At 39.7% G+C, this 72,089-nt stretch overlaps 2 protein-coding genes across 2 annotated transcripts; one reads left to right on the top strand and one right to left on the bottom strand.

Moving 5' to 3' along the window:
• Positions 1 to 2,390: 2,390 nt before the first annotated feature.
• aldh1a1 (aldehyde dehydrogenase 1 family member A1) lies at positions 2,391 to 35,073 on the top strand. The gene is given in 13 exon segments (NM_001292215.1): positions 2,391 to 2,606; positions 3,447 to 3,551; positions 12,325 to 12,465; positions 14,372 to 14,501; positions 18,810 to 18,871; positions 19,293 to 19,421; positions 23,668 to 23,781; positions 24,460 to 24,562; positions 25,222 to 25,406; positions 30,699 to 30,863; positions 32,247 to 32,404; positions 32,967 to 33,041; positions 34,685 to 35,073. Coding segments are annotated over 13 exon segments (1,533 nt in total). The 5' UTR covers positions 2,391 to 2,513; the 3' UTR covers positions 34,758 to 35,073.
• Positions 35,074 to 38,728: 3,655 nt separating this feature from the next.
• tmc2b (transmembrane channel-like 2b) lies at positions 38,729 to 64,115 on the bottom strand. Its single transcript, XM_007899384.2, has 20 exons — positions 64,043 to 64,115; positions 63,112 to 63,159; positions 60,297 to 60,777; positions 59,433 to 59,585; positions 58,388 to 58,478; positions 57,310 to 57,391; positions 56,277 to 56,383; positions 54,867 to 54,965; positions 54,327 to 54,469; positions 53,392 to 53,539; positions 49,674 to 49,862; positions 48,684 to 48,863; positions 48,314 to 48,460; positions 47,649 to 47,777; positions 46,722 to 46,789; positions 45,306 to 45,545; positions 44,138 to 44,263; positions 40,783 to 40,861; positions 39,747 to 39,858; positions 38,729 to 38,955 (listed from the first exon to the last, which is right to left on the bottom strand). The coding sequence occupies exons 1-20, from the start codon at positions 64,086 to 64,088 to the stop codon at positions 38,729 to 38,731; spliced, it is 2,895 nt and encodes a 964-aa protein (XP_007897575.1). The 5' UTR covers positions 64,089 to 64,115.
• Positions 64,116 to 72,089: the final 7,974 nt, after the last annotated feature.

The following is a 72,089-nucleotide window of genomic DNA, read 5'->3' on the forward strand; positions in this document are numbered from 1 at the left end:
ACAGAAAGCATCAATGTATTTACAGGAAACATGATGCATACATGAATAAAGGGAATAGAGGGGCATGGGGTTGGGAACTAGGGAAGGGTATTAGAATGTGTCATATAGAGCATAAACACAAGCATACAATAGTTGGGCTGAATATCCTGTTTCGGTGCTACAGATTCTATGTATATTAATAGTGGAAAAGTGTAGCTTACTGTACAAGTAGGAAAGACTTCAAAACCCCAAGATCAAATTTGGCAAATGAGCTGTGAAAGTTTCACTCTGAAAGTGGATGAACCCAGTGCAGTTCTGGTCAATATGACATTAAAGGACTGCTCAGGTCCTAGAGGAGATGTAGAGAGAAACAAAGCTGGTCTGCAGTAGTAGAGGGATTGGCCATGAGGAAGACAAGATAAGCTAGTTCTTTTCAACTCTAAGGGAGAAGTCTCACAGGGAGTCTTACAGTATGACGATGCTAATTGGTACACAGAAAATACACTCAGAACAACACTTTTAGATAAGCCAAGACAGCGAGACAAGAAGGCATAGGTTTAAGATTGTGAGGGGCAAGTTTAGGATGCAGAGGATTATTTCAGAGGACTATTTTAGCCATAGCATAAGCAGCATGAAAAAATTGGTAACTGTGAGATTTTTGGTTCATCCACTTTTAGAGTGAAACTTTCACAGCTCATTTGACAAATTTGACCTTGGGGTTTTGAAAGAGTTTACGAGGAAGAGCAGTTGAGGCCAGGATGATAAAGTCAATTAAGAAATAGTTTGATGCTGTAATGGGAAGATGCATCATTGGTATCCCGCAAAAATGAGGTTGTCAGAAGGGTCTTCTTCTGAATCTCTTTCATGATTTTGTTTATTTTACCTCACTCTATTTAGCTGATGGTATTAAATGGGTTGCCATTTATCAGTTTAGGCATCTCTTCCATGAAGCATAGCACATGAAGAAACGACCTTCTATGTTTATAGTACTGTAGCATATCTCAAAGCACTTAACAGGTAAAGATTTTAAGTGGTGCAAGCAAACACAGGTCACCAACAAGGTCCTATAAACAATTACAAGGTGAATGAATAATTAATCTGAAGTATACTAGGAGAAAGTTCCTTCTATATTTTCTTAGTGACTAGGCAGACAAGCCCTCAGTTCGACATCCTATCCAAAGGACAGCACCTCCACCAATGCATAATTCCCCAGTACTTCACTGGATTATCAATCTAGACTAGTGGTGTTTTGTCATTCAAAACTACAGAGGCTAAACCTCCCCTTTTCTAGTTCCATATTTATTTTGGTTATCATGATGGATCCCATCCCCCCACCACAAGAAGAACCAATATAATTGGACAGTTATGCACATTTGTGAAGTTGCTAAGTTACCAGGAACACAAGTAAACCTAGCAACTTTGCACGTACAAATTGTAAATAAGTCATGTCCTTAGTAACCTCATGTGCATGCACACAACTTTCCATATGTACACAACTCCGTTCTTTGGGGAGGTAATCAATATTTAATAATATTGTATAAATATTTCTGTTTAGTCTAGGGTTAGTTAAAGGAAAATAATAAGCATACAGATTAAGTTATAGAGAGACAGAGCAAAAATGTTGGATAGACTGAAGTAGAAAGAAAGCAGTTGAGGAGAATCTCAAACAAGATTGGGATTCTTGCGTAATAATCAATAGAAACAAAGTGTTTCAGTTTGCTATTGTGTGGGAACACCAACCCCTTTTGAGGCCAGACAGGATTACTTTTAGCTTCTCCCTTTTACTAATGGCAGTCGCCACTACTGGCATATACTACTCAAAACGAACATGGAGCTTGAACCTACAACCTTCTGACCCAAAGGCGAGTGTGCTACCAACTGAGCCAGGCTGACACACATGGGGAACTTTGCTCTTGTTAAAAATCTCTTCAGTCTTCATTTATCTATAAAGCACTGTGACTACATCTTCGCACATGAATTTTCCAAGAATGCCTTTTGATAGTCTTGATGGTGTAACCTGCCATGGAAAGCAGAATAACTCTCAATATGTGGCGTCTTGTATGATCACTCACCGGCATATATCCGATAAAAAATTTTGAGAACTGCAAGTCCTCTATGTTGTATTAATGTGTTTGTGTGTGTTTGTGTGGGTATACCAGTTATATATTGTGTACATAATAATTATCAACAATAATATAAAATGATTAGGTTATGTTAATAGTTAATTTCTGATCGATTTTGACTTTCTGTATTCTGATGTAAGACATTATCATCCACTTAATACTAATCATAGATGGTTTTGTATCATCTGTGACCTTGCTATTTTATATGCTGCTGCTAAGGGGTGGGGACTTGCCCTTTGGACGTGCATGTAGTGCACTTCCAGCCAATCGGTTCTGCGAATGTTAATAGTGTTTTAACAAACTCGACTCTCTTCCAAACACCTTGTGGCTTTCCAGAGGAAGATCGGCTTTGTTGTGTGATAAGTGATCTGAACTGTACCTGTTCCAGGAAAACAAGCAAACAAGCACAACATGAGCACCCCTGCTGCCGACCATGAAACTCCAGCCCCTGCTCCCCCCAATGTCCCTGTGCCAGTGAGTGAGTTGGAAATCAAACACACTAAGGTGAGTGAGTGCATTCATTTGATTCCAGAGTGGTTTGCACAGGCAGCTTCAGTGCCCTGCAGTCTTGTCCGTTTATTACGACGCCCTCGGTTCCCCATTTGTGCTCATTACTTTTCTTAACTGAAGGGGGAATCGTTTTTTTTTTGTTTGCAAACCGAAATGAAACCCTTGGGACGTTCTTGAGCTGAAACGTTGGCTTCCAAGAATGACAAGATGTTGTTGTCATCTCCTCTCTGTGAGTGCAGCTTGATCAGAATTCAGCAATAGGTTGCACTGATTTGCAGCAAAATGTTGAGACACACGTTGTTGTTTTCTAATTGAAAACAAAACAAAAGGTTCACTGGGCAGCAGTAACCTGGCACAGCACAGCACAGCACAGCACTGGGTGGAATGAGCAACTCCCCAGAGAGGTGCAGAGCAAGTCCAATGTTATATGATCAGAAGTTTGAGCACTTCCTTATGATGAGGACAAATTCTTTCTCAAATCCTTACAAAATAGGGTTTTTTTGGGGGGGAAAAAGCAATCCTTCCGAAAAGCACAATCATCTTTTCTTTTTTGACAATCGTGGTTACACTTTGTGGTTTGGAATGGAGCATCCAGTCAGTGTGTAAATAGGATGTGTGCATGGTGGGGAGGTGGGGTGGGGTGGGGGGGGGGGAATTGGTGGGTTTGCTGTATTTTTATGTTGCAGGGTATTTTTTAAAAAAAACAGGAGGAGAGAAAATACAATCAGTGTCCGATGAGTCTTACGATGGGCTTTGTGGGCTGGGTTTGTCTGTGCTATTTTGTTTGGCTTCTTTCTCACTTTTAAATGTTAAATGTTGCTTTATTTATTGCAGATCTTCATAAACAATGAGTGGCACAACTCCAGCAGCGGCAAACGGTTCCCAACCTATAACCCTGCCACTTGCGAGAAGATCTGTGAGGTGGAAGAAGGCGACAAGGTGGGTTCTATTAATAACTTAAACATCTCGCTTTGTGGTAACTGCAAAATGAGCGGCGATTTGACGGATTTTGCATCATTGAATCAATCCTCTTTGGCGCCTTGTTAATTATGTCCTGTCTGTCTCCATATGTGCTAAAAACACAAACAGAAATTACACATTATTTTTAAACGCATGTCATGTTGGGATTGAATTGTATGAAGTTTTTTTTAGCTCTGGATGGCTGTTAAGAGTGTTGGGGTATTTGATATCATGTAACCTCTGCAACAAGTATCAGTGCACATGTTTATGTTGAACATTACAAGGTTATTTTACGTTAGCTAGACATGTGTAAGTAGTTTCCTAGAGAGGGTGGGTGGGTTGGGGTGGGTGGGTGGGGGAGAGAGAGAGACAGAGGGAATTGTGAATGAGCAAAGATACTATAATTTAGTTGAGATGAAGCAATGAACCAGCTCTGTTCCAACTATATCATCATAATAATAATCATTGCATTTGATATGGCGCCTTTTACGTTGTCGAGACATCTCAAAGCGCTTCACAGGATATACTGAAAAGTAGTGTGACTGTGCATTTTGTGGATGAATCATCTACATATGATTTGAATGAAATTAAAACTGCTAATGGCAATAAGCAGTATAAAAATGACAATGGTGAAGAAAGGTGAGAGCTAAGATAATAAGATAGTAATTTGACAAATAAATGCAGAGTTATAAGGGAATTATGATTATTGTATACATGCAGGCTAATAATAGGGTAGTTGTGCAGCATTGTTTGAGCTGGCTTTGATGTATTATACTGACACAGATCCTGCAATGTAACTGCAGGTTTGCAAAATCAACATAGTCAAGTAGTGTGAGACCACCTTGTGGAAGTAGCCCTTAACTGTCTAGGCTTCGCACAGACTGCATTTTGAACTGGAGTCAGTGCAAAGTGAAACTTTTTAAACTTAACATTTGAAATCTAAAAGTTTTTGGGTGTCACCTTGATTTTTAGTGTGAGCAAAGAGCTGATATTCCTGTCACCTCTTCACTAATCTTAAAAATTAACTGGTGTTCAGGTGCTGGTTGAGCAGAGCTCTGTGCATGACTGCATGTACGTAAGTGCAGAAGCGCAGAGCTTTGTTTCACTTCTACACAGTCTAGGGATGATAGCAAAACAGGCCAGCAGTATAGCTGCAGTCTGCTGGCTTATACAGCTCTATTGTAAGCACAGTGTACTCAAACAGTGACTTAGTATAAATGAGGCACAAGAAGTATCTGAGGTTGTTGTCATATCAGAAAAAGGTTGAATACATGACCTTTTGGTGCAGACATGTTCTTTCTACCTTCAATAGTCAATAGTCCATAGTCATCACTCACAGAATCTGAAATGTGAGAATAATTTATTGGGAAAGTGATGGACAAATGTGGGTATGTAAGGGACAGCATGCTCAGTACAATTTTGCTTGCTTAAAATTAATCACTGAAGGCTTAAAAATATCAAAATGCATTTTTAATATTCTGTTTGATAAAATAACTCTGAATCACAACATTCAAATGCACTGAGTTTCCCAGCACTTTCCAACCAAATTTCATGAATAAATAACCTATTTATAATGCATGTGTGATATCCTTTTATATAACTGTTTATTTTTATGTAACTGTTTATTATTTATTGTTACATACAGTAATAATATTACAAACATTATAATCTGCAAATATCATTCCATGGTACTGATGGGAAAGATACTTTCTACCCGCATGAGAAACACGACACATTGTTCGAAAAGATACAAGTTGCTAACTGCTGATATAAATGTTCACGGCTACCTTATACACACTGTTTTCACACTTGGCACCACAACTGGAAAAAGTTAACTAATAAACTGAGTCATGAACTTATAAATGAAACCATCACACTAATTTTATTTACATCCACACACATTTTATAAATACTATCAGGTGGGAGGTTACTGCTTTGGGGTCTGTGATCTTAATTCTCCTCAGCTGTTCAGAGAACATTACAGTTTACAATATCATGAGAATCCTTCATTTAGATTACACACTTTTAATCACCTACATATATCATTTGTTCTGTATACAGGTCTAATTTTGGCACAACAATTGTTACAATGCCTACTCCTCATAAAAGTTGACATACTTGAATCTGTGTTAGATTGGAAATTCACCCATATGTGCCCTTGACTGAAACAGGCTGTCCTCCCAGTGTGATTAATCACTAAAGCTCACTTGCTTTGTATAAAAAATGAGTGTGGATGTGGTAGCATTACCAGGGGCATCAAACATTTCCTATTCATTCAAATCTGTTGCGAATAGGCATGTTTCACTTTCTAAAATGAAGTCTCACTCCATATTTTGGCTCTTTCAGCGCCATCAGATTTAAATATTGTAAAGGGTCACCATGACACAGTGAGCAGCTCTGTGGATCTAAGTGAGCAGCATGGTAATGTATATCATTAAAAGTCATGGAAACTGATGAAAGTAATGACCTAATATTGCCCTGCAGCACAGATAAGCTAGAATAGGATTCTGAAATATCCTGTGGACTAGTCAACATTGCTCCCATATTCCTGCAAATTCCTAAATTCCATAGCGTCTACAGAGAAACGGAGGCTAAAAAAGCTGATAATACACGGGAGTTGTGTGTCAGATGGAGAGCAAAACCTGAAAAGTTGTATCAGGGTATTGAATTTCCAGCCCACATTAGATTTTAGTGTAAGTTTTCAGGTGAGAAATTACACACCATGTTAAATTTAAAAAAAGTCAAGATCATGCCATTCTCCACATGTTCATGAGTGCAAGTTTCAGTCAGATGGAAACATCATGTTAGTCTGCAGTAAACTATCACTATTTATTTCCTTATTCTATGATATACTTTACCATTTGTTGGAATAAAGATATAGTTCACCGGAGCTAAAGGTCTCACCATGGTCATGCAATTAACAAGCAAAGTAATGGATTGCCGCATCACTTGCAGTCCTTTTCATTGGTTGGTGATGACATAATTAAGGGTGCATGTAGTTCCCTCTGTACACAGATGGCACCAAATTGGGGAACTGTGGACTTTACACATGGTTAACCCAACTCACAAGTTTGGTTGTTAACCCAAACTGCAAATCAGACCCCAGTGGATCACATGAGAGATTCAGATGAAGAAGGATCTTCAGCTCAATTGATCGCATCATTCCAGAATACCCCTCAAACATCCTTCCAACAAACCATCAAGCTGTTTCTTAAATGAGTCCAGCAACCTGACTTCAACCACCCTCCCTGGTAAACAGCTCCAGTTGGTAATTACCCTCTGGTTAAACAAACACTTACTGGTGTTTGCCATGAAATTGCCCTTTGCAATCCTGAGCCTGTGACTTCATGTTTTGCTTCCTTGCCACATCTTTTGTCAGAAAGGATTATTCTGGATTTACTTTCTCGATTTCATTTAAAATCATGTATACCTTAATAAGGTTCCCTCTGAGAAGTGTATTTTTTTCGAGGACGAAATGCCCTAGCTTGTTGCTCGGAGCTCATTCCTCTAACAAAGGGGATCATCCGTGTTGCTCTTCTTTGCACTGCCTCTAAGGGGTGGGCAGCTCTATATGTCATGGTGACCAGATCTCTATACAGTATATGGCCTGACCAAGGTTCAGCATGGCCAGAGCACTAGACAACGTGAGGATGACTTCTGGGAATCTGAACTCAACTGATTTTGCAATATAGCCCAGCATCCTGTTACCCTACTTATTGCAGCTTTGCATTGTTTTGCCATGGTGAGCAATGAGTATCACCCCTAGATCTCTTTCAGCTTCCCATTTAACAAGTTCTATCCCATGCATGGAGTACATGTGCCACCTATTGTTGCTTCCTATATACTTTGCGTTTATATGTATTGAACTTCATTTGTCAGTCATCAGCCCATGTGTAAATACTATCAAGCTTTTTTGTAAGACTTTAGTTGCCTATTCTGATTCTGCAGTTCCTCCAAGGTACTGTCATCTGTGAATTTAGCTCTGTGGCAGAAGAGGCAGGTAAAGGTGTCAGCCTGGCTCAGTTGGTAGCCTCAGATTTTTGCCTCGGTGGTAGAAGGTTGTATGTTCAAGCCCCACGTCAGGACATTGAACTCATAGTTCAGCCTGACATTCCAGTGCAATGCTGGAGGAATTCTGCATTGTCGGACATTAAACTGAGGTCCTGCCTGCCTGTTCAGGTGGATATTAAAGATTCCATGGCACTATTCAAAAAGAGAAGGGAGTTTCTCTTGGTGTCCTGGCCAACAATTCCCAAGATAAAATTAATTATTCACATCATGGCTGTTTGTGGACTGATGTTGGGCTTAAATTGGCTGTCAAGTTTGCCGACAAATACATAGTTACTATGCAAAATCCTGTGAAGTGCTTTGACAACATAATGTGTTTTATCAAATACAAGGATTATTATCATGTATAGGTGAACACGGCAGTCAGTCAGTCACAATGTTCCACAATCAACAATGAAATAAATGAGCAATTTATTTGTTGGTCAGACCATTGGCCTTCTCCCTTCTCCCTTTTTTTTCAAATAATGAGATCTTTAACATCCAGCTGAACAGGCAAGTACAACCTTAACTTAGTCTCTGATTTAAAAAAAAACAACAGCCCTCCTACAGCACTGGGGTGTAGTGACAGTATAAACCATGAGCTAAAAATACCAATATGTGACTTAAGCCCACAAACATCTATCCCAGAATCAAGAGTGCTGCCGATTGAGCATCCTGAGTGGTAATAGTAGGATACAGGCTCAGCTACTTACCGCTCTACATCATCTTCTTGATTTTAGCCTAAATGTCTAAGAATAGGTTTAGCACAGACCAAACATGTCCCCAAAAGAAGGTATAATAATAATAATAATCCTTGCATTTGATATAGCGCTTTTCAAGTCTTCTAGATGTCTCAAAGCGCTTCAGAGAATACACTGTAAAGTGATATTTGTGGGCGAAACGCAGCAGCCAATTGCACACAGCATTGTCCCCCAAACAGTTGTGGATTGAGTGACCAAATTATTATTATATATTTTTTTCTTGATGGATTATTATCAGGAGTGTGGAGCAAGGAAATTTGCCCTCGCCCTGCCAGGAATCGAACCCAGGTCTCTCACTTGCGAGGCAATGCTCTAACCACTGAGCTACAGGACTGCACAGTGAAAGAAATTATTTTTAGATGACTCCCATTGCATGCACATAGGAGTGCACAATTGGCTGCCATGTTTTTCCCATCAAACACACAGTCACTACACTTTACAGTATATTCTGTGAAGCACTTTGAGACGTCTCAACGACATGATGATGCGCTATATTAAATGCAAGGATTTTTATTATTATTAAGAGCAGCATCGAAGAGGGCTGGAGTAGGTAAAAGTAGACAAAAAAATCTATGTCAAACAGGGCAAAAAGGTTTACAAAAATGAAAGTTCGTCATTGCTCTTTAAAGAGTTAAGCATACTTCTATATTAAAGTACAATATATTTTCCTGAAACATGCATTTTGATAAACCATTAGACTTTTGTTCTGAATTATAAAGAGAAAGTTGTGAGAAGTGTTTTCTAAACATGTAATGATCTGTGCAAATTTTGGCTATAAATTAAATTATCCAACTTAAAAGGCAGACTTCTGTTTACACTGAATGCTCTAGAATAAAAAGTATTGATTTACTTAAGATTAAGTTACCACAACACTTAGTTTCAATGATATTTGACCAGCCAGAAACTCTAAAATGAACTGTAATTGAATTACCTCAATCCATTTTTGACAGCTCACTTAAAGCTCTGTTTCACTGGAATTCATTCTCCACATACAAGTGAGAGAATAGCTAATGCCATTATGCCCACAGGTGCCTTTTCTCTAAGTAAATCACTAGGGCAACTACCAATAATCCAACTGCTAACTATTGTATATTGCTAGTTTTGCATAAACAGAAAGCAGGAGCTTTTTATTTCCTTTCATGTCCCCTTTATGCATTTCTGGTCCATTGTGTTCAGAATGCAAGATCAAAGTGTGGGACTAGTGTTGCAATCTATATCATTGAGGAAAACTATATAATAATGCCATCATGCATCTTCCTAGTCTCGATTTGCTCAGGTGATGTTGTGATATGTCCTAGTTTAAATCAGCTGTTCATTCCCACATATAAGCAAAAGGCACAAATATGATTCTTTTCACTCCGCCCCACCTCATTCCTCCCAACCCTCAGGTGGTACTGTGTGATGTACCTGCGTTCAAACATATCAAGTTACCCTGTAAGATATTTCATTAGGCTTTGAGTATCTTATTCAGAAGAGAATGAGTAGAAATACATATTTAGAAATCATCATTATCCAAAGTATCTGATGTTAAAGCAGGATACATGTAGATGATCATATGACAATAATCTCATGACTTCATTATAATGTAACGATGTGTCAATGATATTTATTTTGGTATATTTATACCAATTTAGATCAGGTTTAAAAAATATTTACGTTAGATGCCTTGGCTTGGGTATATGGGGTATGAATTTGGCTTGGGTCCCTTGATCCAATACACTTCTGTGGATCCATGCTTCCACTGTGTAAGCTTCTCTGTATTAGTTTCTCAACAACACAGTAATAATAATAATAATCCTTACATTTGACAAAGTGACTTATTATGTCTTCAAGACATCTCAAAGAGTTTCACAGAACATACTACAAAATAAATTGGCTGTTTATTTTGTGGACGAAATGTGCCACCATAGGTAAAGATCAAACAAATGCAGTGCTGCTAATACCAACTGATATACTAATTTATCTTGAATTAAGTAATTAATAACCAATGTAAAGGATCAGAAATTCACCCTTACATGATTTCACTAAAGCTATAAACAATGTGTGTTATACATCACAGAGGGTTATCAGGGAAGGAGTGTTGTGCTTTGAATAATGTGCTCAGCAGAGGGTGATGGGTGGCAGGCAGTCAGCCATTCTTGATGCTATTTCCCTTGCATGGCCAATGTAATTAGAAATATTTAACATAGTGACTGACTCAAGGTATCATTTAAATGATAATCATTTAAACAGGAGATTTTAAATTGAGGATAAGTTCAATTATTAGACTTTTTATTAAAAGCAATTAAATAAGACTTTATAAGGAAAAAAAGAACAGGAATGTGGCAAATATTTCTGATTAAACAAATCCAGTAGCAGATAAATTTAAATTAACAAAACAGTATTGTCATCCATCAAATCCAAGGTTTATTAATTATCCTTCACAGGATTTTGCTGCAAAGCATAGAGAGTGCATTTTGTAGATGAATGCTGCAGCCAATTTGTACCCAGCAATGTCCCGCAAACAGCCATGAAGTGAATGACCAATTTCCTTTTGGGGATTGTGGACCAGGACACCAGGGGAAACTTCCTTTACTTTTTGAACAGTGCCTCTGACAATGCAGCATACCTCCAGCAATGCATTGGAGTGTCAGCCTGGAATATATGAACTCAAAATTCTGACATACATCTTGAAATCACAGCCTTCTAACGCAGAGGCGAGCAGTGGCGCTAGAACGATTATTATAGTGAGGATGAAACCCCAATTCCCAACACTTTGAAAGCCACTATACAAATGTGATGTGTTGTCTAAGGGGTGCTGGGATGTCTAGCGGTCAGGAGGTATGACAGGGGTGTGCCTAGGAGGTGATTTGGAGCTGATGTCCTGGGGAGTGTCAGGGTGGGGGGAAATGTAAACGACAATTTACATTTATATAGCACATTTCATGTCAGAAGGATATCTCAAAGCACTTTACACAGCTGACTGTGCATTGAGTTGGTGCAGGATTGATGGCCGAGGCAGGGGCATGGTAACTGAAGGTGCAGTAGAAAAGATAGATCTAAAGGCTTACACTGAGAAAAGTTTATCTGTTTTTGTATTAGGATTCCTATTAAGACAAAGAAACAAAAGAGTTGAGTATACAGTGTATAGTATTTAGCAATTTCTTATTCTTTAGTTACGATCTAAATAATCATAGTTCTATTATTAATGATTTGGGATTGTTCCCTATTCTAAGGTTGTTATCCTGGGACCAGCCTCCTGCTTGTCCCTCGAACCTTCAGCTCCACCATTGGAGGTCGCCTATTCAGCCACTTCACCCCAAAACTGTGGGACACTCTCCCTTAATCCCTCTGCCTTGCTCCCTCTCTCCCCTCTTTCAAGTCCCGCCTGAAAACATTCCTTTTTGACCTTGCTTACGGTCACCTCCCCGCTTCCTCCGCTTCCCAGCTCAGAGTCAGACTCCGCTCTGAGATGCTACTCTGCGTGGAGGGCGCTGTATAATTGCAAGCTGTTGTTGTTATCATTCACATACCTAATCCAATAAAGGTCTCAGAAGATTCTACTATTCACATTCGGCACTCAAAGCTCTTTCTATTTACTTATCACAAATACAGCAATGATTTTTAGACGGGCTGATATACTTCAGGAATCTTGAGCTGATTGCTTAATTATAAATAGTTTAGTAAAAAAATAACATTATATTGTAACTTTCTGGATCATGGCCTCTTGTTCTACTGTCTTAGTGTATCCCAAAGTATTGTTTTGGGCATAGTTTTCTTTAATCCCATTTAGAATTTTATACCCCTCTAGTCGACTTCTCTCAAGACTGAAGGGCTAGCTTGTCTAATCGTTGTTCATGATGTTTCCAGTCAGGATGCTGTGCAACTGAAACAGAGCTACTGTACTTGGAATGCCCTAATGTCAGAAAATCTTTGCACAGTTCTTCTCTGCTTGTTGTATTTAGGTGGAAGTGGACCGGGCAGTAAAAGCAGCTCAGGAGGCTTTTCAGCTTGGTTCCCCATGGCGCAGAATGGATGCTTCTGAAAGAGGAAAGCTTTTGAACAAACTTGCTGATTTGATGGAACGGGATCGTGTTCTATTAAGTGTGAGTTTTAATTTGGCCTTCATTGGTTGTACTTATGATTCTGTCAACAATTTTTGATTTTTAACAGCGTTTAATTCTGTAAAAGTGTTGCTGTTTGGAAGCATTCATTTCCTAACAAGTAACCTAAATCCTCCCTGCAGCACACTCCCACTGAAGTTATTTTGAGATCTTGTGTACAGATGTTAATGCTCAGAAACAATAACCATTTTCTTATAGCTACAGTGTTCTGCTTTACATTTCTACTAATGTTTCAATTGCATGTCACAATTGCGGTATCCTTATTTGTTAAAATTAGTGCAGGAAAAATATGGTTATTTCCAATGGTGATAGCCATTTTGTGCCTACCACAAAAATCACAGATATTATCCTGAATGTATACCCTGATTTCATACAGGAAAAAAAAATTCTGCTCCTTGATCTGCTGTTCAGATTGGGAGGTAGTTAACATCTGAATCACAAGTAGTGCAGAAATAAAAAGATCACTAAACTTTGGATTTCTCTCATACTAAATCAATTTCTGATCAATGTCAGAACACCTTACTTTAATGAGATCATTTAGATTTATTTTAAAGAAAAGCATTCATATGGAAAAATCCATTAATGTGCTTCTAATATTTTAATGTTTTAAGGATGGTGAATGCATATGTGTAAACTAGAAGGGTTAAACAATACATTGGTAGTATTTAATTTGAAAGAGTTGGAGACAGTATATTTGAGTGTGTTAAATAAGCAGGCATCGATAAGTGAGTTCATTTCATTATTTGTGAAAACAATTTATCATTGCAGACTGAAATATCAGTCTCTTTGTGTAAATATATTCCTTTGAACTATGACATATTTGTTCTTGAGACCAATGATCTTTCATTTAACTTCGGCTGAACCCAGTGACCTGTTTTTCCGAAGTAATACTTTAAATGAATGCACAAACAACATAATTCACATTTGCAAATCAAAGAATAACAGGCACTCACATTGGAAGCGTAAGAGAGCTTTAGAAAGTAAGTTTAATTGTTTACGTGTTTCTACAGTTAGGTCCATCCCTTCTCTCACCTGTGTGTGAAATGCAGAGTTGGAATCTGCAGATTTAACTGCTTTGCAGTGTTTTGTGGGGTTTGGAGTTAAGAGTTTATAATTGATATTAATCAAAATTTGAATGCCAACAAAACTATTAAGTTGGTATTAAAGCCCTTATGTAACTCCACAGGTGTGTTAATCGATTGTACAAACACTGGAATTAGTTTTAAGAGGACAGTTTTTAATTATGATCTTATTCTCGGTGTGGAAAACAACCATGCTCAAATTTTGTTATGACACCCAAAATCATTAGTTTCCCTGATGTATTCACTGCTAACAGAGCAGGCATGTAATTCAGGAAACAATAGTGATCAACTGAGGTTTAAAATGCAGTATTTGTAAATCCCAAGTTGTTGACCTAGAAGTGATTTCCACTTGGCGATCTCATATATACTTTATACTTATACTTATGGGCTAATTCCCAGTGAGAAGAAGATGCACAAACTCTGACAAATGGTCTGAAATTAAAATAACCACCCCATAATGGCTTTTGTGGGCCTTTGGAATCAGAATTCTTTCTGATTTTCATTACTTTTTTATAACAAAACAAGAATTCAAACACAAACCAGAAACCTCTATTAACGCAGCAACTTCCAGTTGGCAAACAATTTCATTTTCAACCCTTTGTATGTTTCCTGGGATTCTCTGTGGAGCTATGTTATTTTTGTTGTGTTAGTCTTACATTGGAATAAATTGAATACTACTCCCAAATATTAATAGAAGTCATTGTATCCAGCCTGAGGAAGTGGTTAAAGTTGTCCTAACCATACTTCATTATTACCTTTGTGACTGATTGGTAGGTTTGATTTACACCCTCCCCCCTTGTTTCTAGACAATAGAATCTATTGACTCTGGAAAACTCTTTCTCCATGCATACTTCGTTGACTTAGATGGTTCCATTAAAACACTACGCTACTATGCTGGCTGGGCTGACAAAATCCAAGGGCGCAGCATCCCAGTGGGTAGGTCTTTACTCACGTCTATCACTTGTGTTGAATGAATGTTCTCATCTGCCCTTGAAATAAACACTGTGAGGATTTTCTAATCATGTCAAAATGGTTTTAAGAGCAGTGTTAAGACCTTTATTTTAGGCCTAAATAACTGTTATCTTAGGTTTTCTAGAATCAGAAAGAAGATAAAATTGCAGGGCACAAATCAGTACAAATCTTAAAGTTCACTCACCTTGGGCAGAATGATTGAAAAGAGGATTAGGCAATTTAATTAGGCAATTACAACAAGATTCATATGTATGTTTTTTTTCCCCCCATGAAAGTAACTTCACCTGAGTTGATCCACCATTTGCAACCTTTCTATTCATGGGGCTTCTCAGCTGTAAGTAAAGAAAATGTTGCAGAATATAATTTTTAGCAACTTAAAAAAAAATGTTGACTAAAACCACATGGACATCCATGTGCCAATTTCTCTGGGGAGTTGAGCGCCTGAATTAAAAGTTACACATGCATTTAGATGTGGCTCCTCCCATCATATGTTTAGCAGTCCAGTTAATTCTTACCTAACTACAGAGCATTTAATAGTTTACTTCTCTGAGACTGAAGGTTGAGGGCTCAAGCCTCACGTCAGGACTTTGAACTCAACAATTTAGGCCGACGCTCCAATGCAGTACTGCACTTTTGGAGGTAACTTACTTCAGCTGAGACATTAAACTAAGGTCCTGTCTGCCTGTTCAACAACAACAACAACAAAATTCCATTTATAGAGCGCCTTTCACGTCGGGAGGACGACCCAAGGCGCTGTACAGTTGGGTCAGGACCCAAGCAAGGAGGAAATGGTCAGGGTGAAGGGAGGGAGCGAGGAGTGGGTAGAGTCGAGAGGGGAGCTGAAGGCACGGTCAAAGAGAAAGGTCTTGAGACCGGCCTTGAAGGAGGAAAGGGAGGAAGCAAGGCGAAGGCACTGGGGGACAGAGTTCCAGAGCCTCGGGGCTGAGAGGCTGAAGGCCCGGCCACCGATGGTAGGACGGGGGGGGGATGTGGAGCAGACCGGAGCCAGAGGAACGGAGGGTACGGGCAGGTAGGTAGGGGGGTAGTAGGTCAGAGAGGTAGGAGGGAGCAAGGCCGTGAATGGCCTTGTAGGCGAGGATGAGGATCTTGAAATCAAAAGGTTCAGGTCGACATTAAGATCCCATGATACCAGTTGAAAAGTGAAAGGAGGTTTTCCTGCTGATCTGGCCAGCCATCCCCCAGATAAAAATGGTCATTCACTTCAGGGCTGTTTGTGGAACATCTGTGTGCACAAATTGGCTACCATGTTCACCAACAAAATGCACAAACACTACTTTCCAGTAAATCCTGTGAATTGGTTTGAGATATCCTCCTGACGTGATATGGTCAAATGGAAGGATTTTTATTATCATTTTTACTACATTCATTGTTTATATAAGAACAATAAAAAAAACTAGCAAACAGTGAACAAGAGCAACAAGCTGCCAGTTTAGAATTGTTTCTCTCACCAGAGATAGTTAATTTATATAAATAAGCTGTGAAAGTGTCAGACAATCTATGGAGGCCAAAGGACAGACAAAGAAAGCAGCTATAAATTAAGGATCAAATGTAAATGACCCAATAAATACATACTCATTAACCTTTCAAATAACTTACAGTCACTGAAATTAAACCACCAACTCATTTCTAAACAATACATTTCCAGTGCATATTTCAGTTCAAAGTAAATCAACTGGAGCCAAATATGTGCAGCCATAGATTATTAAATGCATTTTGGTGGATTAGTTTTGCTGTTTTATTTGATAGTGAAAATCACAACAAATGTTTCAGTGTTTGGTATCCTGTGGGTTGCAAATCACGCATGTAAATGGGAATTGATACAGTTTTCATAACAAAAGATATGGTTATAAATAATAATCCTTGCATTTGATAAAGATAAGTTACCACATCAAAACACCTGAGAGTACTTCACCTAATTAATTATTTTGAAATTCAGGGACTGCTCTGTAGAAAAATGCAGCAGTTAATCTGCACTAGCAATGTCTCACAAATAACACTGAGAGGAATGATCAATTAATTTGTGTGTTTTGTTTTGAAGCTGTCATTGTTCTAAACCAGTGTTGCTCACTACGATATTTTCGAGGGCCATAATCCCAATTAACATTATGCTCGAGGGCCACTCTCAGGAATGCTTTTCACACTGTACTACAGAGCACTGATGAGGTATGGATCAGCTCCTGCAATTCCACACTAAGTGAGCTCCTGATTTCAATGATACCCCCATGGGCAATCGTCAAATGGGGGAGGGGTGCAGGTAGTTCCTTCCCCACAGAAAGAGGGGGGAAAAAGGAGCACCAAAACTGATGTTACACAGTTCAAGTTCAATACTCTTGACACTCAATAGCATTCAATTGTCTTCTTTTGTTAAAGAACAAAATACAAGAGAATAACTTTGTTTTCTATATAAGTCAACATCCTACAGCCAAACTAGAAGCTCAAGTCACGAAACAGCAGATCTGCTGAGGGATATATTTGATCTCCCCCAAATTCTGTGTACAACGTTCCTGAAGGTTATTTTGGAATTTGAAAGTGCAGTGAAGGACGAGGAATGTTGCTTCACATTGGATCATACTTTAATGATTGACAGGGTACATGAGTTTGCAGTTCAAGATGCAGTTCACTACTCAGACTGTATCCATACCCAGCATCTTTAAGCCCCTGACCCTCCAAGGAATGCCTCTATACCTCTGGACTCTTATATTTGAATCTGTACCAAAATGTGCAAGACATCATAAACATCCTCAATGTTTCTGTATGTAAAAGTCATACCTGTCATTTCTTATTAGTTTACTAACCCGTCCGCTCCCTCCGCTCAGGAGGCACTGGCCTGCTCCATATCCCCCGCCCTGCACCCACGCATTCGTCACATCACCCACGTATTCGTCACATCAAGGCTCGATTACGGAAACTCCTCCTCATCGGCCTTCCCAACTCTTCCCTTCACAAGCTGCAGATCATCCAAAACTCTGCGGCTCATGCACTCTCACGCACCAGGCTCCGTGACCCCATCACTCCCACCCTCGCCTGACTCCACTGGCTCTCCATCCCCCAGAGGATTGAATTCAAGATCCTTATCCTCACTTTCAAGGCCATCCATGGCCTTGCCCCCTCCTACTTCTCTGACCTGCTGACTCCCTACCAACCTGCCTGCTCCCTCCGTTCAAGTTTCCTTACGCCACACACCTGATAATACTCCCTCAAGAAAAAATAATAAATTGGCCACTTTAATCCACAACTGGGACACTGCTGTGCGCAATTGGTTGTCGTGTTTTGCCCACAAAAACAGTCAATTCACTTTACAGTATATTCTGTGAAGCACTTTGAGATGTCTAGAAGACGTGAAAAGCGCTATATCAAATGCAAGGATTATTATTATTATTCCATCCCAGAGTTCCTTCACCACCTCCTCGCTTGCCTCCCTCAACATCTGTCTCAAGGTCTTCCTGTTTGACTTTGCCTTCGGTCATCCTCCCACCTCCACTCGCCTGCCCTCCACCCCTCTTGACTCCAAGCCCCAGATCATGTATAAACCCTTGACTGTCCAGCACCTTGGGACACCCTCCTGTGGTGAAAGGCGCTATCTAAATGCAATTTGTTTTTGTAGTTATTGTTACCTATGTATTGACTATTTGAAAAGAGAAGGGAGTTTCTCCGGGTACCCTGGCCAACAGGGCCCCCAACCTGCCCCCCAAAAAAAGGAAATTGGTCATTTATTTCATGGATGTTTGTAGGATGCTGCTGCGCACAATTGTGCTGCTCTGTCTGCCTACAAATACACAGTCACTCCATTTCACAGTAATACGTGTGAAGTGCTTTGAGACATCCTTCCAAAGTGGAAAGGCACTATAGCAAATGCAAGGATTATTATTACTGTATCTGTGTGAACATTCTTAAATGTGACACTAAAGCAGAATTTCCTTTTAAATAATTTCACATGATATTAATTATTATTTTACTCATATTGGGTCTAAAATATGAGTTGGGCTCATAGCCCATAGCTAGCCACATCCTTATTGTAATCAACTTATACAGGATTCAGCTGAAATGCTTTCATGGGTAACTAATAACATAATTAAGGACATATAGGCATGGTTTGCCAATGAACAATTCGCTCAACCCACCTTTTGGTCACATTATGTCACATTGACGTCTGTTGTCTGCAAAATAAGACACAACTTATGCCTGTACTTTAATTGCAGGAGTTTACGTTATGTGACAAATTCATTGCAATAAATGTATATTTTCTTGTAGACGGCGAGTTCCTCACATTTACAAGACATGAACCTGTTGGCGTGTGTGGACAAATTATTCCCGTGAGTAGCACAACATTTTATGATATTATTTTGTAAGGGATTTTGGAAATATACAATACTACCAATTGTCAATTGACATGAAAAGGAAGTCGCAAAATTGTATTTACGTATCTATATCAAATGCTAGGATTATTAGTGGGGTTTACAGCACGGAAGAATTTGCCCCATTGTGTCAGTACTGATGCTTTCTCTCCCACTGGAGCTATCTTCCATTCCCCTACTCTTTCCCACAAACTTTATGTTACTTTTCCTCTTAATGTTAACTAATTCCATTGTGAATAGTATAATGAAATTGGCTTCAACCACAATTTGTTAGAGAAGATATTCCACATATCAAGGTAAGACAGGAAAGCAAAATATTGATAGGAACATTTTTTTTAATGGCTCAAAATACTGATGTTACAAATTTCTGTCATTGCAGTGGAACTTCCCGCTCCTGATGTTTACTTGGAAACTTGCTCCTGCACTTTGTTGTGGCAATACTGTAGTTATCAAGCCAGCAGAGCAAACTCCACTCACTGCACTCTATATGGGATCTTTAATCAAAGAGGTAAGAACCAGAATTTTTTTTAAGAATATTGGATACTCATTGATTAATTCATTTTAAATTGTGGATATGGTGATCCAAAACATGGCGATTTTAAATGGGATTTTCTCTAAGAATTCTGAGCCGCAAATGAGTATTCCCTCCGACAACAACAGCATGCATTTATATGGCGCCCCTCATGCAAGGCATCATCCCAGAGTGCTCGATATACATCTTGATATACTTGCAGGTCTTTGGGACATACATCCGACAACTCACAGATCTGTAGGAACTCCATTCTAACACAATCTACCTTTAGAGGGCTGTTCTGTGAGTCAGTGACTATATCTGCTGACTGGAGGGAATTTCCATGTGTCATTTTGGCTCCTTATTAAGAAATCCTGTTTGAAATTGCTGCATTTTAGACCCCAATAGGACCTGATAAAAGTTTAGCCGTGCATTTGAATAAAATATATTGAGACATCGACCCAAGTAAGCACTTTATACAATGTGAAATGACAGCCCATGGTGACTGAAGAAGGGAACAGGTGTGAGTTGATAACAGTTTACGACAACTAACTTTGGTGTGAATAAGGACCACTACCTGAATGATAATATTACACCTGTTGGTTTTGGGGTGTGCTGAATTTTCCTTAGATATTCCTAACAACATCTCAGCTCATCCTTAACAATCCCTCTACAGCCCTTTCCGGCCCGGCTGTTTGATTGCCAATGGTTAAATCTTGCGAGTAAAGTGTGTTTTATAAGTCACAGCTAGTAAATCATTGACTAAAGTTGTAGACATCGAACTGAAATTGGTTGATCATTTTCCTTTCACTTCATACTAAAGGTCGAGGTCAAGCTAAGCTTGAGTTAATATCCTCAGGCACCCTTGCTGAACCACTGCGATAAAGAATGCATAGTTTCCTGCATTACCGATTTTTAAAATTAACTCTTAAACTTAATCTACAGTGCCAGGACTTCTTCAGCAGCTAAGTATTATAATTTCAGTTCCATAACATTGCATAATCAAAACATTTGGCATTATCAAATTGCTCCAAGAGTTATTTCACTCAGGGTACAATAAGTATTCAAATGTTTCATTATTAATCAATTCTTGCAACCAGCCTTGACATTATTCACATTCAGTGAAATTCTACCAGTCAGACAGGGAAACGGTATTTCTTGCATCTCAAAAATTAAAAATTAACTTTCTTCCCTAACCCAACCCCCACCCTAACCTGCTTTGTTCGCAGACTGAATCTGTCAAATGAGGGCTATTCTTTGCTTTCTCTAAATCTNAAAAAAAGTTAGAAGTTCTCTAGAAGAATAATTGACTTTCAAATGCCCTCAAGCCTGTAATCCACCTTAAAACCATTTCAAAGGATATCTATACACACATAATATGTTAGAGGAGCATTCAGTTTAGAAAGTCTATAGGATATAAGATTGTGTTTTTTTTAAAAAAAGGAAAACTGGTTTTGGAGAAACATTCTGACTTTTATTGGATTAGAATTATCAGCACTATTTCCCTTTCCTTATTTTTTCCCAGCTGCCAGGAAGGGTGCTTCTGGAAAGCTTCATATGTTTGTAATGTGGTTAGATGCACACTGCTTGCTTATTTCTGGTTTAAGGCATAAATGTATGACCAAGCAAGAGGCAACAGGCACTTCAAAAGTCCAGTTGTTTCATTCAAAAACAAACAGAATAACCAGTTCAGAGTAAAGCATCATGAGCTGAAGCATACATTTGATGGGGTGAAATGTCATCACAATCTAGGCTACTCGAGTGCAATGCTAGGGGAGCTCTGCATTGTCAAAGGTGCGTCCTTTGGATAAGACGTTAAAAATCGAGGTCCCTCTGTCTGTTCAGGTGAACATTAAAGATCCCTTTGCACTGTTCAGAAAGAGAAGGGAATTTCTCTCGGTATCCTGCCAACAATCCCCCAAATAAAATGTGGTCATGCACTTCTTGGCTATTTATGCAACATTTTGTGCAAATTGGCTGCTATCTTCACCTACAAATGCTACACTTCACAATAAAATCACTTTCAAGCCTCTTGAGACATTGTGATGACGTGATAAGGCAATATGCCGAATTATCAAGACTTATTATATGATTGTATGTCTTTGTACTGTAGTAAAAAACTCAGCTCCCTTCCAATTCTTTATTCTCTCCCATAGTCAGTCAGTCGAATATTCATTCATTCATTCATTCATTCATTCATTCATCAACATCGTCTGCTGCACAATTATGTAACAATTCTTGCAGTGCACTTTATGTGTTGCATTGGTTTATGTTTCTCACCTGCACCATTTATGCAATGGGCAAAACGTCCATCTGGTTTGTTATTTGTTTTCCTGCAATTTTCCTTCCTGGTTTTCCCTTCCTCGGTTGGTTAGTGTTGAAGTACACAACTCAGAGCCCACTCCTTCTGTGAACAGCTGTGTAAACATCAAGGAGAATGTGTTAATACAAAGAAAACACCATGGTTTGAACAAGACCAGAATAGAGCTGCTCTTATCCTGTCAACTGATTTCACTGTCATCTAACAGGAAGCATGCCTGGCACTAAAACTGGAGAAAGGAAATTTCAGAAACTTTCCAGAAATTCATTATTGTATTAATTTTGACAGGGTGGTAAAAAGCAAAACTTGTTGGCAATAATGTTGGTAGCACGTATTGCTTTTTACCACCCTCCCAAAATGATTAGCACTGCCCTAGAAAGAAAGTCATGAGTTTTATAAAAATACTCCTTTTTATAGAGCCTTTCACATTGGGAGGGAGTCTCAATGCATTTCAGAGGATTTACTGTAAAATATAGTGACTGTGTAGTTTATTTAGTTCTCAACCTTTGGATGAGACATTAAACCAAGGTCATGTCTGCATGTTCAGGTGGATATTAAAGATATAAAGTACTATTCAAAAAGAGAAAGGTGTTTCTGCCAGTGTCCTGTCCCAACAATTAAAATAAAAATTGGTCATTTGTTTCATGGCTGTTTGTGGGATGCTGCAGTGCGCAATTGTCTGTCGTGTTTGCCTACATCTTGTGAAGCCTTTTGAGATATCCTTCCGATGTGATGAGGTCCTGTACAAAATGCAAGACTTATTATTATTATAGGTGAATTCTTCAATCACTTTTCATCGCAGCAATGTCCTACAAGCAGAAATTATGTAACTGATCTATTTTATCTGGGGCATATTTGGCCAGGACACCAGGATAGACGCAATGGTCATTCACCTGTAATTTATGGCTATTTATGGGACACTGCTGTGTACAGATTGGCTGCTGTGTTTACCTACAAATACACAGTATTTCTATCTTTATTAACAGAATCAGACCAGTTAATGTTCACTCAGAAAAGTGGTACTTATTGATTTTGGTTAAAAAGTATAACCTATGTTGACTCTGAAAAATTACCACAGCTCCATATAGTTAAAATGGAGCTGCAATTTGATCCGCTCTTCTGATCATAAATCACACACTTACTATTTCCTGAGTAAGAACCCTTTGCCTGAAGAGGTGAAGTGTCTTTCTTTAATGTTGTACTCCAGGTGGTATTTTAAAGACTACAGAACATATATATCAAATTCATCATGAAGAGCCTTACATGCATGTAGGGAATTAGCCCGTGGGCTAACCACATTCAAGTGCATTACATTATTAATCAACACAAGGATTACAACATCGCCTGTAATCCTTTTCTTTGGGGGTTAATTACATAAATAAAGGCCTGTGTAAGTGTTGGAACATGGTTTGCCCATGGGCTATTAGCCCAACCCTCATTTTAGACCCCAAAGTCTAATAAATATTGTGTATAGACCCGGCACACTAGTCTCGCTCTTGCCTCTGAGTCAGAAGGTTGTGAGTTCAAGGCCCACATCGGGACTTGGAATCACATAGTCTAAGTGTGCTGCATTGTCGGAGGTGCCATTCTTCAGATGAGACAGTAAACCGAGGTCCATCTACCTGTTCAAGTGGATGTTAAAGATCCCATTGGCACTATTCAAAAAGAGAAAGGAGTTTCTCCCAGAGTTCTGGCTAAGAATCCCTCGAATAAAATTGGTCACTCACTCCATGGTTGTTTGTGGGACATTGCAGTGCACAACTGTCTGCTGCATTTCAACCAAAAATACAGTCAATCAGCTTTACAGTATATCCTGAAGCACTTTGAAATGTTTCAACGACGTGAAAAGGAGCTATATCAAAATGCAAGAATTATTAACTCACTAGTTAATTACCTTAAAAATGTGACTGATTTTTTACGCAGGCAGGATTTCCTCCTGGAGTGGTGAATATTGTACCAGGATATGGAACTACAGCAGGAGCTGCCATAGCCAATCATATGGACATAGAGAAAGTGGCCTTCACTGGTTCAACTGAGGTACCTTGAAAGAAATATGTATGTACTCAACTGAGTTTAGATCTTTTCAGAGTTTGCTGTCGGTGCTGGTAGTAATTGTTAGTGCCTTGAGACGTCCTCCCGACGTGAAAGGTGCTATATAAATGTAATTTGTATTGGAATTTTGTACTGTTACTTATGAAAGGTTACAAGTGTAACTTCCTTGATTTCACATGGGGCTCTCAGAGGTAGAAACAAAGCGTTGGATGGTATTCAGATCCTTAATGTAGGGAAGAATATTCACTTAAATTCAATAGAGGACTGAGATTTGGAGATCAAAAGATTCAGCATCTATGAATCAGAATTTCCTTCCTAAATGCAGATGTCAATTCCCAGCACACAAACAGGATAAAGCTGCACTAGACTGCCAGGGACTGTGAAGGTACAGAATCCAGCCTTGAATATACTATTTACTATTATTATAAATACATCTGTATAGGTACAATTGTTGTGAATCAGCAGCAGAGACAATTCTGAAAAATAGTAGACGTAATTGTAATTTTAAAATATTATTATATTAAAATATTAAAATATTGAGTACTTTGCACAGGTGAAAGAACATTGTGAGTAATAAGGGGAATGAGGCTTGTGTCTTCTTGTGAACAAAGTGATGGAGATGAACTCTTATATTGAAAAATTTCATTTCCACCCTCCTTTCAGGTTGGTAAACTTATACAGGAGGCAGCAGGAAGGAGTAATCTAAAGAGAGTAACCCTGGAGCTTGGAGGGAAGAACCCCAACATCATATTCGCTGATGCAGACTGTTAGTATTACAAAGTTATTTCTATTTTATCATTGCATGTTGAACAGATTCTTTCCCATTACATCTTATTATCACTTCTAACCCTCTCCATTTGCCATCACTTAATGGGTTGAATGGCTTCTGCTGTGCTGTAAATGTTTTATGACTCTATGATATGTTAACTGCTTAGACAGACAGACAGACAGACAGACAGACATAGCATAGCAATATTTCACTTGGGTGCAGGATGCCAATGGCAAAATTTCAAACATGCAAAACTAATTTAATGCAATACCAGAATTGCAGAATTGTGAAGTCTTGTAGCTCAGTGGTTAGAGCACTTGCCCCGCCTCACAAGGGAATACCTGAATGGACAGACCTCAGCTTAATGACTGACCCAAAGGACAGTACTTCTGACAGTGGAGCACACCCCCAGCACTCCCATGGAATGTCAGCCTAGACTATTAGCTCAATATATATTTATTTTAACCTACCTTAATGAAGCCTCCGCTCGGTCCAAACACACTTCTTGGAAAAGTCATATAGGAGCTACTGGAATATATTTTATAGAAACACAACAATGGATTTGAACCCTTACAAATACCATGTGAAAGATCTTCAATGATGTCCCACATTACCAGCAAATTATTTTTCTAATTTGACTTCTTTTTTTCCCACAGTGGATTATGCTGTTCAACAGGCACATCATGGCTTGTTCTTCAATCAGGGACAGTGCTGTTTGGCAGGATCCAGAATATTTGTGGAAGAATCCATCTACAAAGAATTTGTCCGCAAAAGCACTGAGTTAGCCCAAAAGCATGTAATAGGAAATCCTCTACATGTATCCGTCACTCATGGGCCACAGGTACTAATGAATTGATGTTACTGTGTTAGTTCTCTGATAAAACTGAGCTAAAATATGTTATAAATATATATATTTGTGCCACTTTTATCTCCTCTTCCCCCGACGGTATTAACTTGAAGGCACGGACTATAGGCAAGATCCTGTTTTCATCAACAATGGCAAGCTATTCCATTTTAACTGGTTAATGTTAAACAATAGGGATACAAAGTCTGGGATCCCCAAGCCTTGACTCTTGGCAATCTGTGTTTAATACTGTCTCAAAGTGCTCCGGGTTGCTATCCCGGGTGAAGGGAGCTATATAAATGCAAGTTGTTGTTGATGGAATTAGGTAAGCAGAGTGCATCATTCTGGTAAGAGAGCATATTCCATTCCAGATACGGAAATTTCCATGAGTAGGTGGCTTGTATGGAACTCTCAATCTGGTTTGGATACTCTTAAGCACGGTGATGGGTTTTCATTTGTGTCAGACACCCAGCTGATCCCCCCAAAGTGATCAACTTCCATACATTTCATTTTCAGCAAGTGTCACTAGATAGGTAGTGAATAGGAGCAGGCAACCCAGGTTGATTTTCCATTTTGTTCTGAATTACAATTTAAAGTGTAAATCAGATAAAAGACAACTCTTCAGTCATGAATTTTCAAATTTGATGTGCATGAGCAACAATGGCAAGCTATGCTGGTTTACCTGGTTAAACAATACGGATGCAAACTCTGGGATCAGATATCCTTTATCTGATTCCCGACTGTTCAGCACCTTGGGACGTCCTCCTGATGTGAAAGGCGCTTTACAAATGTAATTTTGTTGTTTGGTGTTGTTGTATTCCCCATATTGCCATTTTGTACCTATAGAACGATTAGGAACCTTTAAAGTCAGAATTTACCAATTTTTACAGTACAAATGGATCAGTAAAAAAATATTTTTTTCCGATTCCCCCTCCTCCCAAAATTCTTCAGCTATTTTCAAGGACTTTTTTCAACATCTGAGGTGTGTCACATTGACCTTTGAACATGCAATGTGCTTCAGGATGAATTTTTGCCACTCAAGTGCACTATTCGGAGTCAGGAAAAATTATCTGAAAGTTAAGAAGCTGTTTGGAATTTTCCTATAAAACATTTTTGCATTCTCTGGTTACCTTTAACATGGGTATAACATGTAAGCGAGTGGTAGAATTGGTTCTCATCATTTTTTGCTGAATTTATCTACATTCTTAGCACCAAAGTGTTTCCTGCTCAATTTTTTCCATCTATAATATGAGAAATAAAAGGCCAAAAAAATCCATATTTTACCTTGTGAATAATTTTCGGGGGGTAATAATCCCTTCAAGAAAAAATAATAATAACTTGGTCACTCGACAGTTTGTGGGACACTGCTGTGCGCAGTTGGCCACCGCGTTTCGCCCACAAAATATAAAAATAAAATAAAAAGTCAATTCACTTTACGGTATATTCTGTGAAGCACTTTGAGACATCTCAAAGACATGATAAGGTGCTATGTAAAATGCAAGGATTATTATTATGATACAATTGGTAACCCTCACTTCAGGAAGCCAGGACATGAAATTCTAACCTGAAAAAGGTGAAGTCATTTCAGTGATGCCAATAAGGATCAAAAGTGAGCTGATTGTGACAGTTTCAGCATAATCCACAATGGAAGAGTTGACATCTGAAAATTATCTGCAACCTGACACCTAAAAGCAGACAATGGAAACCCCGTTTATCGATGATTGTTGAGAATGGAGTTGAGGTGTATTGTGTGCACCATGTAAACGTATAGGGGCCTGACTTTACCATAGACCTGTGATATCTATAATCTGCTTAAAACTATTAATGGATTCAGTGGAGAAATATTCAGTAGATTTTAGTACTTAATCATCTTATTAAACTTAATCACAATTCTGTGCTTGGTCATTCTTGATTATTATAAATATATGCAATTTTAATACAATTTGTTAATTAACTGAATTGTTGAAGATAGATAAAGGTTTGCTTCTGATTTGTTAAAAGGAAATGCATGACTGTGACCTAATTCTTTCATATCCCACATATTTGTCATATATCCCAGCATTGGCAAAATGTGACAATGGAGTGGCTATCAGTCTTTAAATATGATACTGTAACAGTAAAGTCATTCACATCAGCATTTCAGTGCTATCTGGTAACAACAAATTTTACAAATTGCAATAAATTGTCTTTCCAAGACAGAGTTAAAGGAAAACTATGGTACAGTATTGTAGAATTCACTGAGCCAGTTAATGACTCATAGCTGCAAGAAGGAATAATGTCCCATTTAAAAGGATAGTGTCCTAAAGAGTATGAGGTTATGTACTTGAGATCTAACATCTTACATCTCTTATATGTATATTATATACCTTTGCTGGCTGCTACAGCAGACAAAGCTCAGTGCTTACACGTTCAGTTTGTGTCTGGAAAATGACTTCTTTATGATGTGTAACTGTTTATGTGGTGCAGTCAGCAGAATAGCACATGACTGTTTTATAGGCGGCTGTATTATGTTTTACTAGTAGAGAATATTGCATACAGGGAACAATAATAAAGCAAGTTGCCCATTTTCCAGAATATGATTTATTTTTGTTAAAAATCTATTGTGACCATCATGAATTGTTTGAAGGTTAAATCAAACTCTCTGCACAGCAATCCAATCTTCGTGGGAACCGATTACATTTAAATTGACATTTCTGAGCAATTCCTCCCAAGATTTTATTTCACTGGAATTAGCCAATCATTCTCTCTGACAAAACATGAGGAAACATGACTAACTAGTGACAAGCATTGCCCACATGCTCAAATTGGATCTCATACACAAGTTGGGTTAATGCATGTGTACAGATAATTACGGATGTCCTTGGTTATGTAATTAATAAAACGGCTCAAAAAATACCCAGTGAATAGATAAAAGATTTCAAATTAATAGGGGCATATCTTAGTTGTAATGCTGTGAACAATCTGAAGCACAATTTAAGTCACAAAGTCAGAAGTGGGAATTATAATTAAAGAAACCCTATGGGTTTGGTACACAATAGCTAACACTCTGTGAAAAGTGCTCTGTGACCTACATTTCACCTGGTCTATGCCTTAAAATTAAAATCATGCTTTTTATTCAAAATTACTTAATCTAGTCTGTATTTGGAAAATAGTTTTTAAAAGCATAATATTCTGGAAATTGGTCAGTTGCCTTATTATAGTTCAGTATTCTCTACTAGTGAAGACATCAAAACTTGGAATCCATATAGTCTAAATGCTAACACTCCAGTGCAGTCTTGGGGTTGTACTGCATTGTAGGAGTTGCCTTCCTTCAGATGAGATTTAAACCAAGGTCCTGTTTGCCTGTTCATGATCTAAGGTACCATTCAAAAACTGGATGGAGCTTCTCCCAGTGCCCTGGCCAAAAATCCTGTAAATAAAATTGATTTTCACTTCACGACTGTTTGTGGAACATTGCTATGCACAAATTGGTTGCTGCATTTTCCCACAAAACACTCGCTACTAATCCCAATAAGGCCAGAATCTACTTGAGGGCAAGATTGCACTACATTTTGACATTTCCTCCAGTGTTTGAATGCCACTAAGTTCCTAAGAGGAATAGGATATTCCTAAGAGGAATAGGATATTCCTCTCAGAAAACAAAGTGCACTGTTTGCAATGGAAATCCACCAGGCTATTGGCTGCAGACTTCCCTTCTTTTGATTGAATGTTGTGCTTGTTAAAATGAAATCTCTAATTTCCCTTTTTTGCACCATGCTACACTTAGATCAAAATTGCCGAGACTAAACATTTCAGATACATTTATTCCAGTCTTAACAACAAACAACAACAACAAAATTACATTTGTAGAGCGCTTTTCACGTCGTGAGGACGTCCCAAAGCGCTGAAACAGTATTTGTAGAGATGAAATCCATAGCCTCTTCTGTCTGAGGTTCTTTTCCACTAAGTAAGTTTCAAAATGCCATCATGATCACATTTGGAGTGGAGTCCTGTAGCTCAGTGGTTAAAGCACTTGCTTTGCAAGTGAGAGACCCAGATTCGATTCCCGGCAGGATGAAACCTTGGGCAAGTTTCCTTACTCCACATACCTGATGATAATCCCTCAAAAAATCATAATAAATTGGTCATTTCAATCCATGACCGTTTGTGGGACACTACAGTGCGCAATTGGCTGCCGCATTCGCCCAGAAATATACAGTCAATCCACTTTACAGTCTATTCTGTGAAGCGTTTTGAGACATCTTGAAGACATGAAAAGTGCTATATCAAATGCAAGGATTATTATTATTTATATACTGGTAAATCCTTCTCTATCCTCCGCATCCAAGCTTCTAGAGTAACTGGTAAGAACACCCATTATAGGTTTCTTATACTTACAATCATAGATTCACAGAATTATACAGCACAGAAGCAGGCCATTCAGCCCATCGTGTCTGTCCTGGCTCTTTGAAAGAGCTATCCAAATGAGTCCCACTTCCCCGCTCTCTCCCCATAGCCCTGCAAATTTGTCCTCCCCAATTTTTATATGAGATTTCCCACTATCACCAGCATCAATCCAACCTTTTTCCAGCAATGTGTTCCATTTGTTAATTACCCTCTGGGTAAAGAAATACTTCCTTGTATCAAATGCTTTGATAATAATAGTAAAATATTAAAATATTGAAATAAGGTCTCCCAACTGAGAGTAGAAAACAGTATTGACAGAATCTTTGACAATTTTGACCATCCGTAGCCCCCACTGTGTGCCAACCTGAAACTCTCCAAAGTTGAAAATAAGAAGGTCTTCCCCGACTTACATTGTTAATTTTTGCAGTGGGAGTAAGCCAGGTGGGAGGGGGGGGTGAGGAGGGGTAGCTGAGGAAGGGAGAGAAAATAGACGAAAGGGTGGTTGAAGCCATGGGTCTTGAAGCAGGTTTTGAAGATGGTGGGGGGAGGTGGATGGAATTCCAGAGAATAGGAGCTGAATGTTTGAATACAACAACAAATTACATTTGTATAGCGCCTTTCATATCAGGAGGACGTCCCAAAGTAGTGACATGCATCCATCGATGGTGGGGTGGATCAGGCAAGGGACATGAAGCAGGCCAATGTTTGCCGAGCGACGGGAGCAGCCAGGGACACACAAAACCAAATAAAATAAAGAACAGTTCAGTTGTAAATGAAACTTCAACATATACAAGGTATTTTTTGCATGAAACTTTCTTAAATAGAAGTGCTCAGACATTTGCAAACATAAGTGGTTTTAGTTGGAAAAATATACTAACTTATTTTCTGTGGTACAATTTTCAGATTGACAAAGCACAATATGATAAAATCCTCAATTTAATTGAGAGTGGGAAGAAGGAAGGAGCCAAGCTGGAGTGCGGAGGTTTGCCTTGGGGAGATAAAGGCTTCTACATTCAGCCTACAGTATTCTCAGATGTCACAGATGAGATGCGCATTGCCAAGGAAGAGGTAATATAGAGATAGATACATGCCAGCTGGTATTGCACTTATATCTTTTAGAGTTCTATTCCTCATTTGGAACTGCTCGCTAGAAAGGGGAATATGTTTTGTTTGAGTGTTTAAATAACAATCCTTTCTTGGGCTGCTTGTTAACTCTGACAGTATTATGCCTGAGTAAGGATCCTGACACATGATGTCAGTCTAGCTAACTTGATAAAGACCCAGTTTGTGATGCTGGATTATTCCACCTCGGGGGAGGAAATATTGGCAAAGGTTCTATCACACACCAGAAAAGCATACCTCCTAACAACCCATCAAGGAACAGTATTGTTAACAGCCATAAAGTCTGCAGTTCAGATCATCCGAGCTGACTGGGTTCAAAGGAATGTAACAATGTGGAATACAGCTGGAAATGTTGGATTTATTTTATTAACAAAAATAATATTATCTCACAGGAATCTAGGCATGTGCAGAACAGGGAAAGAACATGGCAGTCCATCTGGCTTGACCCATTTTCACATACCATCTCTCAAGCTCTCACATATTCCCAAATATACTGCCATAAATAATAAAGCCAATTCCTTCTTGAAACCACACTATCCTCCTCAACAACCCCCTTTCAATCTTCTAATTGGATTGAGCTTTTAAAGCACTTCATTAATGTACTTTAAATAAACACTTAAACTCGCACAAGTTTTATCATTCAGGACCATAACATTTAATATGACTTACACAAAGTATGAATAACAGGCAAACTTGTATAAATCAAATAAAATTCAATTTAATCAACAATCTACACTGCGCATGCATAGTTCAGTGCAGCCAATATGTGGTAATGAGTCAAGACTATGTTTCCCTCGATTCAAAGCATGTTCACCCATCTCCGCATTCCCACTTACCAGCAACTATTGCAATTACATTGAATCACGGAAAATGAAGTTCTTCTGCACACGCGGAGACAGGTCAAAATTACGTTTCCAGTGATTCAATGCAGCCCTTGCAAGTAAGTGTGCATGCATCGATGGGTCAAGACGTAATTTCCCGCGATTCAATACAGCCGAGAGTTATGGAGGATAGGGCAGCAGTGTTACGAGTTAGGAGATGATTTGTTTATAAAATAAGACTAGTGCAAAAAAAGTAAGTGTTTTGATAAGAAGCTTGGGTGCACTATGACTTAGACAATTATACGATTTATAAAGATAAGACTTATGCAAGTTTTACTGTGTATGTGTATACATATTTACAGTGTAGGTATATATATATAAACAATTAACACATTCTGAAAGCATTAGTCCAATCAGTCCTGATTTAGAATACTGTCATCCTTCAGGCTGGCAATTCCCAGCTTGATAAATTTCCTTAACACTTGATTTTTCTCTTTTATTTGGAAAGATCTTTGGGCCAGTGCAACAGATCTTCAAGTTTAAAGCAATAGATGAAGTTATTAAGAGAGCCAACAATACCCAATATGGTTTGGTTGCTGCAGTTTTCACCAAAGACATTAATAAAGCCATGACATTGGCTTCAGCTCTTCAAGCTGGTACTGTTTGGTAAGTATCTTGAGATATAATCTATTTCAATTTTATACTGGGAAATCTTGTTATAATATGGTCATCTATGGTCATCTATCAATAGTGCAGATACCATGTTACAGAAAAATAGACGACTTCCATGTGGTTAGGTTGACACTGAAGTCACTTCTGCGCACATGGAAACACATGTGAATAGTACAACAACAACTTACATTTATATAGCCCCCTTCCCTGGGCAGCATCTTGGAGTACTTGAATTTTGTTAATATCACTTCCTGTGCACTGCACATATGTATTATGCACAAGCACTGCTGACATGACCAGTATGGCTCAACAAGTGCTGGAAGTGACATCAGGAATGCTTTCTGCACAGAGGAAGTGATGAAGGCACCATTTTTTTTATGTAGAAGCCAACTAATCAGCACATGAAGCTGGGGAACCAGTGCTATAACCCAAACCTTGCTAAAACAAAGAGTGACATAATAAGGTTGCCTTATAAAATTCAGTGATGTTTTCACACAGCTCTGCTGGTAAAATAGGAGTTCTACTGTGTTGCATTACAATATTAATATTCCTGCAGGGTTAACTGCTACAATGCCCTGCACGTTCAGAGTCCTTTTGGTGGATTTAAAATGTCTGGAAATGGTAGAGAAATGTAAGTATTGAAAATGAATATGAGTTCTTATTTATTTAACTCTTTACTGTTTCTAAAGGATATTGATGACCTTATTGTGAATGAATGTGATGTTTTGGGTTGGACATCACTTTATGCTGCAAAGCACATGATAATCTGTAGAAACAAGTGTCTGGTTGTGAGAAAGTTGGGATTTTTAGCTGCTTCATGACCAACATGGAGACATTAAGGAGAAAATATGTTTAAGACCCAACATTTGCAAGATTGCGGTTGGGATAGAGTTAAAACATTTTTAATGAGATTGACCTTCCAGTATAGGATTATAGCTCATTGTGCAAAACTCAGGTTGATCTGACGTAAATTATACACAAAGGACCAAAATGGTCCCATGGATGTACACATTTATTTCTCAAAAGTAACATTGGTAATGTCAAGGAGGATAATTTTCAATATTTGTAAATTCAAGTATGTTGTTGTAAATTGATTTGTAAATAGCAAATCCTTTAGTTATCCGATAGGTCCAAATTCCACCTACTCTTAAACTGTGTTTACATTGTAAGATTTAGCTAATTGTGCAGAATCGGGAACAAAAATTCAATTTAGTCTTAATTACCATAGCACATAAGAAGAACCAGCTTCAAAATTAAAATTGATTTAAGAATGTTCTACAATTCTGCGCGATAGTTAAATTTAAAGCAAAATTCGCTTTTTTGTAGACTAAGACTAGATAGAATTTTGGACCTTGAATATCTAGGGTCAACTTTTCAGAACTCAGCACTGTTGCTAATCTCCTGGCCACTGGAAGCCCCTTTTAAATGCAATCTTGTTTCATGGATCAGAATCTGAACTAATAGTTGGAGCAGAGAACTAGAGGGCTAGCCTGAGATCCATTCTAGGAACTTGGAAGTATTTGATTTGAGAATCTCACATTTTAGAGCCCAATACCACCCCCACCCCTCATGCCCATTTAAAAAATAAAAAGCTTGTGACATGAAAATAAAATCATCCCTCCAAGCCCATTCCCTTCACAGCCAAAAAGGTACCGAATTATGTACTTAACCACATCTTTTCCAGAGAAAACTTAACAAACTGATTGCTGTGTTTGCTTTCAAAATACAAAATTTCAAAACATGTACAGTAAAGCACTTTGAGACATCCTCTCGATAACACATACCAGTAAAATTAATTTATTGTTTAAAAATTCCCAAATCGCAAAATTAAATTGGGGAAAGGTTTCAAACATTTAGTATTTGTTCATCTCATGTGTAAACATTTACATCTCAATGGAAACTCAATCTCAGGTTGCATTATTCCCTAAATCCTTCAATACTGCTCTCAAGTAATGTTTCACAATGACATGGTTTTAATTGGTTTAATTTCAGCAGTACAGCCCTCCAACTTGTACTCTAGGGTCCCCAAGCCTTGGCTCCTACCAACCTGTGCCTGATACCTTCTGGGAAGGGCGTGTGCAGAAAATTTCCAAGCATAGATGACATGAGGATGTGGATACTCTTAAGCATAGCAATGGGTTTCTATGTGCGTCAGACACCCAGCTGACCAAACTAAGAAACACAGATTTCATCGAGTTCTTATTTGATGCAGGCTGCATATAATTTAATTCAGTGACTAGTGAATGTAATTGTTTTAATGTTGATTTTCCCTAGGGGAGAATATGGTCTCCAGGAATACACAGAGGTAAAGACGATCACCATCAAAATTCCTCAGAAAAATTCGTAAGATGTCCTAAAGCAAAATACTTAATGCCTCAAGATTTAGGAACAGACTGGATACCACAACAGGAAGATTTTTAAACGACGACCGTTCAGTGAATACTGTTTCATCTGTGTGGTTTCATAATCATGCAGACCAATGTTTTGAAGCTGCTGTGGCTCACAAAGCTTTAACAATAATATGTGTTAGTAGTATTCATCCCATAGTATTTATGTAGCAAAACTCAACAGAAATGTTTAAAGTTTTACTTGTTTTCAGTTTGAAATCTTTATTTCTAGCACTTCTGACTTGTCATAAATAAAAGTCTTATCTCAGCAACTTCAGTCAAAGTGGTTACTGTCACCTATCTTTTGTCATTTAAAAAAAATGATTTCAGTGATGTTTACTAAGCCTGGAAATTGCTTTGCTTTTATAGGTGCATTATTTGAAATGTCAATGAACTGCCTGGCTTATTTAAGATCAATTATTTTTAAACAATTTTGTCAGACAGAAAGTGAATTATTAAAATGAAACCATAATGAATCATTTTCATAACAAAATGGGGAATACAAGCTTCGACAAGTACACAAATCAATTCCCTGTTACAACCAAGCGGAGAACTATATGGCTCAGTTGATTAGGTTCTGATCTCTATTTTAGAAGAATGGGGGATTAAGACACATATCTGGACTTGAATTCGAAGTCAAGACTTACACTTCAGTGCAGTACTGAGGAATGATGCATTGTCAAAAGGTGCTGTCTTTTAAATGAGCTATTAAACCAAGGTCCTGCCTGCCTGATTGTCAGGTGGACAGTACGCTTCCCATGATATTGTATGAAAAGAGAAAGGAGCTTTTCCTGGTATTCCTTGGCCAACCGTTCCCCCAGATTAATTTAGTCACAAAATATTGTGTGGGGCAAATGACTTACACTTTTACTTACAGTACACTTGACTATAATTTGCAAAGCACTTTGAGATGTTTAAACATGATATGGCATATTTAAACATGATAAGACAGGTTCTTTTGTGTTTTCTCGTATGCTTTTCATTGTGGTTTATTTATTCTAATTCAAACCTTGGTGATCAATGGATGGTGCAGTCCACATCAACGTATGAAGTAGATCCTGCTAAATTTTCTTTTCGATCCCCTAGTCGTTTATATTTATCCTAATTGTGTTCCCTGGTTACAGACTCCCTAGCCCGTGGGAACAGCCTATCAACCTTGTCTGCCTGCATCAATCCCTCCATTTATTCAATAACGTTGTAGGAAGAAAGAGAAAGCTGTAATTTGTCTTAAATTGCATTTTATTAAAAGAAAAGCAAATCTTAGTTGAAATAAAAAAGCACTTGGAGACAGGTTTTTATGCGGCTACCAACATTTATGCAGTATCAACATTTTCTTATGGTTTCATATCAAAACACAGAGTCAAAGGTCATATGTCACACTAGATTATTATCAGTCGCTCTGATTCCAACTAAAAGTTTTTCCTATAGTAACTGATGATAAACTGGTGATTTTGTTTACATCCAAAAGATCCAATTATTACATGCCTATGTAGTTGAGGAAGCTATTTTCTATGTATAACTGGCTCCAAGGCCTCAAAGTAAAACGTGATGTCCAGAATCATAGAATTTTACACCCATTTTGCCACCTCTGAAAGAGCTATGTATTTAAACCCACCAATGGTATTTTACATTTGAGTTTTGCAAATATTTGCCAATTTCCCTTTTAAAAGTATAATCAACATACTGAGGAAGAAGCAGCACTGGTTTGAAATTTAACCCTGGAACAATGGACATGACAGCCTGATCTTGTCTGCCTAACTCAATCCTTCCACCTCACTCTCAATTTATGTCTTTGAAACCAAACTTAAGGCCTTCTTTGACTGTGCCAAAGGTCACTGCCCCCTGCTCCGTTGCTCTGCATTCAACCCCACTACTGTGTAGCACTCTAAGACTTAATACTGCATGAAGGGCACTATAAAATGCAAGTTGTGTTGTTCAATGATTTTCTTGTCCCTACGATTGTGCATCAGGAAGCGCCAACCTTACCTCGGTGGCAATTTTCTAACCACCTGCAGGAGAGGATGTCTTTCTCAATTGCTAGATCTATGAAGGACTTATGCAAAATCTGAGTTCCAGGCAAACATGTACAAATTGTATAAAATCTGATTTAATGTATAATTCACACATGGGTAATTCAATACAGCCTGTAAGCGCGCATCTGCTATTTCTGCACTACAGCTAGTAAGTGCTAATGATGTGATATAATAATAATCCTTGTGATGGATCAAGACTACAATTCCTGTGATTCAATGCTTCTTGACCAGTTGCCGCATGTGCACTTACCGGCAAGCATTGGAAACATATTGAATCATGTACAAGTAAGTTCTTCTGCACATGTGGCAATGGATCAAGATAGCATTTCCCGCACTTCAATGTAGGCGGCCAGTAGTGTGCGTGCTGTGACGGATCAAGACATCATTTCCTGTGATTCAATGGAGCCGGTAAGTGTGGGAGTAATGGAGGATAGGGGAGCCGTGTGACGAGTTAGGAGATGAATAATACAACTACAGCAAATAAACCTCAGTGGTTTTAATAGGAAGCCGAATGGGATTCGGTGCGACTTAGATGCTTATATGATTGATAAGGATACAAGTTTTATACAAGGATGTAATGATAGACTGTCATAAATGGTGCACCTGTTTTAGCTTTAGCCACTACGTCTGCTGTGATAAGATCTGAAATTCAGTGTAAATTTGGAAGTTGTTTATCCACAGCTCTTAAAAAAACATCTTCCAAATTAACATTGAATTAAAAAAATTCCACATTTCTGCGCCACGACTGCGTGAGGGGTGTTATAGAAATGCAAGTTGTTGTTGTTATCTTAATTCTGAAGCAAAATGGTCTTACAGGCTAAGTAGGACTGGGTGAAAATTTCAGGCTTGATGTGCTCATCATCATCATTGTAGATTGCAGGTGTGGGTCCACTTCCTGTCATAAAACATCTGCAAAATCAAAATCTATGAACAAGTTATTTAATCTTCTGTTAAAGAAATTAGTTAAAAGATGACGGAGTTTTTGTGATATACATGGGCTCGATATTCTATTTCAGTCCTCAAAGGGCTTTGCTACTTTTTCTTCATTGGAACATAGAATTGTCCATTCCAATCTATGGATATATTCCAATTCAATCCATTGCTTTTCTTTACTAAGTGAGGTCTCTATCGCATCCTCCCTAGGATATGAAGTGAGACAAATTGATTTGTCAATCGGGCCCAATTAATTAATTGTAAATCATCCTCTATGTTGTGCCATTCCATTCTCTGGCAAACAATTTTTCCAGTCATGCAGTAAATAAAGAATAATGTAAAAATTAGCTATAATATAATTACTGCTCCCATGATTTATGGTGCCAATGAATTTAACAGTCAGATTACTGCCAAAGCAGCTTGGGAATCAAAATTCAACATCTATTACTTATTAGTGAATGCTGTTCATAATGGTCATTAATACAAAGTCAAACTCCAGCCTGGGAATGATTAACACAATTTTAATCTATTTATATCAAAAAAGCAATTACTGCATTTGGTTGCCTTCAAACCCTAAATGGTTTCAAAAGAAACTTCAGAAGGTACCTCTCTGCTTGGGAAGAAAGAAAGGGAGCAACAAGGAAACTCATTAACTTCAAACACTATAGTGGTGTGTGCATCATTTTGAGGATTGGGTGACTTAATGATACCCATAATTTAATAGCAACAATCCTCTTGTACAATGGTGGCCAACCTGTGGCCCGTGAGCTGGAAGCAACCCATGGGACCATCAAGAAGCAGCCCCCACGAACATTTGCACAAATCTAGATAAGTACACATTCAATCAATAGCGTGTTTCAGTTTTTTTCTTAATTAAATATTTCTTTATTTATGCTATGAATCAAGAAATATGCATTCAAATATTTTTGTTGTTGGCCGACAATAAAGGTTGGCCTTACCGTAGTTTAGTGCCTTGGCTGTCGAGGGACAGGGGCACGAGGACGAGGCCCTGGGACTCCTGGTCTTGGTTGTCCTGGTAAATGGGCCATTGATCTCGGCCCTGGTGGCTTTGTTACCACCATTCGCGGTGGTGGAGCCAATCTCACTTCTCTTCCATTTGGGGTTCTTGTTCCTCCACCGGTGACTGGCTGTTTATTGGCTTTTTTGTTTTTGTCCACACTTGCGTTTGCTCCTTGAATAAAAAAAAGTCACTGCTTGTCTGTAGCCAAATTTCATTTTAACAGACTGATCATAATAATAATCCTTGCATTTGATATAGTGCCTTTCAAGGCACTTCACACCAGTACCTATGTATTTTGTGGGTGAAACTCAGCAGCCAGTTTGTGTACAGCAATGTCCCACAAACAGCCATGGAGCGAACAAAACAGAAAATACAATGTTTTCAAATACAGAACATGTAAGACTCAAGATTGTGTAACAACAATTTATATAGTCGAGTAGAATCTCAAAGTGCTTCACCGAGCTGACTTGGAGCCGGGTGGGGGGTGCGCAGAAAGAAGATAGCTGAAAGTATAGTCAAAGAGATAGGGTTTGAGATGGGTTTTGAAGGCAAACAGATAGGGGGCAAGGCGGAGGGACTCCAGAATGCAGCAAAGGGGAACAGAGTGGTGGAAAACTCATCGGTTGAGGGTGGGGCAGAGTGGACAAGGAGCATTAAGCAAGTTGGTGTTATCTCAGAAGAGGGAGCAAAATGGAGCAGCAGGGCCACAAGAGATCATAGTGGGGTGAGGTACTTCACTTTACATTATGTTCTGTGAAGCATTTTCAGACACCGCAAAGACGTGATAAGGCGCTATATCAAATACAAGGATTATTATTATATCTGTATACTATAAAGATTTATTTAGGGAATTTTCTGAACTTTGACAATGAAAACGGCAGGTGGTGCAGGAAAAAATTGGCAAAGGTAAATTTCAACAAACTGCTCCTCTTGCAAACTACAAAAGTAAAGTTCAATCTCACCTGGCTCAGGAGTGGGGACATTTCCTCTCTTTGGTAGCAAATCTTCCAAGTCTTTCAACACAGGATTGACAACGTTTTTATTGTGCCTTCTGCTCTTTTGTTCATCGCGTTGCTTTCACAAGAAAGACCCAGCATGAATAATTTTGGTACAAGATAGTAATATATAGTAAAATGGCCCAGAGGAAGGTTAGACACAGAAACAACGGGGTGAAAAAATATGAAGTTGCAAGATTTTAAGACCTGATGTTTTGGAGTTCTATGGTGCAGCCCTAAATTTTTGTTCCCAAAACAATAAAATACATTTCATATTTCCATCCAATTCTAAAGACTTTGTGGTTTCTATTATTATATAAACAAGGAAATTATGAGTAGACAATTTAGGCAGACAATTAGAGAGTTTTGAAAGGAAATGTCTCCAAAGCGACCTTAGAGATATACAACATTTTGAAAGCGATGGAAAAATTAAACTCAGAACAATGCTTTCAGAAGCAAAGAGCACATAGATGTAGGGTTACCAAGGAAACCTTCAGGAGAGACACCAGGATTTATTTCCTTGCCCAGAAGAATATTAATGACTAGAACAAGTTACCAGGAAGGATGGTTGATGCCATGTCACTGGACTGATTTAAAAAGCAGCTTGATGCTGTGATGGGGGTGGGTGTTCTGGAAGGGTGAGAACTGGAAGGCTGAGTGGCCTTCTTTATCCGAACCAATCTTGTGAACTTCAGGATTAGTTGCAGTATAACTGAGTTTCACTGGGGCCAGTCCTGAGCTATTACAATCAATTGTTCATAGCCACATTAGATAGTGCTGTCATATTTGGGGTAACATTAATGCTGAGCATTAATTTATGCAACATTGCATGGAATGCTTTCCATTTCATACAGAGACATTTCCATGTGTAGGTGATTTAGATACATGCAATTTTCTGTTTGGTTTGGATACTCTTAAAAATGGTGATGGGTTTCCGAATGTGTCCAACACCTGGCTGACCAAAGACTGAATGCAGCGTTAGCAATTTTCAACAATAACTTACCATTTGCATCTTCTTTTTCAGCTCCAGATTTGCTACCTCATATGTTTTTGAACTTGCATTGAGATAATATATGGCCAAGCTATATATAAAAAAACACTCGCTGAAACATAAGCCAACTTTTTTTGGGAGGTGGGATTAAGACACAGCATATTAAGGAATCATTTTACAGATTTACACATCCACAATGACAATTGGTCTCTCTTTCTGACTTATAATGAAGATCATGTTTGCTCACCAGAGGGCTGCCTCAGACTTCAGAGCAAGTCACAGGTTCTGTCTCAACCCCTCTCCTCTCAGGAACTTTACTTATTTCCGTACACTCCACAGTACAAATTGAAGCACCTGCGTTGATTGAACCTTTTGGTCACAGTACATGTAGTTACTGTATGATTGTTTCCCACATCCAGTCAAGTTTTTATGCTAAAATGGATGACTTTCAGGACATTAGGTCACTTCTGATATGACTTCCTACTTTTCCATGCACGCATAACACAGGAGGTGATATTGCAAGAGACTGAGTGATCCAGAAATTAGACATGTTTAACTCCTTGGGCTTTACAGATGTGAAGAAAACAGGGAGTAACCTTTTTTTTAGTGTGGAAATCAGTTGGCTGCGAGGACTATCAATGGAAGTCCACTATCATTTCTCACTATAGTACAGGTAGAGATTTTATGAATCCTAAACAACAACAACAAGATTCCATTTATAAAGCGCCTTTCACGTCAGGAGGACGTCCCAAGGCGCTGCACAGTTGGGTCATGACCTGAGCAGGGGGGAAATGGTCAGGGTGAGGGGAGGGAAGGGAGGGAGCGAGGAGGGGAGAAATGGTCAGGGTGAGGGGAGGGAAGGGAGGGAGCAAGGAGGGGGAAGAGAGTCGAGAGGGGAGCTGAAGGCACGGTCAAAGAGAAAGGTTTTGAGACCGGCCTTGAAGGAGGAAAGGGAGGAAGCAAGGTGAAGGCACTGGGGGATAGAGTTCCAGAGCCTGGGGCTGAGAGGCTGAAGGCCCGACCACCGATGGTAGGGCGATTGGGGCGGGGGACGTGGAGCAGACCGGAGCCAGAGGAACGGAGGGTACGGGCAGGTAGGTAGGGGGATAGTAGGTTGGAGAGGTAGGAGGGAGCAAGGCCGTGAATGGCCTTGTAGGTGAGGATGAGGATCTTGAAATCAATCCTCTGGGGGATGGGGAGCCAGTGGAGGCGAGCGAGGGTGGGAGTGATGTGGTCCCGAAGCCTGGTGCGGGACAGTACACGAGCTGCAGAGTTCTGGATGACCTGCAGCTTGTGGAGGGAGGTGGCGGGAAGGCCGGCGAGGAGAGAGTTCCCATAGTCCAGCCTTGAGGTGACAAAGGCGTGGACCAGGGTTTCAGCAGCGTGAGGGGTGAGGTAATGGCGTAGTCTGGCGATGTTCCGGAGGTGATGGAAGGCGGTGCCAGTTGTGGTGCGGATGTGAGGGAGAAAGGACAGCTCAGGGTCGAACAAAACGCCGAGGTTCCTGACTGGCTTTGAGAGGTGGAGAGTGCAGCCTTGGATGCTGATGGTGTCAGCGCCTGAGGTGCGGAGGCGCTGACGTGAGCCAATCAGGAGGGCCTCGGTTTTTCGCACGTTGAGCTGAAGAAAGTTGTCTCTCGTCCAGGACTCGATGTCGGACAGGCAGCTGTCAGGACATCGGTGGTCGTGGAGTTGAGAGTAGAGGAGGAAAGGTAGAGTTGGGTGTCATCCGCATACATGTGGAAGTTAACTCCATGTCTGCGGATGATGTCACCAAGGGGGAGCATATAGAGGGTGAAGAGGAGGGGACCGAGGACAGAGCCCTGAGGGACTCCACATGAGACAGTACGGGGGGTGGAGGAGAAGCCATTCGTCGAGACAAAGTGAAGACGGTGAGAAAGGTACGACCTAAACCACTCAAGGACAGTGCCTTGAAGGTTGAGGTGGGAGGACAAGCGGTGGAGTAGGATAGCGTGGTCGACCGTATCGAATGCTGCCGATAGGTCGAGGAGGACGAGGAGGCAGAGGGAGCCCTGGTCACAGATGGTCAGGATATCATTGGTGACCTTGACCAGGGCAGTTTCTGTGCTATGGGCAGCACGGAAACCTGACTGAAGGGGTTCGAAAAGAGAATGGGTGGAAAGGAAAGAGCGCAGTTGGGAGGCGACAACTCTTTCCAGGACCTTGGAGAGAAAGGGGAGGTTGCAGATGGGCCGGTAGCTTGATAGCTGCGACGCATCAAGGGAGGGTTTTTTCAGGGTGGGCGTGATGGTGGCAGTTTTTAAGGGAATGGGGACAGAGCCAGAGGAGAGGGAGAGGTTGATGATGTCGGTGATAAACAATACATTATAATGCAGTGTCACTGTAGGATTGCCGCCTTGCGGTCACTGGAGCAAATTACCTCTTAATGTCGCAATCGTACATTCATTCAAATGAGTGGATTTGAATCAAATCACAGCTCTTTCATTCCAATCATAGTTCTGACATCTCACTGTTCAAACTGCACATTAAAGGTCCATTGGTTTAATATACAACTGGAATAGATAATAAATTGAATAGATACAACTCAGATTTTGTTTGCATCTTGGATGTGGCAACCCTAACCATTGTATATTATAAAGTTACTAATTCGTAATATTAAAATTGCCAGATGCTAATGAACAACTGATAACTGAAAATAATTGTACATTTCAGAAACACAGTATTGACCTGTTATAACACAGTAGTTTGGGATTCCATGAAATCTCAACCCAGTGCTATATTGAGGGGTGATTGCCAGTCAGCGCCTCCACGTTCACTGTACATGCAACGTCATTGCAATGGCGCCAGGAAGCTAAACATGTCTGATTTTCATTGGAGCGCTAAACTGAGCAGTGCTTTGACTACAGAAAGGTATTATCAGTACTTCATTCATTGCTTATGAGTCTGTTTAATTTCAACTATAATTAATGCCTTCAGATATCGTTTGTTTTTCCTTTTATACCATCAACTAATCCATCTATTCACCACATGGAAATTTACAGACACTCTAGGAATACTGTATTAGTGTGTTTTGTTTTGTCATGGCCACTCCACTGATAATAATCCCATGTTATGTGCTTCTATATAATCAAACTCTATTCTTTAATAATAATACATTATTATTATTACTACTACTACTACATTAATTATATTCTTTGGTGACTATTTTCTTGACATTTGGATAAGAGGTGTGGCTTTATCCACATCAACTTATTTAAGAAATCGCTTGAGGCTGAAATAGGAAGACAGTAGAGAAGGTATTCAGGAAGGATGAGAATAAACAGGCCAAACTTTCTCTCTTTTGAACAGTAAAATAACCATAGATGGAGGATAAATAATAACTTACACCATGAGTAAGATTCCAGGGATAATCAGTCCTGGATTTGAAGCATAACTGAACAGCTTGCCAATAAATGCTGGGAAATCATACTCAATAGTTTCCTGAAGGACATCATACATCTTATTTTTCCCACTGTTCAGAGAGGAAAACAAATGACATTAAAACATGGTTTGAAGAATTCTCAAAGTTCAAAGATTCTGTTTCGTCTTCTAGGGTTGACAGGAATTAACAGCTAGAGTGGTCCTAGCTGGAATCTCTCACTTGTAAATTATGCAGTTTTAGCTGGTTAGACCCCAACATGCACCCTGGAGTCCCCAAGCTTTGGCTCTTGCCAATCAGTGGCAAATATCCTTTGAAATTACGTAAGCAGGATGTGTTTCTCTGAGGAAAGAGTGTGCAAACCATTTCATAAGCAGGAATTTCCATGTGTAGGTGGGATGCATGCAACTTTCAGTCTGATTTTGATATTCTTAAGCATGGTGATGGATTTCCACAAGTTTCAGACACTCGGCTGACAAAAAGAAAAGCTCAATGTTGCATTTCACCAGCTATTAATAATTTCTGTTTAAAATCAAATGTGTCCACAGTATTTTTCAGCCTGTAGATGCTTAGTCCTACACTTTGATGTTCCACTTTAAAATCACTAAAGTTACTTGGTTAGCTGGTCAGGGAATGGCCCATTCCTGCATCACTCAAGCACCACTTCCTGGTAAACTGATCAAAGAGCAGAATTAATAGGATTTTAGGAACTCCAAGTCATGAATAGCAAATCCTGCCTGTAACCAAAAATACATCATTCTGATTTGTAGGAACTGAACTCTTGAAGTAGAATTCATCAAAGTAGATTCCCGCAGATCAGTGACACATTTCCAATGACCAGCAGGGTCTAAATGTGTGGTTCAGAATTGCTATCCCAGGTAGAAAGTATTGCATTTTCAAATGGTATTATCCATTCCACTCTGGTCAGTCAGCTGATCCAATCAACATGTGGGAAGAGAGAAGTTGTTTAAAAAAAAGGATAAATCAGGTTGAAAGACAGGAGTGAAAGAAATTTCAACTTCAAAATCCCAGTATAAAAACCAAGAAGCCTAGTACATTGGTTGCATCATTAATTTTAGAGGCTTGACAGGCTTAAAGAAAAATATTCACGCACATCAGAATTGTAGTTAATTACCTGAATGGCCCACAATCAAACGAAGGGGTGAACGTCATTATGGTGTACACGACTGGTAATAAACTTAGGAAGAGGATCAACAATAGTAAAGCCATGTAAAAATTATTGGATCCGGATGCTTTGAAAACTCTTTCCTGAGGGACATTACAGCACATAACAGCCCAGCACTGAAAGTACATAGACGTCAAAAGCCGAAGAATATTGATACCAATGAGGCCAGGAGAATAGAAAGTTCCCATCCTGAAAAAAATAAGCATATTCTCCTTTTCAGTGTAAATAATGAAACACAATACTAATATAATTGAACAGCTGATAATACAGATTTATTCTGTTCTTGTCTCTCACTGCAAGTGGTGGGTTTCTACATGTGTAAGACACCCGGCTGACCATTAAAAAAACTAATTTTCTATATGAAACAAGTTAAATAAGTGATAATTGTTGACAGAGAAAGAAAAAAAACAGTAGCTCTGTCTTAACAAAATGGACAACCTATTTCAGTGGTGAGGCATTCTAGGAAATGTAACTCCTTCCTGTGATGAATATAACATTTTACATTTCTAGTGTAAATTGCTCTCTTTTTAGAGCATTCACTGCATCTGTTGTCTTGTTGTTGATGCCTATGAGCAGGTTTGGAGCTGAACTGGCTCCAAGGTGACATGCCTCGTAAAAGAATGTCAGAATCAACCCAGCCTTCTGGGCGGTCTCGGCAGTCCAGTTCCTGAGCCAGGCGGATCCGCACTATTCCAGGGCACTGCTGATGACAATACAGCCAGCCTGGCTCATCGGGAGGACCCGGAAGGGCAGACCAGTCACTGGGGGCAGGGAGTCATCCCACTCAGCTCCTGTTAACCCTGCAAGCCAAAGCACTAACAGGTAGGGTGGTCCTAGCTGGACAAACAGTGGGAAAGCTTGCCGGACAGCAATATCAATTTGAACTATGCAGTTTTAGCTGGTTAGACTCCAGCAGTACCCCAATGCACACTCTGGGGTCCCCAAGCCTTGGCTCTTGTTAACCTGCACCTAATATTTTCTGGAATTAGGCAAGCAGGATGCATCCCTCCAGGGAGAGAGTGCACATTCCATTCCAACAATCTCTCTCTGGGATTTCCATGTTTAGGTGGGAGGCATGGAAATCTCAGTTTAGTTTTGATACTCTTACGCATGGTGATGGGTTTCCACACGCGTCAGACACCCAGCTGACGAAATTTTTTTTTTCCTTTTTTCTTAAATTGTTGATGCCAATTGAATGGATTCATTACAAAATGTCACAAGATGTCTATAACTATACATTCAGCCCCGTCACATAGTTCTTTGTAAGATAACTTAGAAGTGTGCTTGTAGTTAGCAAATCAGATCCGTTAAGAACACTTTAATGTATGAAAAATGCAACCAAAGCAAAACTGTCAGAATCCCTACCAGATCATTCCTTGATTGAAGATTAGACCCAGAACATTTCCACTGATATCAAACTCAGTGTATGAAGGCTAAAATTTCAAGATAAAAATCATTGTGCGATTAATAAATAAATAACACAGCGCAAGAAGGGACTTTAATTCTGAACTTTGCCCACTATAAAAATAGTCACTACATGTGATCATAATTACTTCAACACTTTGAAACTTTTAACATTGGAGACTTGGAAGTTCTTTCTTTACATAGGGAGCTATTTAATAACTGATAGGGTTCAGTCCTCTAAGCATAGTGAGTTTGGCAATCTACTTTTGAATGGATATCCCAATTCTAACAGCACATCTTTAGCCTCGACAAAATTACTCAAACTTGACCCCTGCTCTTTATTGGCAACTTACAGATAAAACGTACATGAACTGTGATCATTTATAATCTGGTAAGATTTGAATTCATTACATTTTTTTTGTTAGCCTGGCTCAGTTGGTAGCACTCTCACTTTTGAATCAGAAGATTGTGGATCAGAAGCCCCACATTGAGACTCTGAGCTCAGATAATTCAGTGCAGTGTTTGGGGTGTGCTGCATTTTCAGAGGTGCGTGCGGTCCTTCAGATGAGAGGTAAAACCAAGGTCCTGTCACTTTTTCAAGGGTGCATTAAAGATCCCATGGTATTATTCAAAAAGAGAAGTGAGTTTCTCCCAGTTTCCTGTCTAACGACCCTCCGGAAAATCTGATTATTCACTTCACGGTTGTTTGTAGAACATTACAATATGCAAATTGGCTGCTTTGTGCAGCTACAAATACACAGTCACTATGCTTTACATCCGGTGTAAATATTATGAAGCGCTTTGAGATGTCCTCTCAATATGAAAAGTGCTATGTCAAATGCAAGGATTTTTATTGTTATGATTATTTTTATAAACTAAAATACTCACAAATCCATACTCCAGATCCCAGCACCAACAATAGTTGATAAATCTGACAAACAGAGCACGTAAGAAATCACCAATCAATATACTGCAGTATGTTACCATTATGTCAGACATCGTAAGTTTCGTGAACTCCTGTAAACAACAGTCAACAAAAGGATTCTGTCTTTAGGAAACAAATACAGAATATACTGATGTTGTCTCAATAACTTTGATGTCCATAAACAAAAGCTAAAGCATAAGTAAGATGGATAGGCTTGCATTTCTTTCAAATAACATAGCTTAGAACTGACAAAGCAAGATGCATGCGTGAGTTAAACACGTTGTACTATTTTCAATTAGCCTCTGCTCTTCACAGTAAAATGCTATGATGTGCATTTTGACGAAGTGATAAGTTTGCATATCAAATGCCCTGATTTACTACCAAAATACACAGTCAACAACAAAATTACATGTACACTTTACAATATATCAACTTTGAGATGTCCACCCGACATGAAAGGTACTATGTCAAATGCAAGGATTATTATTTAATATAATTAAGGGAAAATGTGGAGGATTATGGTAGTGCGTTGATATAACTGATCACTAGATAAATGGGAATATGATTTAAAGCTCTTAATCCACTTCTAAAGTACCAATACAGATGATTTAGGGAGAATATTATTTACCATTCCAACACCTGTCTCCCAGCAAGGCCCTCTGGGGAAATCTGCTGGATCTATAAAGGGAACTGTTGGGGAGGTTGAGTTAAGTGTCAAATTGAAGGAGCTCAACATATGAAGGGTCTTGTTCCTTACACTTTTTTCCTCTTCCAACTGAGCAAAGCAAAACAGAAAAAGAAAACATTTTCAGAAATCCTGCATTTATCTCCTTTTATCAAGGCTAATATCTCTTACCACAAAGTAACACCTCAATAAAGTACTAAACAAATCACACACACATACATACACGAACACAAATATGTCAAGCACTTTCAAATCACGTGAAGCCAAAGTAAGGTCAAAAGAAACAGAGTCACAACACTAGGGGTCATCTCACCTGAGAATTAACTTGATCAATAAGAGCCAAGAGGAAAGTATAGAGATTGCCGAGGAAAAGGGCAAACATTCGCCACAGCTGCCATTTCAGTGCAACACGGGGATGATAATTTTCCAGGTTAGCAATGGTTTCAAACATTGGAGGAACAAACATGCCCAACAAGGACATGACAATGTCAACCTATGAACAGAAAACATGAAAAAGCTATTTACTGCCCACTGCTATATTACTGAATTTTTTGTTGTTGCTTTCCCAAATGTGTTACACAGATGAGGATATCAAGGATTTTCTGTCTTCAAACAGTAATACTGAGGTGAAATTTATGACTTTACAAGCATTCAATGCAATAATTATTCCCATGCTAAAAATATTTGTCATAGGGCAGAATTTGTGATTATTTTAGTGCTTGACCAGACCCAGAGAATGGTTTGTTTCTAACTCCGGTTTCTGCCTGAATCCAAACGCCGCTAATTCATCACTTTTTGGCAGTGTCATTGTACATAAATTGGCTGCCAGGTTCACCTACAAAATACAGTCACTCCACTTTACAGTAAATCCTGTGAAGTGCTTTGAATAATTTCTATGACGTGATCAGGCATGTTGGGATTTTGAATTCACATAGATTACACTGACACGCCAACGTAGTACATTGGATTGCTAAAGGTGCCGTCCTTTGGGTGACACATTAAACCGAGGTACCATCTGCCTATTGAAGTGGATGTTAAAGATTTCACAGCAATATTTAAAAAGAGTAAAGAGTTTCCCCCCCCCCATCCTGGCAAACAATCCCAAAATAAAATTGGTCATTCACTTCATGGCTGTTTGTGAGACATTGCTATGTGTAAATGCCACATTTGCCTACAAGTATAGTCACTACTCATTACAGTACATTCTGTGAAGAGTTTTAAGAGGTCCCCCTGATATGAAAGGCACTAAAAAGAATGTAAGAATTATTATTATATCAAATGCAAGGAATATTAACATTATTACCTCATTTTTCTGGTACCACGTCAAAGTTTCCGGGGCTCCATATGTCTGGGACTTTTTCACAACAAAAAAAATTAGGTATCCACTTCCAGCCAGGCAACAAAATATAAGAAAATTAGCTAAAACAATCAGAAACCTTCTTAAGTGAATATTTTCATCTTTTTGGTTTTCCTCTTCATCCACAATAGATTCCTGACAAAATAAAATGTGAAAAAGTGCAACTTTATATAAAAAAGTCATTCACTTCATGCTATTAACAAGTATGGTACCAAGAATGAGGGACCTTGATCATGAGGAAAGGCTAGTGAGGCTAGGATTATCCTCATTGGAGCAGAGAAGGTTACGAGGAGACCTAATAGAGGTTTTCAAAATCATGAGGGGATTTGATAGATTAGAAAGGGAAAAACTGTTTCCACTGGTGGGTGTGTCGGTGATTCAAGGTCACAGTTTTAAAATAGTTTTTAAAAGAAGCAGAGGGGAGGTGAGAAGAATTTTTTTCGCACAGCGTGTTGTTCGAATCTGGAATGCATTGCCTGAAAGGGTGGTAAAAGCCAATTCAATAACAACTTTTAAAAACGCAGTGGATGGGTATTTGAGGAGGACGGGTTTGCAGGGTTATGGGGAAAGGGCTGGGGAGTGGGATTGACATTACATTGCTCTTTTCAAAGAGCCGGCACAGACTCGATGGGCCGAATAGCCTCTTTTTGTGCTGTACGATTCTATGATTCTATTTGTGAGACATTTCTCTGTGCAAATTGGGTGCCAAGTTCACCTACAAAATAATCACTACACTTCACAGTAAAATACTATGAAGCACTTTGAGATATCTCAGTGACATTATAAGGAGTTATATAAAATGTAAGGATTATTATTTATTAAAAGCATAAGACTTGTTTTTAACCGAAACTGATTTTTTCACCTCAGGAACTTACTTTAATGAGTACACAGTGCTTTTGTTTCAACAGCTAAAACAATGCTATGCCATTTGAATAAGAGACAATAAATCTGGAAATGGAGTCACAATCAATGTAAATGTCACAAAGATATATGCCCTTTAACACTGAAACATAGATTTTAGTTGACTCAATAAATACATTTAACAAGAATCTGGGAATTAACCATTCCCACATTGGGAAATCTATCAAATACAGTGGAATCAGCTTTAGTCGGACGCACACAATGTAAGTATATAGTTTTTTTTACCAGCAGTTAACATTATTTTAGAGTTAAGATTCAGCTACCTCATTTATACAAAGCAAATCAGGACCACATCCAGATTAAGGCAATTAGCATAGAGGTCATGGACTTCTTTGTATCCAGAACTACAAGGACTAACATGATCCATTTGGGCACTTCCAACTCTTCCACTCCAACCTCTCTCTCTCTCTCGCTCTCTCACTCCCCTTCCCCTGCACACTCACTCATCTCATTTCAACATCATCGCCCATATGAAAACTACCGCCTGCTGCCTCAAAGCATTACCTATCCAGCTGATTACCACCCAACTATCCTTCCTCATACCCCTTGTTAGCTGACATCATCAACTTCTCTCTTTCCTTCAGCAATGTACTCCCTCCATTGAAAACTACTGTCATCACCCCCACCTCCTCAAGAAATCTACTCTCAACTCCTGCAAACTTTCCAACCACAATCCTTTCCAACCTGCCCTCCAAAGTATTGGTATGAATAGTTGCCTCCCAGTCAGCTCCTGGGTTTCTCATCATTCTCTATTTGAGTTTCTCCAAGCCAGTTTCTCAAAGCTAGCACCAAAATAATCCTTTTCAATGTCACTGATAAGATCCTCTTAGTGTGTGATTAGGGCTCTCTGTGTCTCTTCATCCTGGTCCCCCTTTCCTTTTCTGCCTGTCCCATCGCTATGACACAACTGACTACTCTATCCTCCTTCAACAACAACAAGATTTCATTTATAGAGCGCCTTTCACGTCGGGAGGATGTCCCAAGGTGCTGGACAGTTGGGTTGGGACCCGAGCAGGAGGGAAATGGTCAGGTTGAGGGGAGGGAAGGGAGAGAGCGATGAGGGGTTAGAGAGTCAAGAGGGGAGCTGAAGGCACGGTCAAAGAGAAAGGTCTTGAGACCAGCATTGAAGGAGGAAAGGGAGGAAGCAAGGCGAAGGCACTGGGGGATGGAGTTCGAGAGCCTAGGGGCTGAGAGGATGAAAGCCCGGCCGCCGATGGTAGGGCAGGTTATGTGGAGCAGACCGGAGCCAGAGGAACGGAGGGTATGGGCAGGTAAGTAGGGGGATAGTAGGTCGGAGAGGTAGGAGGGAGCAAGGCCGTGAATGGCCTTATAGGTGAGGGTGAGGATCTTGAATTCGATCCTCTGGGGGATGGGGAGCCAGTGGAGGTGAGCGAGGGTGGGAGTGATGTGGTCCCGAAGCCTGGTGCGGGACAGTACACGAGCTGCAGAGTTCTGAATGACCTGCAGCTTGTGGAGGGAGGTGCCGGGAAGGCCGGCGAGGAGAGAGTTCCCATAGTCCAGCTTTGAGGTGATAAAGGCGTGGACCAGTGTTTCAGCAGCGTGAGGGGTGAAGTAGTGCCGTAGTCTGGCGATATTCCGGAGGTGGTGAAAGGCGGTGCCAGTTGTGGCGCGGATATGAGGNAAAAAAGACAGCTCCAGGTCGAACAGAACGCCGAGGTTCCTGACTGGCTTTGAGAGGTGGAGAGCGCAGCCTTGGATGCTGATGCTGTCAGCGCCTGAGGTGCGGAGGCGCTGACGTGAGCCAATCAGGAGGGCCTCAGTTTTGCGCACGTTGAGCTGAAGAAAGTTGTCTCTCGTCCAGGACTCGATGTCGGACAGGCAGCTGTCAGGACATCGGTGGTCGTGGAGTTGAGGGTAGAGGAGGAAAGGTAGAGTTGGGTGTCATCCGCATACATGTGGAAGTTAACCCCATTTCTGCGGATGATGTCACCAAGGGGGAGCATATAGAGGGTGAAGAGGAGGGGACCGAGGACAGAGCCCTGAGGGACACCGCACGAGACAGTGCGGGGGCTGGAGGCAAAGCCGTTTGTGGAAACAAAATGAAGACGGTGGGAGAGGTACGACCTAAACCACTCAATTAAGGGCCTTGAAGGTTGAGGTGGGAGGACAAGTGGTGGAGGAGGATAGCGTGGTCGACCTTATCGAATGCGGCCGATAAGTCGAGGAGGACGAGGAGGCAGAGGGAGCCCTGATCGCAGATGGTCAAGATGTCATTAGTGACCTTGCACAGGGCGGTTTCTGTGCTATGGGCAGCACAGAAACTCGACTGAAGGGGTTCGAATAATGAATGGGTGGAGAGGAAAGAGCGCAGTTGGGAGGTGACGACTCTTTCAAGGACCTTGGACAGGAAGGGGAGGTTGGAGATGGGCCGGTAGCTTGATAGCTGCGACACATCAAGGGATGTTTTTTTCAAAATGGGAGTGATGGTGGCAGTTTTTAGGGGAATGGGAACAGAGCCAGAGGAGAGGGACAGGTTGATGATGTCTGTGAGAAGTGGGGCAAGGAGGTGGAGCTGGGAGATAAGGAGTGGAGTGGGGATGGGGTCAAGGGAGCAGGTGGTGGGTTTCAATATCACTCCTCCCTGCTTCACTTCCATTCCACTGTGCTCTCCTGGTTCCACATCTACTCTCCTACTGCCTTCCCTATGATTCCTCAAACAGCTTTCCCTCCCATCCCACACAGTCACTGGTAGCATTTCTCATCAATATGCTCCTCCATTTACCTTGAAGCTGGTTGTAATGGAGGCAAATTTGTTGTCAGCTGTTTCAGGATTTCCGATTAAGTAATCCCAGCTGGTAAACATTTTCCAGCTGAAGTTGAAGTCTCCATCATCTCCATCTACTCCACTTTCACTGGCATTCCTGGCCATTCTGCACAGAATCAATATTGACATTAAACCAACACAATATTAAAACTGCCATATATCGTCTGACACCAAAAAGCATAAAGAATTTTTTTTGGTGTCAAGTCCACACATTGCTAGAGTATTGGTAGGTCATTTTTTTTTTCAGTTTAACCTTGAGTGATAATTCTTAAGCACAGTGGTAGGTTTCTGATTGTGTCAGAAACTCAACTGACCAATGGAAAATGTAACTGGTGTTAAGTTTTCTTAACTTTTATTTAAAAATGTGTTTTGTCATTTATTCTAGTTACTTTGGGTTAATATTAGAGTAACAGAAGACTAACATTGAATTAATAGTTTTATTATGGTCACATCAGACTTATCTTCAGCATAATTGTGAAAAATATACAGTTAAAAATAGTAGGGTATTTCTCCCAGTGTACTGGAACACAATCCCCCAGTTCATCTACAAAATACATAGTCACTACATTTTGCAGTAAATCCTGTGGAGAGCTTTGAGACATCCTCCTGTCATGAAAGCACTGTATCAAATGCAAGAATCATTAATATTATAAAATTGATCATGGCTGTTTGTGAGAAACTGTTGTGCAAAAATTCCAAAATACCCAGGCACTTTACACTAAGTCCTGTAAAGCGTTTTCAGACATTTCAACAATGTAATTAGGTGTTATATCAAACGCAAGGATCATTATTAATATTTATCCTCCTGTTTCTTACAAAACTTTTCACAGATCAGTTTGGTAACTGCTGGATATGGACCTAACAATTCTCTTCCTGACACATTGAGTACTCACGTTCTGATCACAACCATGAGGCTGTATCCAAAGGAACCCACTCCAACCATAAAATAAGACAAGGGCAATCTGTACTTGAAAACGCCGATCATTCGCTGATTATTGTAATATCCATAGAAGAGGGCTGAGTACTTCATATATCCCTGCAAATAAATAAAAGCATTCAGTTTCATTGGTTCTTTGATTATTTTAATAATTTACTTTTTATGGGCTTAATCCTACCATAGGGTGGTAAATAGCACATTCATTAAAATTCTGGGAGACTAAAAGACTGAAAATTCACCCAGCCTTAGCCTGTCAGCATATCCTGTCTCAAAATTAAGGAATGCTTGGAATTGCAGAAAATCCTTAAACCCAGTCTTTTCAAACTGGATATTTTAAGAACTCCAGAAAACTGGCTTCTAAATTAAGATTGAATTTTAAAAAATTGCACAATTAGGTACAAATTAAAATTTTAAGATGAAATGAGCTTGCTGCCTAAGACTAGGTGGAATTTTGGGCCTCTGGTACTTCAGGTTATCCGAGTTTCCACAGACTCACCCCAAACTCCCAAAGTACTGAGAAATCCATTGCTGTGGGTTGTTCTTTTCTTGTTACGGTTTTTCTAGGCATGCTGCCATATGGTTGGCCCATCAAAACCTTTAGTATAAAAACACAATGGTTTTAGACAGGAGTGGATTCACTTTCCTTACAGTTCCCTTTGCTTTTTCAAAATCAACTGTGCTTCCCTGTTTTCAACAAAATAGGAAGGCTATAACATTTTGCTTTTACTTAAGAAACAGAATAAAAGCAATTTTGCCAATCAAACCTGCTCTGCCAGTCAACTAATCTTATTTATCTGGCTTTTCTTCATATCCCTTGATATTGTTACTCACAAGGACCTATCTATCCATTTTTTAGATATTTCAATTGATTCAAATTGGTTATGTTAGAAACACAATAACGGCTAACTAGAAATGACTGTGGTAACAGTGGTTCTTGTTTCACAGCTGAAATCACAGGATCAACAACAACAGCAGCAATTTTACATTCATAAAACGCTCCATTCGCATTAGTGGAGTCCTGTATCTCAATGGTTAGAGCATTCGCCTCGCAAGCGAGAGACACTGCTGTGCGCAATTGGCTATCGCGTTCGCCCACAAATATACAATCAATTCACTTTACAGTATATTCTGTGAAGCACTTTGGGACGTCTAGAAGACGTGAAAAGCACTATATCAAATGCAAAGATTATTATTATATTACCGCCCTGTAGCTGGAAACTAGTAGTAGAGTCCTATAGTTCATTGTTTAGAGCACTCTGGCAAGCAAGGAGACCTGGGTTTGATTCCCAGGCAGCCTGAAACATTGGACAAATTTCCTTACTCCACATGCCTCTGTTTACCTAGCAGTAAGTAGGAACTCTGCCCCCATCCTTTGGAACTCCATCTCACAGTCCCTCTGCCTCGCCCCTCCCTTGCCTCTTCAAGACCCATCTCAAGAACCTACTGCATTCGATCACCCTGCTTCCCCCCACATTCACCCTCCCCAATCCCGACGCCCAGCTCGGGTCTGAAACACAGACTGTCCAGCGCCTTGGGATGTCTCCCAACATCAAAGGCGTTATAAAAATGTAACTTTGTTGTTGTTGTTAGTCGATTGACGGATCGCTTTTCCAGGGGTAATAATGCCTTCAAAAAAATGATAATAATAATTTGGTCACTCAATCCATGACTGTTTGTGGGACACTGCTGTGCGCAATTGGCTGCCGCATTTCGCCCACAAAATATAGTCAATTCACTTTACAGTATATTCTGTGAAGCGCTTTGAGAATATATTGGAAAGCGGATTGACTACGTATTTTGTGGGTGAAATGCAGCACTTTGAGATATGATAAGGTACTATATCAAATACAAGGAATAGTATTATCGGAATTCCGCCCAGTAAGTGTAGACCAAGCATAAGACCCACCTCTGGAATCACAACCAAGCCAAAGGTTAAACTGAAAAGAACCACATTGATGCCATACAGCCACCGTAGAAAAATAAAATACGAAGCAACAGAAGAGCCAAAGTGACCTAGAATAAAACAAAAGTTTTATAAATCTTGTATCATTTAAAATTACGTTTAATTGCTTTATTGCTTTATATCACATGTTCATATCCCCGATGCATAGAATTAAAAAGAATTCTATAGCATTCTATACTTCCACTCTGCTTTTTTCAGTTAGTTTATGCTAGAGATTGTTGTTTGGAAAACTGCCTCTCCAAACCATTCGACCCTTCATGAAATGTTTGCTTTAATAACACAACTTTGCATGAACATAGAATATACATGAATAGTGAGTGATTCAATAAATGGCGATATCTTCCTATTTACTCTGTACCTAAGTTTATTTAAGAAAAAGAGAGTTTGACTAAATCCGAATGTCCCCGAGCAATTGTGAAGCTCCCTCAGCTCTATTATAAGAATAATAAGAATAATCCTTGCATTTGATACAGTGCCTTAGCAAGTCTTTGGGACGTCTCAAAGCACTTTACAGAAAATACTGTAAAGTGAATTGACTGTACATTTTGTGGGAAAAATGCGGCAGCCAATCGCTTACAGCAGCGACCCACAAATAATCGTGGATTGAGTGACCAATTTATTAATTTTTTTTTGAAGGATTTATTATCCCTGGAAAAGCGATCCGCCAATCAAATAATTCGCCAATCAAGTGTGTGAGCAGACCACAAATTCGTCCACAAGATGCATACAGTCGCATCATTTTACAGTATATGCTGTGAAGCACTTTGAGATGGCACGATGATGGGATAAGGCGCTATATATTTATTATTATTATTATTAATTATTGTTGCATATAACAGTAAATTGTATTTCTAAAGCACCTCTCACGTTGGGATGACGTGCCAAGACACTGATGCAAGGATACAAAAATGCTAGGATTATTATTACCGTCAATACAATTTCTATACTATGAAGCACTTCACTAGGATGTACTTACTTTCAATTTCTTTTATTTTCATCTCCCAAGGGATGCATGAAGTCTTGAAATTCTCAAAGTCCCTTTTAAATTTGATCCATTTCTGAAAGATGAAATGGGTGTAATGGCCTCCTCGTCATTTTTAGTGAAGGTTTACACGTTTAAAATGATCAGAAAACGGGAACAGGAATAGAAAACAAATATTTTTGAAATGAACAGGAAATAGATCGTTGTAATATTTAATATAATTGTAATAACTGGACAAAGGTATCCTGAGCAATATCTCTGCCTGAGACACAAATAGGACATAGATCAAATAATGAGGATGATATGAAATCAGATTCAAAAGAATTTACATCTTGTAGATAGCTGACCTGATAGTGCCAGGAGTGCAATTGATCCCCAAAATGATAGATACTTACAGCTTCTGGCCTTGAGACTATCACCATATCATAGATACATGACCACTGATCTTCCCTATACACCTAATACCTTTCCACTGCCATACATCATCTATGCAGGATCACTTTGCATCTCTAAAAGCCATCAGTGTATTGCATGTCGTTAAGCAGCACTACAATTGTTAACTCTATTGAGCAACTGAAGTTTCTTATACCTGAAGTAAGTAGTCTCTATAAGATTAAAACAAGTTTAATATTAAACAAGCTAAGTGAGAATATCATTACAAACAGATCCCCCTGATAAAATCCCCGAGGTAAAATTGATCATTAACTCCATGGCTATTTGTTGTGTGAAAATCAGCTGCCACGTTCCCCTACACATCCACAGTCACTGCACCTCACAGTACAATCCTGTGTAACACTTTGAGATATCCTGATGAAATGAAAAGGCACTAGGATTATTATAACTGCAAGGATTTTTTTAATATATAACACTTACTCTGAGTTTTTTTTTAGTAAAACATGTTTGCTCAGCTTCATGAATTTCAGCATTGACAATGTCAGTGTGCATTTGTCGCAGGGGGGGTGGGGGGGGAGAGGAAATGAGAAGACGGAAGCCGGGTTATGGGACATGGAGAATTGAGACTCCATGCATTACAATTTTTTAAATTTAAACATATGCTAAACTTTGCACTGACCTTCATCATCATCACTTTGTAGGCATAAAACTTTCTGCCTTTTCCTTTCCCCATCGCTCCCTCAAATTTCTCTATGAATCCCTGGGCCTCCCTGACAAATGAAATTGAAAGCAGATTTTATAAATCAACAGCAACAGAGTGATAAGATTTACATATTTCAGTGTGGCCAGGATTATTCATGTTAGTTTCACAATATTTCATTCACGAAAATTCTGTGCACAAATTTAGTTTGAATTGATCATACTTGATCATAAATCTTAAGACAAAACAGTCATATAGGCTCCAATTAGGGAAACTTTGGACCAAGTGTGACTTTGACAAAGATGAAAAAAGGAATTCCTACTACTGATTGATACCACCTCACTGCTGGAGAGATAATTGTAAAGACATCAGGATTTCAGAAGCGTTTTTCCATTGAGGTGCAAAAAGTCTCAATGCCTTAAGTCCATCAATTATAATCATAACTTCACTGTACACACTTGTTTTAATTGTCTTGACGGTTAACTTTCAGACATATTTTGAGAACGAATGAGAAATCCCCCCCACCCCAGACATTTCAAGATGTACTTCTTTGATCATGTTTTCAGTCAGTTTTCCCCTCCCTATCCCCGGTTGGCTCATACCCCCAGCCCAGCCAGCATTTTCAAGTGCTTTGAGACATCCTCCCAACATGAAAGGTACTATATAAATATAAATAGTAGTGCAATTCTGTATTTTGGGGCTGTTATTGCAACATTGCTGCAAGAAAATTGGCTGTTGCGTTCACAGTTGTGTTGAGTATACACAGTCACAATACGAAACAGTATATCCTATGAAGCACTTTGAGATATCAACATAAAAGGCATTATACCAAATATTAGGATAATATAAAGTAGTCCTCTATCTAACCTGTCAATTCTGTTCATTATTTTAAATACCTCAATTAAATCACCCGTTAACCTTCTATTCTCTAAGGAATATAACCCCAGTCTACTCAGCCATCATTATAGGCCATTTAAGTGAACAAATGTTTGAGAATGTTATGAAGAAAGTGTTGGCTCATTACTTTAATGTTGTAAGTTTCCTCTTCATTCGCCAGGGTTTGTTTCTTAGTACTGCCACAAGCTTCTTTTTCTCTTCTACCTCTTCTAAAACCTTGGCAAGCTCCCCTTCAGACAAAGACTCTTCACTCTCTGATGAATTTGAGGATGAAGATGAACTGCAAAAGAGGAAAACAGTTTCAAAGCAATTTAGAATATTGCCCTGGTGTGAATCTGGTTCACGGCAACTATTGGCTTCAATGGGGTACAATGTGCGTTGATATCTGAATTTATAATAAGGAAACTGAAGGTACCTTATACTGACTCTGGGAACTCTGCTCTGCCATATTCTCTTTCTGAGCAAGTACCCTTGGATTCAGAACAGTGTTTAGGTCTAAAAATTTGCATATGATTGATCAAGGAGAATATCTTATTTGTGTGCCTGAAGTAAGATATTATTGTAATCCTTGCTTTGGATATAGTGTCTTTCACAAAACAAGGCTGCCTGAAGGGCTTTAACAGAATGTACAGTAAAGTGAAGTGACTGTATTTTGTAGGTGAACAGATGCTTGTCTAAAGAACATTTAATAGCATTTTATAAACCATGGATATTGTAAACCATGGATATTATTCATGTTTGTTGTACAATATTTCATTCACACAAATTTTGTGCACAAATGTTTAGAAGATTTTTCACTTCATGGCTGTTTGTGGGACATTGCTGTGTGCAAAGCGGCTGTTGCATTCACCTTCAAAATGCACAGTTACTACGCTTTCCAGTAAATTTTGTGAAGCACTTTGGGGCATCCACCTGACATGAAAGGCATGTTATCAAACGCCAAGATTATTTTAAGACTTTTATAAATAAACATTAAACTATCAGTATGCACCTGGAGTTCCTGCCCTTCTTTTTCTTTTTGTCACCATTTTCTTTCGCGTTTTTGTCCTTCTTGTTCCCTTTTTTATTTGATTGATTTTCCTTTTTATTGTCTTCATCCTTCTGCTTCTGATTAGCGTTGTTTCTGTTGTTCCTATTGTTATTGGCTGGTCGATTCTTTCCTGTCTTCTTACCTTTTGCTTCTGTTTCACTTTCACCATCACTAGTTTTACTGGTCTTTTTATTGTTTTTTGTTCTTGTCTTTGGCTTTTCAGCCTCTTCTTCACTATCTTCTTCACTCTCTTCATTTTTATTGTTCCTGCCATTCTTTCTTCCCCTGTTCTGGATCTGCGGTTTCCTTCTATTATTCCTTTGGTTGGGCTTTGCATCTTCTTCTGAATCTTCCTCATCCTCCTCAGATGCTTTAGCTATCTTTCTATTATTTCGTTGATTTCCTTTCTTCCTTTGTGGTTTTTTACTCTTCTCATCTTCCTCTGCATGGCCAAAAGAAGTTGCATTGTTAGATCTAGCAAATTCCATCAAGAAAGACATTACATGAGTGAAATTTGGGTTTCAGTGTTATAGGGTATAACCATTTCAATTGACTGAAATGCATGCACCATTTAATCCAAATTGCAATCACTCATAAATTGCAATTTTAACACTGTATTTACATAATAATAAATAATAATCCTTGTATTTGATATAGCAACTTATCACGTCTTCAAGATGTCTCAAAGCGCTTCACAGAATATACTGTAAAGTGAATTGATTATATTTTGTGGGCAAAACACGGCAGTCAATCGTACACAGCAGTGTCCCACAAATAGTCGTGGATTAAAGTGACCAATTTATTATTTTTTTGAAGGAATTATTACCCCCGGAAAAGAGATCCACCAATCGACTAACAACCAGGTTCCTACTTATTGTTAGGTAAACAAAGGCATGTGGCATAAGGAAACTTTCCCAACATTTCGCCCTGAAAATAGAACCTAGATGCTCTAATTACTGAGCTACAGAACTCCACATCATGCTTAAACGTAATGGATTTGAATGAACGACTTTCAGTTCATTTGTAACTTCTCATGGTTTTAGCCTTCAAAACAATTTTATTAAAATCTGAGACTATGCAGAATTTGGGCAGATTCATTCTTAACAACAACTTGCACTTATATAGCGCCCTCTATGCAGGGTAGCGTCTCATAGCGCTTAACAGGAGAAGAGCCTGACTCCGAGCCGGGGTGGGAGGTGACCATAAGTAGGGTCAATAAAGAAAATTTTCAGGCAGCACTTGAAAAGGGGGAGAGATATTAATTCGGAAACATAACCTGTTAGCAAATTCATCTAAGTTTAAGGCTAAAACCCTGACAAATTTCGGACCTCTGAATGATAATTTAATAAATAGTACAAAATAATTTGCATTTTTACAGTACCTTTCGCGTCAGGGGGACATCTCAAAGTGGTTGACAATGCTGGTTGGGCACCTGAACTGAGAGTGGAAGCCGAGGGGAGAGAGAGTCGACCGGGTGAGGAGGGAAATGATGATCATTTAACATCCAGCTTTTTATGCTCCCAGTTCCAATTAATATAGCGCTAGGCCCTAAAGTTTCTAGTTAATTAACTCAGTTTTTTTCGAAATAAACCTGCAGATATTGTTTTGTGTACAATTAACATCACATTGAGTAAAAGGCCAGTCGTATACTGCCCTCTGGAGTCAACTTGCATTATAAATAACAGAGCTGGATTGCTAAACTGTAATATAGTTTTATAAGATGGATGATAATTCTGAATCAGTGGAACGCCATCCTCATCCTTATAGTCATGGCAGTGTATCTGATTAGAGGGCCTGTGGTCCAACTTGCGCTAGGCCACAATTCGTGGGATGGGACATCAATCAATCTCCTCCGGGGTTGTGCGGTCGCAGCAGTGAATGAGTTATAATAGTAATAATGATCCTTGCGTTCGATATAGCGCTTTATCACGTCATTGAGACGTCTTAAAGCGCTTCACAGAATATAGTGTAAAGTGAATTGACTGTATATTTTATGGCACCCAAGTGAACCATGGAGGACACGATAACGGTCGAAAGTATTCAGAGCCAAGGTTTGTGAGGATGCAGTTATAGGCATTGGAAGCTTTTTACTTTGGCAGGAATGGGAAGTGGAGAGGGGATAAGAGGGAGGAGGCACACTGATGTTTTGTGTAGGGTAAGATTGTCTTGAGTGGCCTCTGCCTGTAAAAAACTCAACAAAATACTTCAGAAAAAAGACCTCGGGTGGAATTTTCCCCAAATCTAAGTCATCGAGGGAGAATTCCTTGAGCTTAATTCATACATCATTTTGAACTCAATAATCTCTCAGCTAACTTTTAATATTGGCACTTCACTATTTGAATAAAACAATATTTTGATGAAGTTAGACAGATAAACAAACACACACACATACACACAATTATATAACTTTAAGGACAATCATAATGTTTATAGTTGACTAGTTTTAAAACAATTACATTTATGAGCTTTGACAATAAACAGCCTGATAATTTTTTAAATAAAAGCAGTAAAATATTACAAAGAATTACAAAGAGTGTACAGCATGGAAACAGGACACTCAACCTAACTAGTCCATGCTGGTGTTTAAACTACACATGAGTCTTCACCCATTCCTTACTCCATCTCATTCCCTTCTCTTCCCCTCTCCCTCATGTGAAGGTTTAAGAACTCCGAGACACCATCCGGCATGAAGGGCGCTATATAAATACAAGTTGTTGTTGTTGTCTAACTTCCTCTTGAAAGCATTTATTCAATCTATTATTATGGTTTGTCTTACCATCCTCTTCCGACTCAGAAATTTCACCAGCATCAATCTGAATTCCAACTGCAAATAAGAATTTAGTTTCACAATGAGATGGTTTATTAGAGTTGTTGCTTCTGGTAAAATTAAACTTCACAAAGTACAATTTTATCTTACACTTAAGAGTATATTTCCACTGTTTAAAGTTCATGTGAAAACGATACAGTAATAAGATCTAGCTAAGCTTTCAGATCCAAGTAATTTAATTCAAATGAACTTCAAAAAGAGTGGGGGTTACAGGGGGTGGGGGCAGTGGAGAAGCTGCTACAAAAAATACACTCAGCAAAGCAAACCGCAAAACAAACAAATATCCGGAGCGGGAAACAATATTTCTGACTCTGTCCATAAATATAGGGAAATATTCTTATTACAAAGATAATCCATTTCAGAATAGGTAAAGAGAAAAAAGTAGAAGTGCACTGTCAAATATAATAATTTTCACATGATTTAAGTTTTGGCCCGTATCAATAACTTTTTTAAAATCTAACTGAATGAATAAAACTGCTCTTCATAACTATTAAATATTTTGCCTTGTAAAATATGACCCTGAGATATCTGAAATACCAGTACAGAGCTAAGCAAAACTATTTTCCTTCTGCAATAGTTCAGTAAGAACCCTCATTTTCTACAATTATACAAGGATCTCACCCACCCTCTCAGGTGAGGATACCCCAGCGATTTAAATACATGTTTAGTACAGCTTTTGCCCATTGATGTATTGAGCAGCACTTTCACAGAAGAAAACAAGGATACTCGACTTGGACGAGCCAAGTGTGCAATTGACATTGTTCAGTGTCAGGTAACTCACTGCGCAGAACATCCGCATTTACTTTAGTTATTACTTTAGTCCATACAAAGGAAAGGAAAATATGTGGATCCAAAAAAAAAAGAAATGCAAGTCACTCACTCTCTTCTAAATCTTGACGATGTGGGATTTGTTTCTTGGGTGGCATGGTCACTTTGGTCAGCAGAAGCCAGGCAGTCTTCTTGTTGTTGCTGTTGATGGGGTCTGAGCTCAGGAAAAGCCCCAACAGAGCTGCTAACTAGTGGGACATGGTCTTCTGCTGGTTTCCCTGCTCCTCTCCAGCCACAGTGCAAGGCTCTCCCCAAGCTTCTCTCTCTCTCTTGCTGGCTCCAGCTGTTTGCTGCCTTCTCCAGCTGTGCAGCCAGGGGTCTCTGCGCCAAGGAGAGACAACATATTTATGTCATGGTTGTGAAGAGCAGTTTCACTCGTTCATTTAGCTTTAAAAGCAATATTGATACTGGGGGAAAAAATGAAATACTGTCATGTGAAAATGATTATATTTGTTAATGCACTTCTACTTTTTTTCTCTTTACCTATTGGATCTTTCACTTTTGCACAAGACTCAGAAATATTAGGCACAAGATTCATAAATAAGCATTATCAAATGCAACAACAACAACAACAACAAGATTCCATTTATAGAGCGCCTTTCACGTCAGGAGGACGTCCCAAGGCGCTGCACAGTTGGGTCATGACCCGAGCAGGGGGGAAATGGTCAGGGTGAGGGGAGGGAAGGGAGGGAGAGAGGAGGGGGAAATGGTCAGGGTGAGGGGAGGGAAGGGAGGGAGCGAGGAGGAGGAAGAGAGTCGAGAGGGGAGCTGAAGGCTCGGTCAAAGAGAAAGGTTTTGAGACCGGCCTTGAAGGAGGAAAGGGAGGAAGCAAGGCGAAGGCACTGGGGGATGGAGTTCCAGAGCCTCGGGGCTGAGAGGCTGAAGGCCCGACCACCGATAGTAGGGCGGTTGGGGCGGGGGACGTGGAGCAGACCGGAGCCAGAGGAACGGAGGGTACGGGCAGGTAGGTAGGGGGATAGTAGGTTGGAGAGGTAGGAGGGAGCAAGGCCGTGAATGGCCTTGTAGGTGAGGATGAGGATCTTGAAATCAATCCTCTGGGGGATGGGGAGCCAGTGGAGGCGAGCGAGGGTAGGAGTGATGTGGTCCCGAAGCCTGGTGCGGGACAGTACACGAGCTGCAGAGTTCTGAATGACCTGCAGCTTGTGGAGGGAGGTGGCGGGAAGGCCGGCGAGGAGAGAGTTCCCATAGTCCAGCCTTGAGGTGACAAAGGCGTGAACCAGGGTTTCAGCAGCGTGAGGGGTGAGGTAGTGCCGTAATCTGGCGATATTCCGGAGGTGATGGAAGGCGGTGCCAGTTGTGGTGCGGATGTGAGGGAGAAAGGACAGCTCAGGGTCGAACAAAACGCCGAGGTTCCTGACTGGCTTTGAGAGGTGGAGAGTGCAGCCTTGGATGCTGATGGTGTCAGCGCCTGAGGTGCGGAGGCGCTGACGTGAGCCAATCAGGAGGGCCTCGGTTTTTCGCACGTTGAGCTGAAGAAAGTTGTCTCTCGTCCAGGACTCGATGTCGGACAGGCAGGCTGTCAGGACATCGGTGGTCGTGGAGTTGAGAGTAGAGGAGGAAAGGTAGAGTTGGGTGTCATCCGCATACATGTGGAAGTTAACCCCATGTTTGCGGATGATGTCACCGAGGGGGAGCATATAGAGGGTGAAGAGGAGGGGACCGAGGACAGAGCCCTGAGGGACACCACATGAGACAGTACGGGGGGTGGAGGAGAAGCCATTCGTTGAGACGAAGTGAAGACGGTGGGAAAGGTAAGAGCTAAACCATTCAAGGACAGTGCCTTGAAGGTTGAGGTGGGAGGACAAGCGGTGGAGTAGGATAGCGTGGTCGACCGTATCGAATGCTGCCGATAGGTCGAGGAGGACGAGGAGACAGAGGGAGCCCTGGTCACAGATAGTCAGGATATCATTGGTGACCTTGACCAGGGCAGTTTCTGTGCTATGAGCAGCACGGAAACCTGACTGAAGGGGTTCAAAAAGAGAATGGGTGGAGAGGAAAGAGCGCAGTTGGGAGGCGACAACTCTTTCCAAGACCTTGGAGAGAAAGGGGAGGTTGGAGATGGGCCGGTAGCTTGATAGCTGCGACGCATCAAGGGAGGGTTTTTTCAGGGTGGGCGTGATGATGGCAGTTTTTAATGGAATGGGGACAGAGCCAGAGGAGAGGGACAGGTTTATGATGTCAGTGATGTGTGGGGCAAGAAAATGGAGCTGGGAGATAAGGAGTGGAGTGGGGATGGGGTCAAGGGAGCAGGTGGTTGGTTTTAGGGATAGGATGAGTTCAGTGACAGAGGGTGGGGAAACGGGTACGAAGGTGTGTAGGGGAGGATGGGTAGGAGTCGGAGTGTGGGAGGGAAGGGGTGGGTGGTGGGTGGAAGTTGGAGGGGAAGTGACCGCGGAGCGGATTCCCTTGATCTTGGATTCAAGGAAATCCAGCATCTCCTCGCAGTGAAGGTTGGAGGAGATGACCTGCGCGGGGTGGCGGGGGGGACGGAGGAGTCGGGATGTGGTGGAAAACAGTAGCCTGGGGTTGTTCTTCGCCTCCAGGATTATCCTGGAGTAGAAGGACGACTTGGCCGAGGCTAGAGTGGAGCGGTAAATTTTGAGGAGGTCCAGCCAGATTTGTCGGTGGACCGTTAAGCCGGATTTGACAAAGGTGCGCTCAGCAGCCCGCACCTGGCATTTCAGTGAGCGGAGGTGGGTGGTGTACCAGGGGGAGGAGCGGGAGTAGGAGACAGTGCGGGAAGTGATGGGGGCAAGAGTATCGAGTGTGGAGGAGAGGATGTTGTGGAGGAGGGAGAGAGGAGAAGAGGGGTCGGTGAGGGTTGAAGGCCAGAGGGAGAGGAGTTCTGAGGACTCCAAGGCATCGGTTAGGGATTGTGGGGGTAACTTCTTCCAAGGGCAAATGCAAGGATTATTATAAATAGATTCCTTGTGTCTGATGCACTCCACTACCTCCCATCTTACAATTTGTGTTCTGTGCTTGATAACTTTCAAGTTTTGTTTGCATTTTATCATGCTTTTTTTTTCCAGGGGTGGAGGAAGGAGAAAATAATAATTTGTTAAACCTGCATGATATTTTGAGGGATAACAAAGGTCTAATACTTAGTTCATGTGGTTGCAATCAAATGCTGTGGGGGGGAAATGAAGCATTTCCTATTATCATAGTCTGGGCTGCAATGAAATGCCACAAACTGGAGTATCAGCCTCATCTCTGAGCTCATGTTCCAAGGTTTCTGCCCACAACTTTCTGATCCAGAGACGAGAATGCTACCAATTGAGCAAGGTTGACACCACCACTAACTCTCTCATTTGGATTGTTTATGATGCAATGGTGCTTGCTAAGGTTTTACTAGATTCCTTTTTACCAGCTGTTTGTTTTGATTCTGTGGAATAGGAATTTCTCATGTGTGAAAGCTGTATATTTTCTGCATTCATTTACTCCAACCACTGAACTGGCAAACGACTCTCAAGGTACCAATTGTCAGAAGAGCTTCAATGGGTTGTTCTTGTATTGGAATGGTGTGAGTCAGTGTGTGGCTTGAAAGTACATTTGCTGCAAAAAGCACAGGATAAATTGTGTTAGAGCAGTAACTGCATTGATTAGACTGTTAATTGTAATACCATACAGTAATCCACATTGGTTTATAGCAATCTCCCTGATGAGCGCTCCAGAACTAAATGTAATGTGTAATGTTAGATGCCTCCGCCACTTTCATCTGTCTGTCTTTCAGGATTATGCTATTCACACACCGCAAATTTAAGTAAGATGTTAACTCTGTAACAAGCAGCATTGTACAGTGGCACGATGAAGCAATCAATCATTTTAAAATTTAATTAGGCTTTAAATTTCCTATTGTCTGATTTTTGTAAGGCTTTATTTCTTGAACATAGCTTCTTGGAACAAACTCAAGAAGGCTTTCATAATAATAAAAATAATCCTTACTTCGATATTGTGCCTTTCATGTCAGGAGGATGTCTCAAAGGACGTCATGGAATTTACTGTAAAGTGGAGTGACTGTGTACTTTGTAGGTGAACTATAATGGTATTTATGAAATAGGAAATATTGTATGAGAAATAGAAAAATACTTTCAAACTATGAATGGCTAAAATGGTGTTGGAGGAATTGAGAAAAAAAATTTCAAAGGAACTGATGTAAAGTTCTAAAAGAAAAGTTAATTTCCTGACCCCCGCCCTATAAAAAATGTCAGTGGTACATGTAATGAATGTCAGGGTGGGAGCAGAATTCTGATCAATCTGAAAATTGATTTCAAATTTGCGATCACCTCCCCACCCCAACTGGCTCAGAGACAGGCTCCACCACTGTTAAGTCCTCTGAGATGCTTCTCTGCATGGTGGACACTATATAATAATAATCCTTGCATTTGATATAGCGCTTTTCATGTCTTCTAGACGTCTCAAAACGCTTCACAGAATAAACTGTAAAGTGAATTGACTGTATATTTGTGGGCGAACGCGGCAGCCAATTGCGCACAGCAATGTCCCACAAACAGTCGTAGATTGAAAATTACCAATTTTATTATTGTTTTTTGTTTTGGAGGGATTATTATTAGGCGTGTGGAGTAAGGAAACTTGCCCAAGGCTTCGCCCTGCCTGGAAATGAACTCAGGTCTCTCGCTTATGTGTGCAAGTTGTTGATGTTGTTCCATTATAAGTGCCCTTAATGAAGTCCTAATAATAATTCTTGCTTTTCATATATTGCCTTATCACTTCGAAACATCTCAATGTGCTTGAGTAATTACTGTTAAGAGTAGCAGTATATTTGTAGTGAACGCAGGGGTCTAATGAAAGTCAGGGTGGAAGTGACAATTAATAATAATAATAATAATACTGTTATGTCCCAACATACAAATAGCCAGAAGGTGAATGACAACTAATTTAACTGGAGCATCATTGGCCAGGACACCAGGAAACACTCCCTTCTTTTTTTCCAATTGGTATGAGATCATGTGCTATCTACCAAGTGGTCATTTCACTTTACAATATATCCTGTGAAGCACTTTGAGACGTCTTGAAGACGTGATGAGGCGCTATATCAAATGTAAGGATTATTATTATATAATATTGTCTAGCTTCGTTGCAATTGTATAAATTAGTATTTACTTCACCAGCTTTATTAATTTAAACACACAATAGTCTTATGTAACAGTATGTATATTTATTTATTTGTTTGTTTATTTGTGTAGTTAGTTAGTTAGTTAGTTAGCTAGCTAGCTAGCTAGCTAGTTAGTTAGTTAGTTAGTTAGTTAGTTAGTTAGTTAGTTAGTTAGTTAGTTAGTTCGTTAGTTCGTTAGTTCGTTAGTTCGTTAGTTAGTTACAGTCATGACTGCCTCTTTGGCTTTCATTGTTATCTGTGACGAAATTCAGGGCTTTCTGAAAGCAATGTTTCTGCAAATAAGAAAAATTCAATCTAGAGAATTGTGAACGGAAAACATTCCAAGTAATAGAATCCAAAACATGGAGATTTCCTAATGGGATTCTTTAATAAAGATTCCAAGATGCAATTGGAAATTGGAAATAATTCTGTTAAGTAAGCACTTTGAGACTCTAACCCATGTGAAAATGGCACTATATAAATGCAAGTAGTTGTTGTTGTAATTCACTCAGGCCCACAATAACTGCTCTGGAAGTAAATTAAGTTGCATACTTGTGAAGAAAGAAATATAGGGGTGCAGGAGAGGAGATTACGAGGGTTTATACGGAGTAAAGCACCAGTGTGGACTAGTTAGGCCAAGCAGCTTGTTTCCTTGCTGTAGTGTTTATATAATTCTATGTTGGATCAGAGTTCTACAGGTCAGCATGACATACTTCCAGTGAACGTCCAATTATTGGAAAGAGTCCCTGTTTGTGACTTGAATCCTTATGAAGAAATTCTGTTATAATATTGTTAGATTTTAAACCCCACTACATACTGAAACCCCAGTGTACTTTGCCAGTGCACTGTGTTATCTGTGCTCTTTCAAGCTCATAAAATAATAAGACATGTCTCAAATACAAGTCTGCATCTGTTTGTGGCTCACTGCACTGGGAAACTGTTGTAAGCATTGTTAGCAACAATAGTACTGTGTCTAGCACCATGGGCAACAGTGCAAATTGATATGAAACATTAGCTTTTTAATTTTAACAGCCAATAGTTTTAAGGTGTTGCAGCGACAACTGAGTAACAATTTATTTATGTGTGGCTTCCAATGACAGGACAATAAATATTGAATGAAGAACAGCTATCAATTTTGCAGAGATCATGCAACATTTACATAATGACCTTAATGAAGCAGATGCTTTCTTTATGCAGGTTATTTTCTGTCAATAGGTCATACTGCACATTAGTGCTTTACAGCTTCATTACAGAGAATTTAAGACTTATTGGATTACAAAGGTTCTCATGATCACTTATAAACTATAAAGTCTTAAACAACCCTGTTGTGTACAGTGCTCTATTCAGAAACTGTTTTAAGGTTTCATAAATTCCTTCGGTATCTTTTTTTTTGTATACTTGTACAATTGAGATCATCCACATGTGTAGGTGAAGGTAATCAAAATGAACCATATCTCAGAAGTTCTTCTTGGGCTATATGTATATAAAGAATTCTTGAAAAGAACACTTTAGTTCTATTGACAAAAGAGTGTTGCATTTAGCTTTATAATAATTTGATATATTGTATTTGATATAGTCGGGAGAACCCCCAAAGTGCTTCACAGGATTTACTGTAAAATTTAGTGACTGTATTTTGTAGGCGAAAGCAACAGCCAATTTGAGAACATCATACTTATGAAACAATTTTTTTTCTCTGCAGTAAAACATTTTCAGAATACAAGAGGATGTGGGATTGCCCCATTTTGTCTGCTAACACACTGTGAGAGTCTTAGTCTGGGAAACTCTAATCTCCTCGGATGACCGAAAGGATAGGAAAGGTTACACCAAACATCTATGAGCATCAAATTAAAAATTAATTTGTGCCTGTTTGCACGCCCATCACTGGGGAATGCTGTCTCAAGGGACTTGTGAACTAAGATGTAGGAATTAAAACATAAGAAACTAAAGGGAGCAGTATAAAAAAGAACATGCGTTTTTCAGTGCTTCATTGCAAAAAAAATCTCGGAGCAAGTCCTGCCAAGTGTGGTGCATATTCACAAGCAAACATGGCAACTTCGTTTTTAGAGCATGTTTACGTAATTTGAGCATTGAACATTGCATTGTTCGTCAAACCAAAGAAAGGCTCGGTATTAGAGTTTCCAGACTCAGACTCTCACGGTGTGTTACCAGACAAAATGGGGTAATCCCACATTTTCTTGTTTTGTAAAAATGTTTAACTGCATAGAAAAAAAAGTTGTTTCATTGGTATGCTGTTGTCAAGTTGGCTGTTGTGATCCTCTACAAAATACACAGTCACTTCACTTTACATTAAATCCTGTGAAGCACTTTAACATTCTGACAAATAAGGTTTAAAGATTCCTTTGATCTCTTGTGAGAGAAGGGAGTTTCTCCTAGTTTCCTGCTCAATACTGAGTACTCTGGACCCACCTGGCTCAGGAACTGGACTACCGGGCGGTGCGAAACCTTAGGCAAGTTTGTTTACTCCACACATCTCTGTTCATCTAGCAGTAAGTGGGAACCTGGATGTTAGTCGATTGGTGGCTTGCTTTTCTGGGTTAATAATCCCTTCAAAAGTAATAATAATAATAATTTGGTCACTCAATTAATGACTCTTTGTGGGACACTGCTGTGACTAATTGGCTACCGAGTTTCACCCACAAAATATACAGGAGCATACTGTTTAATGACTGGTCAGGAGATGGGAACATATTTTCCTCAAACAATGATAAAGCTTCAAAGTCCAGATGTTTGGTTCCAAGATCCTTGTAAAAGGACAATAGCACCCTCCAGCGACAGCAGGGCATATTTCATCATGTTAAAACAAGTTTTCAATAGCCTTGCATTTGATATAAATTCCGTTATGTTAAATGTCTCACAGAACTTCACAGGTAATTGTTGCCAATCATACAGACAATCATATTTGTAACGAAATATCTTTCTGATTTATAAAAAAAAACTTGCATTT

This window comes from Callorhinchus milii, unplaced genomic scaffold, assembly GCF_018977255.1.
Source record: "Callorhinchus milii isolate IMCB2004 unplaced genomic scaffold, IMCB_Cmil_1.0 Scaffold1, whole genome shotgun sequence".
NCBI lineage: Eukaryota > Metazoa > Chordata > Chondrichthyes > Chimaeriformes > Callorhinchidae > Callorhinchus > Callorhinchus milii.

Bases quoted from the DNA above. Each gene is read 5' to 3' on its own strand.
- tmc2b (XM_007899384.2), bottom strand. From the start codon at position 64,088: ATGCCACCCAAGAAACAAATCCCACATCGTCAAGATTTAGAAGAGA. The intron at 56,384-57,309 runs GTAAGTACATCC...GTTTTATTCTAG, and splicing joins GAAAATAAAAGAAATTGAAA to GTCACTTTGGCTCTTCTGTT. The intron at 46,790-47,648 runs GTGAGTATTTTA...TTGAAATTTTAG, and splicing joins GGGATCTGGAGTATGGATTT to CCTTCATACACTGAGTTTGA.